This window comes from Amblyomma mixtum, chromosome 3, assembly GCF_055824585.1.
Source record: "Amblyomma mixtum isolate Tamu chromosome 3, ASM5582458v1, whole genome shotgun sequence".
Lineage (NCBI taxonomy): Eukaryota > Metazoa > Arthropoda > Arachnida > Ixodida > Ixodidae > Amblyomma > Amblyomma mixtum.
In genome coordinates this window covers 207,055,169-207,127,257 of record NC_143014.1, presented here as the reverse complement: position 1 = coordinate 207,127,257, position 72,089 = coordinate 207,055,169, and the positions used below count along the sequence as shown (strand labels likewise).

Sequence of the window (72,089 nt, the reverse complement as noted above, 5' to 3'; positions counted from 1 at the left end):
CGTCTTTTCTCTTTGCAAAAGCGAGCAGTGAGAGCAATAGGCAATTTAGATCTTTCGGAGGACACTGCACCTCATTTTAAAGGTAATAAAATAATGCCCATTCACAAACTCCATAAACACAAACTGGCCCTGGAAATTTCGCGTCTTCACCAAACAGATATAACATTTCAAACTAAATATCATGCGCAACCTGGTCCTTATTATCTACGACAAAACTTAATACCAAGGCCCCGTTCGCGTACAACATACGGTGATCAAAAACTAAGTTATTTGATTCCGGATTTCCTCAATGCGCACCCTGAATTAGCTGAGATACTGTTTACTGCCACCAAGGTGTGACGACTGAGAAGAGCACTTAGAGACTTTTTCTTAAATGAAAACTAAAGACCATGCTGTGCTGATAACTTCGTTCGCCTTCACTCCGGATCTTTACCTTCACTGTGATGATTGAAGACGTACGCACATAGATCACTGTTTTTCATAACACCACACTACTGATCCAACTTATTGTTTTTATGTACCTGTATTTTTGTGTTTTTCATGCCCTTTCATATCATGCAGTATTGATGTTTCTTTTGCTTTGTAATTATTGTGCTTATGTTATGTTGTTTCCGCCGCAGGCAAAGGGGGCGCGGCCTCGTCAGGCATGTCTATTGCCTTTTGTCGCGTCCCCCAAGGCATTTCTGTAACGGAATGTCTTGAATAAAGAAAGAAAGGAAGAAAGAAAGAAAGAGGGAAAGAAAGAAAGAAAGGAAGACAGAAAGGAAGAAAGAAAGAAAGAAAGAAAGAAAGAAAGAAAGAAAGAAAGAAGGAAAGAAACCAAGAAAGAAAGAAACAAATAAAGAAAGGAAGAAAGAAAGAAAGGAAGGAAGGAAGGAAGAAAGAAAGAAAGAGAGAAAGAAAGGAAGAGAGAAAGAAAGGAAGAAATAAATAAAGAAAGAAAGAAAGAAAGAAAGGAAGAAAGGAAGAAAGAAAGAAAGTAAGAAAGAAAGAAAGAAAGAAGCAAAGAAAGAAAGAAAGAAAGAAAGAAAGAAACAAAGAAAGAAAGAAAGAAAGAAAGAAAGAAAGAAAGAAAGAAAGAAAGAAAGAAAGAAAGAAAGAAAGAAAGAAAGAAAGAAAGAAAGAAAGAAAGAAAGAAAGAAAGAAAGATCCCGTGGGCAAGAAAAACAGCGCGCAATCTAGCTAGATTCCAGCTCCATCTAACTAGCTCGAGTCTAACTGAAGTTAGTTTTTTTTTATTTTCTGTTTATTTCGCATGTTAGGCTGCCGTAAGCTTCAGTAATCAAGCATACTTTAGGCTATCTGCAACCGCTTTGAGCGAAATCAAGCGAGATACGCTATGCATGCTGCCTAACAGTTGAAAAAGGAAGCGGCTGCGTGCGGCTGCACGTAATGCATCAAAAGCAGCCAAGGAAACTGAACATAGCTAGCAAATAAGACAGGATTAACTACCCCGGACATCTGACCGCAGAGAGCATGCCGGGCCATTTTATCTGTCAGTTGCCCAGATTCTTCTTACATAATACAGAAAGAAAATAGATCACTGAAGCCAAGCAAGAAAGGACTACATAGCCACTAGTTCTGCCAAATGCACCCTTCAAGCAACGCTGTTCCTCAAGGAAGGAGCCTGCCCTGTTTCTTAATGAACCAGCGAAATGAGCACTCGCTAACTACAAAGGTCGGTGCCACATGTGTATTGAATTACAGTTTGCGGTTATGGCTATGATAGTTCACCCCTCCATCAGCGCTGCACCGTACACCGCTGTGTTGTTTTGTCGCCGTGCTGTTTTTTGCTCTTCTTTCGTCGTTGCATTTTCTCGCTGTGGTATTTTGTCGTTCTGCTGTTTTGTCCGACATTCTATTTTAACATGTGCTGTTTTTTCCATGTGCTGTCTGTGCTGCTTTTTTGTGCGCTGTTTTGACGCGTGCTGTTTTGTCGCCATGCTGTTTTGTCGCTGTGCTCTTTTTTCCCTGCGCTGTTTTATCGCTGTGCTGTTTTCGTGCGCTGTTTTGACGTGTGCTGTTCATTCATGTCCCCCACAAAATGCGCCAGGAAACAGCCCAGTCGGCCATCCAGCCGGATTACCCTCGAAACAAAGGCGACGCACCATCTGTTGCAACAGTTCCCAGACCACCGCTCCCTTGTGACGTTAAGGTGACGCAGTGATAGGTCTGGCTGGCTGCTTTTAAGATTAAAGGTGCACTGAACAGGAACCTGAACTCGTATTTTTATCGCCGGAACTCGATCTACACGTTCCGAGCGTTCTTAGAAACGTCGAATTATTGCCCTGTGCGGCCGATTTCCCTAATTTAAATCCGATTAAACGTCCCGGCTCTCGCCTTTTTTTTTTTTTAATTCCCCGCAGACGCTGGGAGTATCGAACCTTTCAACCAGTCTCGTGGTGGCTTGCCGCTCTGCCATCGGCGGAGTGATACGTAGTGTTCGGCGAAAGCAAAGAGTCCACGCATATTTTATTTCCGTGGGCCTAATTTGGAGCTATGTAGTCTCCGACTTGATCTATTGATCCATGGAAACCTAAAAAACAAAATAAAGGTGAAAACAGCCGCAACGCGACTGCCTGAAAGGCACTCCATGCGTTGGTCGACTCCTCCCACCGTCTGCGGGGAATTCAAAAAGAAAGGCGGGAGCCGGACGGTAATTCGATTTAAATTGGAGAAATCGGCCGCACAGGGCAATAATTCGAAGTTTCTAAAAATGCCCGGAACGCGTAGATCGAGTTCCCGTGGCAAAAAACCGAGTTCATATTCATTTTCAGTGTTCCTTTAAAGATGGAGTTCAGAAATTCTCCCATCGCTGGAGCTTGCGCACATGAATTAAAGCCAACAGACACGTGTGCTCCTACTGCAGTGAAAAGCGCGGCCAAGAGGGTTCACGACAGATGGCACGCCGCAAAAAAAAAAAAGAAACTAAAACTGACTCGACGGTTGTGGTACTCGGTAATGCGCATTTCCAGCACAGCTGCTGAGGTATTTTCATTTCGCGATAGATTGAGCTAAAGAATTTGGGAGAGACGTGTGTATACGTAGAGTTATAGACCACTCTTTTTTTTATCCAGGCATGCTCGCTTTTCGAGTAGGACTTCTCTCCCAGTCCTTGATAGTCATGAACAAAGCCTTGTGATCTGAGAAGTGGCAGGTGTGCTCGAGGTGCTGAACGAAGGTCTGATTCTGGAAGACGAGATGTGTGCTTTTGTTTCGAGATGTCGTCACAGCACTGGGAGGAGTTACGAGTGAGAGAAACGGGACGTTTCTAGTGGTATATGAGTGGTATATGAACTTGTTGTTTGTCTTCATGCCAACATTAAAGTCCCCCACTGCTAACACTGGTGTGGATCGATGTGCGCGGTTACTGCGAGGTTCAAGAAGTCTACGACATATTTGATGAGTGCGGTAGGCGAGAGGTACACAGTAGAGCACTTCAAGAACTTCATTTTGGGGTCCAAGCCCGCAAAATTATCACGTTACTCAGCCTGTCCCGGCCAGGCTCAGGCACGCTCCCGGCAGCAGCGCAACAGATGAATTGCTCGGTTTGTGCTCGTAGGTACATACTAAACGAATAAAAACGTGGTGGTCAAAGGCGCTTAGATCGCAATAACGCTTGAAGAAATTTCCCTGGCAGACAGGAAAACGAGAGAAGATGAGGTCAGTACCCGTTCGCTTTCTTGAACAACGATCACAGATGTGCGTAGCTCCGAAGAACTCGTCCCGTCGTGGCGATGCTGAAACGGAAAAATTGCTTGCCCACGAAAGTACGGCGAGAACTTGAACCCTCTCCTTCGCAGGAGAGGTTGAAGCTCTTGCGAAGGCTTCTCCTTCTCCATCAGATGTTGTCATTGTTGAGTTAGATTTTATACTACAGAAGGGGTCAAGTCTACTGAAACACGGGATATAAACGTCTGCAACAAGGTTGCTGTTCGGCCCGAAGCACTTCCAGCATGTGAGCTTCGAATGCTTCGCGAGTTCGGGAAGTTTATTGGGCATCGAAGGCCGGTTCCCCGAAACCATTTCGCCAAACGTTGCTTTGCCTGTAGTTCGTCAGTTTTTGAGCAGGTCACAGCCACTGCACATGTCAAGGCTCTTTATTGGGCAACTTCAGGCATTTTAACTAGCGCAAAAAGACGAGGACAAGACTTGTTTGTGTCTCGTCTTTATTCTCTTGTTCTCGTCGTCTTGCGCACGTTGAGATGCCTGAAAACAGTGTATATGAAAGTTACTCAATTAGTGCAGGCTGGTTTAAATGTACCGATCGCTTTGTTCCTGTACCGGTGAGTGAAACGTTTAACAGGACAAAATAAGTGCGAGCTGGTACGAAAGATGCGTCACAGGTCAGCTAGGCTTTACCTAGGCGAGCCTCAGTTAGCTAAGCTGGGCTAGGATAGGAAATTCAAAAGTAGGGCAGAAAAAATGTAGACGAACCTACGAGCAGAAATTCGTGAACGCAAATGAGGCGGACAAAGACACAGAGGTAATGTGGTGGACGCTAACAAAAGAGAGTCCTGAGAGTGCCAGACGGCCTGCTTGATTTTGCGCTATAGAACCGGCGAGAGCGGTGTTTTGTGACTGCTGATCAACCGTTGAAAAACGCCATTTAACTTCCTCCTATACCAGGTGTTTGACCTAAGATGTTCTGCAATTTTTAAAAATAGGATTTTTTAGTTGAAAGAGCACTTTTTTCGTCACAGCACTATAAGCGGTGCTAACTAGTAGAGTGGTTAACTAATATTGAATATATAACTTTTTAACCATTACTGTTAGTCTCCTTACTTATGAGAGTAGTGTAGCCCACCATAAGTAATATCCATACCAGCTTTTAGAATGTCGAAAACACAGTTACCCTCGACGCGGTAGCCCAACAAATTCCGGCTACTTCGACGAGTTGCTTTGCCTGCAAGCTTGTCGAACGCGCATGTATTTTGGAGCGTTGCAGGCAGAATTTGTTGGGTCACAGCGTCGAGTGTAAGTGCATTTTTGAAGTTCTAAAAACTGGTACAGTTATTGCTTACGGTGGGCTGCACGCCTCTCAAGAAATATGGAGACTAACAGCAATAGTTAAAAAGTTCACTACTCAATATTTGCTAGGCAGCCTATAGTAGTTTTTTTTTATAGTAGTAAAGCTCTATTCTGGTGCGCTATACCGCTCACAGTGTTATGCCCAGAAGAGAGCTCTTCTAACTCAAAAAGCTAATTTAAAAAAAAAATAGCAGAACATCATAGGTGAAACACTCTGCGTATAAAGTAATGTAGCAAAGTGGAGGTAATGCCTGAGAAATCATTTTTTTCATATGTAGAAAGGTACACGAAGGATTGTGTAAATATGGTTTGGTTTGGTTTATGGGGTTTAACGTCCCAAAGCGACTAAGGCTATGAGAGACGCCGTAGTGGAGGGCTCCGGAAATTTCGACCACCTGGGGTTCTTTAACGTGCACTGACATCGCACAGTACACGGGACTCTTGAATTTCGCCTCCATCGAAATTCGACCGCCGTGGCCAGGATCGAACACGCGTCTTTCGGGTCAGCAGCCGAGCACCAACCACTAGGCCATCGCGGCGGACTGCAGAGGGGATCTGGTGAATCAAACATAACACCGGTACACCCAATGTTTCACCTAAGATGTTCTGCAATTGTAAAAAATAGGCTTGTAAGCTAAATCACCGTTTTTTTTTAAATAGCATTGTCAGCGATGTAGCGCATCAGAGTTCAGCTAAGACGTGCTAACTAGTTGGCTGGTTAACTAATATTGAGTAGCGAACTCTTTAACTATTACTGTTAGTCTATTTATTGATAGACGTGTCGCCCAGCGTCACTAATATCCACAAATATCTTTTATAATTTCGAAACGCTGTTGCCCTCGGTGCTGTGGTCCAATAAAATCTGCGTATGCATCGCACCAAAATACGAGCATATGCGCTTTCGAAAAGCTTGCAACCAAAGCAACCCCTGCAGTGCAAGTAACTCACCGAAATAGCTAAAATTTGTTGGGCCACAGCGCCGAGGGTAACTGCGTTTTCGAAATTAGTAAAACCGATATGGGTCATATCACTTACGGTGGTTTACACGCCTATCAATGAGCAAGGAGACTAACTGTAATGGTTAAAAAGTTAACTGTTCAAATTAGTCAACCAGCCTACTGTTAACACGTCTTAGCTGTATTCTCATGTACTACACCGCTTACTATGATGTGAAGGAAAAAGCGCTCTGACCCGAAAAGCCTGTCCTTAAAACTTACAGAACCTCTTCAGTGAAACACCAGGTATACAGGGTGTGCCAGGATAGGCTCTTGGTAATTTTTAAGCGCTTTCTTTGATATAGTTTGCCACCGAATGGTGACATCAGAAAACAGCTTGGACGTGGTAACTAGCAAATTTGGTTTACTGAAATCTGAAAGTTGATTAAAGGTGCTTTTTGCCAGCCACCCTGCCTGGCAAAAAGCACGCGCTTCAGCGTGTTCTGAATTTTAGTTTTATTTTTCCTGTGCGTCAGCGATTGCGTGCCATCGTGTTAAAGGAAAACTTTTTTTAGTTTTTCGAGCATGCGTGGATGCGCATGCTCGATTTTTCGCATACATATATAATAAACTCCAGTTGGTGTGTAGCGTGTGTCCCGTCGGTATCTTTTTGCTGTCCCCCTGTGTGTTTTTTTTTTTTTTAGCGCTAGTAACCATGTTTCAGTCAGTCAATCAAAAGCACCAACTAGCCCGTCTTTCTTCTTTAACGAGACCTACTTGGACCTTTTCCGACGTCCCGTTCCGGCAACCGTTGGATCGCTGTCGCAAGTGACTATGCGACCCGCTACGCTATCACGCGTGCGCTGCCAACAAGTTGTGCCACCGACGTCGCCGATTTCCTGTTGCAGAATGTAATCCTTCACCACGGCGCTCCACACCAACTGCTGACGAACCGCGGCCGCTAATTTTTGTCCAGGATAGTTGACGATATATTCCGGTCCTGTTCCGCGCAGCGTAAGCTCACTACAGCATACCATCCTCAATCTAACGGGCTTACCGAGCGGCTCAACAGGGCCTTGACTGACATGCTATCAATGTATGTCTCGCCTGACCACCGTGACTGCGACATTGCCTTGCCCCATGTAACCATTGCCTATAATTAGTCGCTGCATGACGCTATGGGCTATTCGGCTTTCTATTCTCTGTTTGGTCGACATGCTGCAATGGATACATTGCCACCGCATTCTACGGCCTCAGCCACTGAGTACGCACATGCATGACACCATCGCCCAAATACTCTGCCCTGCCAAATTATCCTCGACCGACTTTCCTCCTCGCAAACCTACCAGAAGTATGTTTACGACCGCTGGCATCGCCCAGTACTACCCACCGGAATCGCTAGCTCTCGTTTGGTCTCCTTCTCGATGTGTCGGGCTGTCCGGGAAATTTCATCAGTACCATGGCCTTTACCGCGTGTTCCGTCAAGTGACCGACGTAACGAATGAAATTATCTCCCACGATTCTCCAACATCGTCCACCCGCCCCGAGACGCCGCCAGGCTGCTCACTTTGCCAAGCGTGATGGTCTCCTGTACCACCGCAACTACGTCTGTACAGGCCGGAAGTGTTTGCTTGTCGTCCCTGCCCATTTACGGTCGACATTCTGCGCCCTGTTTCACAATGACCTGCAGTCTTCTCGTGCTGGTGCCCTCAAAACATACTTACGACTTCGTTTCCGCTATTATTGGCGCGGTATGTTAACCTACGTCTGCAAGTACGTCCGCTCGTGCCCTGACTGTCAACGTCGCAAGCACAGTCCTCACCACTCAGTCGGCCTGATGCAGCCTCTCCCTTGCCCTTCCCGGCCTTTTGACCACGTTAGGATTGACCCCTACTGCTCCCTTCCGTACGCTGCTGCTGGCAACCGCTGGTTTATTGTAGCCGTCGACCACCTGACGCGTTACGCCGAAGCCACGACCCTCCCTGCCGCTACGGCGTCACACTTTGCGTCTTTCATCTTGCATCACTTCATTCTTCGCCATGGAGCCCTCCGAGGACTGCTGAGTGACCGTGGGCGCGTCTTTCTGTCCGAGATCGTGGAATCTCTTCTACAACAATTCAAGATTCCTCACCATACCACAACGGCCTACCATCCGCAGACTATTGGTTTGACGAAGCGGTTTAACGCACCTTGGGCGATATTCTGTCCATGTACGTGTCTTCCGACCATTCCGACTTGGACAGGATTCTGCCATTCATCACTTACGCCTACAATGCCGCCACGCAGTCCACCACTGGCTTCTTTCCGTTTTTTCTTCTCTACGGGCGAGAACCTTTCTCCCAACTCGACACTGTACTTCCTTACCGGCCTGACGAGTCTGGGTGCACCACCATTTCAGCGGCTTCCAAGCACGCCGAGGAGTGCCGTCAGCTCACTCGGTCGTGAACATCCGGCGAGCAGGGACGTTGAATTTCCTCTTCGACGCCACCCACACTGCTGACAGTTTTCTACCCGACCGACTCTCTCGTCTGTCTTCGCGTGCGTTCTACCCTTCTCAGCCTCTCTCCAAAACTTCTCCTCAGATATCACGGACCTTACCAGGTCGTAGAGCTTATTTCCCCGGTCAACTACATTGTATACACCCAGTTACACCCGCGACAGATCTCCGCCGACGTAACCGCGAGACTGTTCATGTGTCCCGCCTGAAGCTCTACTATGGCCCGTGTGTATTGTTGTCTCTCTGACTCGCCAGGATGGCTTCGCCTTCAGCCGGGGATGACTGTAAAGAGGAAGCCAGGCAGCGGCTGCAGCCGCACCTCTAGCGCACGGCGCGAGATCGTTGCTGTGATGACCGGAGCTCGGACCGCCATTTTGGCTATTGCGCCTTAGGCTGATTTCTCTGTAAATCCCGTTACACAGCATACGTTCCTTCTGGATTCTAAGATAAAGGAGTGGATGATCAAGTTAATTAAATTCTCGGTGTGAAAAGTTTGTTATTAGCCACGAAAATTTAAAACAGAGCAATAAAACAGGGACGACTTCGAAACAAATGACAGCACTATGGCTGCAGCTGTTGCTGTTTGTATGTTTCTTCTTCGCCCTCGTTTTTTAAGGCGGAGGCCTTTAATGCCTCATCGTTGTAAGCAAGAGTTGTCGACAGAAATGTCACGCTTTTCAATTGGTTGAAATGGTCGTGACGTCACAGTGCGCGAATTTCAAACGGGCCAATTGTACTTTGGCTAGTAACCATGCAACCAATTAAAGGGATCGTATAGTGATGCTCCAAGTAAGTGGGACTGAGTGTAGTTAATTGCTTAATTACCCAATTAGCCTAATTAACCCTCCTAGTCAGGCCAGATACATAAATAAAACCAAGTAGAAAATTGGTCGGGTTTGGGAATCGAACCCCGGTCTCCGGAGTGCGAGACCAGCATGCTAACCCCTAACCCATGCCAGCTCGTTGGTTTGGAAGGAACAAAGGCGTGTCTAGTGAATACGGTGTCTTCGTTCATTCCCATCTTCCCATCTTCCTCCCTTCCCGTTACGGCGAGGTTTAGGTGTCCACCCAGGTATGCAAGACAGATGCATTTCCTTTCCTCAAAAACCAATTTACCGACGAGCAAGGCGAACAACCGAACGGGCGATGGCGTTCTATGGACTCCATGGCAGCGATGCAAGAAGCTGTCGCGTTTCACTCCTAGAGGCGAAGCCTAACACCTTAACAACGCATCAGTGACGCAAGCAGCAACACCGCGCTTAAGGCTTTCGCCTCACCGCACTTTAGGTGAACAAAGTTCCCCCTGAATTTTTAGCGCTCTTTTAAATTTGCACCACAATGTAGGTTCGCACTGAAAAACCGGCACCAAGACTGGGACAGTTTGCAGTGCACATTTACATCGCACTGATTTCTTCTAAATCCCCACTGGTGAGCAGTGATCTTGACTAACGTAAATTGTGAACCACCCTTGAGGGAAACATTTTTGGCAGAAACCACTTGGCCATACAGGCACTTTGCTCGAAATTAAAAACATTTGTTTCCGGCGCGATTCAATGTATGCGATGCTGCAGTGAATAGTCGCCAGATGCGCACTAGATTCGGAGTGTGTACTCAAATTTCGCTAGGCGTGGAGCTACACCTGCAGACGGCACCTGCGCCTTGAAGCATTTGTAGCACCGTTGAAGCAGCGCCGTACGGCTCCTCTTCAAAGCTGAGGCTACTTGGCTTGCCAAGCGATTTCTGCCGAAAATATTTCTGTCGGGGCTTGTTCACGATTTACGTCAGTAAAAATCGCTGTTTACCGCAATGCTCCGAAAGAAATCAGCGGGGCTCAAGAGCGCACTGTAGACCGTTATTGCTACTTTTAAGAGCATTAACTTTTGCCAAGGACGTCTGTCTGCAATGAAGGTCAAGTTCACCAAAACAGTCACCACGAGAGCACACTATATCACACAGCAACAGTGGGAGCGTAGCGCCTCAACTGATACCCATACTTTCGATCCGTTTTATAAGCGCCAGTATAGCGGCCATCGAAGTGGGACCCCCTCCCTGGGACCACCATTTGCATAAAATCTGGGGCAACCCGTTTGGCGCAGCATGTTCCAAGGGGTGTCAAATGGCTTGGCATGTTCCTGAGGATAAAATTACTAATTGAGATGAAGCCCAAAGTATGCGTGGCATTCCCAACGATGACCTTTCCGCCCCCAAAACCGCGCATTCCGAGGACCTTCAGACGGCCATTACGGCCGAACCGTTTGTCGCAGGGCCTTCCGGATGGTGTCAAATGATTTATCGTGTCGTGAAGCATACATTCATGAAATTTATTAACTGATATAACGAGGAAACATACCAGATATAGCGAAGGTGTCTGTAAATCGCAACATCAGTGCAAATCCATGAGGTAGATGGCGCTGCTTGTGTCATAGGAGTGATGTTCCCGGAAATGAAACCTCCACAGATGTTTGGATTTGGTCTTCTCCACGTTTGCTGAGCACACCGATGTAAACACTTAAAGCGCCCGTAGCTAGCTCTTAAGTCGAACACTGAGGCAGTGTTGGAGGAGAATGGTTTGTTCTCGCTTCCTTCTTGCGCTTAGACCACGATGTCTTGTTTTGCTTGTCTATAAGCAGCCAGATGCGATGATTTACAGGCGCGGCCATAAGTAAACGGAGCACGTTATTGTGTTTGAAGTGCTATCACGCTTTCTCCATTGGTAATGAAGAAGCGTTGTTTGCCTACAAGAAAGCCCACCAACCTCCCCTACCAGCATGCTCGTACCACTGCTGGAAATTTCAATTAGGTGACGCGTGAAAAATATTCGAAGACAGTTGCCTGCTCCGTTTACTTTTGTCCGCGCCTGTGCGTGCTGAAGTGAAGTGGAAAACGAGGTGAATGGCGGCGTAAGAGCGTGAACGCGCACTGCGATATCTTAGAATGCTAGTCCGCCATTACCATGATCGGATAAGAGTTGGAAATTTTCTCGGTATCCGGGCTTGCTCTCCGTTTAAAGCTCTACGCTTGCCTCTCTACAACCAGCACTCACACAACCAGTCCGTACACCTCCCAACCCTCCACTCTCGCCCTAGAAATACACGGGATCGCCGATGCCATCACAAGACTTGCAGGCAGCTCTGCGTACCTTCCACCGATGTACACCTTCCCACAAGAAAGAGGGATCGAGTAGACTACTCCCTCAGCACACGTGACCAAGGGATCTCTGTGCCGCGTGGTAAAACCAGTGTTAATTTTTGTCGTTGCATTGATTCTCCGGCACACTCTGGAAAGGCGATGGGGGGCCGTGAAAACTACATCAACACCTGCCTTTTTTCCTATTTTTTTTTAAGGTTATGCGATACTGTGTGGATATATGGAACAACGGCGACCTTTTCATTTCGCTGCCGCACGTCAGCTAAAGCGTCAGTATTCGTGCGCTGAATGCTTCGTAACATCTTTTTCGCCACAGAAGTGAGTACTTCTTGTGGATAACCTGAGTTCGTCAGCCTGAACACCTGAAGTGAAAAGCTTTCTTCTAGCTTATGCTTGCATATGTTTTTGTTAAAGGGAGACTGAAGCACTTTTTTTGAAAATCAGGCTGGCAGCGGCGTCCTATAGTTTTCCATGCTGTGTACTGGAATATCGCATCCAAATAAGGCAAAAAACTACGACTGTCTCGCAACAAGTAGCTCACCGCTCCATGATGCTTTGAGCGTCCATGGTGGCTGAAGTGCAGCGCCGCCAGCTTTCCCTCTAGGTAATAGTAAGAAACTCTATGCTGCATACCGCCATCTTCCCACGAACTACGTTGCCAGGTTTCAACTCCGTTCTTTGTCCAGATTTAGCAAGCGGCTGAACAGCTGGCAACACACCCAAACCGTTGGATCATGGCGGCGTTCATGCGTTGCCCACTGTAAAGCCTCTTGATAGTATTTAGCCCACTGGTACAAATGAGCTGGTATATTAGCTCTATGCAATGGGCAGCTTTCCCTCTAGAGTTGGTTATATTGTATGTGGCCAGGTTGCCAGGTTTGCGAGTGGTGTCGTCAGGAGAGCGACTAAGTGGCAGAATAGTTTCCTTTAGTGCCACCAGGTTCCGCCACTATTCTGTCTCCGCGGAGGAGATCACGATGTCTCCGGCAGACGATATTGTGTCGATCTATAAGCGATCCTCGTGCTTCAGGCCATTGGAAATAACAGATACCTTGAGGATAGCCCGTTATTTTCGACAAAATGTATGATGCCGCGTTTGTGAGAGTTGGTGATTCTCCTTTGTCTTTTAGACTGTGCGCCTACCTGGTGCTACATAGTGAGTCAGCTGGGAGGAGGTCTGGGTCAGAGGCCAACTTTTTTTGTACCGCTTTCCTGATCGCGAATATTTCGCAAAATTTTTGGACTGCGGCGTAGCGGTGGAGCTTGCTCCTGCTGCGCCGCGGGTTGTCCCGACATTGCAGTACAGTCGGGTACAGCCCATGCCCCTTCCCGGGGGCAATATTATAACCAAAAGTCAGATATACACCAACGCTGTACAGTGGCTGGCCTATGTAGCTACGAGGTAGGAGTTCGAAGACACTGATTTTGATTGCGCGCCGTAAGTTCTGTTATGAAGGTGGGAGTCAATTACGGCCAGTTGGCAACCAAATCCGGCGTCGTTGCTCAGGGAACGACCCATGGCTATCCATGGCGTTATCAGGAATGATAAAAATTGCGCCTCTCCCGTAACCGAGAGTAGAGTAAGCATGAAATGTTTACGGGCCTAACACAGGCTCCATTGCTCGGCTTAAGCAGCTGTGACGGTGGCGACACTGAAATCCAGGACGATGCAGAAGCGTACGCGGACACGACGAGACGCAGGTCTGACAAGAATGTATATGCAGCGCGTTCGATTACTCCTCGACCGTGTATACATCTGCCTGCCAGAGGGGGAAAGAGCATGAAGGTCCTGCGGCCGGTCTTTTACATGCGTGAGTGTAGGACCGCAGCGCCATCCTTGGGGAGCACGCGAAAGCAGTTTTTCAGTCGAAAGCCCTTCTCGCCCTGGAGCTCCCCTCTTTCTCTAAGCGGCCTTCTCTCAAAGCCCCTAACAGATCACGTATGACAACGAAGTGTATTGTGGCATGTATGTGCTTTTTGCACGCGTTATTAGAAATCGGAAAATATAATTCCGTGCATTATCAAATGCACAGCTCGACTGATATCTTGATAAACATTGAGAAGACACCGGCAGCAGTCATTTTTTCTGACTCGTTTGGAGAGCAACCGGCGCTTGTATGCCGGTCCCGTAGGAGGGCTTAGAGAGTCTCGTAGAGAGTCGACAGCACTATGGCTGGAGCTGTTGCTGTTTGTGTGTTTCTGCTTCGCCCTCGTTTTTTAAGGCGGAGGCCTTTAATGCCTCATCGTTGTAAGCAAGAGTTGTCGACAGAAATGTCACGCTTTTCAATTGGTCGAAACGGTCGTGACGTCACAGTGCGCGAATTTCAAACGGGGCCAATTGTACTTTGGCTGTGACCATGCAACCAATTAAAGGGATCATATAGTGATGCTCCAAGTAAGTGGGAATGAGTTTAGTTAATTGCTTAATCACTCAATTAGCCTAATTAACCTTTTCTAGTCAGGCCAGATAAATAAATAAAGCCGAGTAGGAAATTGGTCGAGTTCGGGAATCGAACCCCGGTCTACGGAGTGCGAGACGAGCATGCTAACCACTCCGTCATGCCAGCGCGATGGTTTGGAATGAACAAAGGCGCGTCTAGTGAATACGGTGTCTTCGTTCACTCCTATCTTCCTCCCTTCCCGTTACGACGAGGCTCAGGTGTCCACTGAGGTATGCGAGACAGATACATTTCCTTTTCTCAAAAACCAATTTACCGACGAACAAGGCGTAGAACCGAACGGGCGATGGCGTTCTGTGGACTCCCTGGCAGCGTTGCAAGACGCTGTCGCGTTTCACTGTTAGAGACGAAGCTTAACATCTTAACAACACATCAGTGACACAAGCAGCAACACCGCGCTTAAGGCTTTCGCCTCACCGCACTTTAGGTCAACAAAGTGCCCCCCTGAATTTTTGCAGGCATTGTCAACACCATGGTCAAATCAGGCGTATTTCCGAACTCTCTGAAAAGTGAAAAAATTATAGCTGTGTTTAATAAAGGCGATTGTACGTTATTAATAACTATCGACCCATTTGTATCCTCCTGCTTCTTAGAAAAGTTGTAGAAAAGCTCCTACATAAACGATTGTAACTACTTGATTAAATTTAACCTAATTTCTGAACATCAGTTTGGTTTCAGACCATGCTTTTCGACGGAACTAGCGCTTATTAAGTTCACTGAAAGAATTAAACAATTCTTCGGTCAGAAATCTTTGATCAGGAAACCGTATTTATTGATCATAAAAGTATTTAACGCCATTAATCATCGAATTCTTCTACATAAACTTGAATCGTTTGGCATAACAAGTTCCTTCATAGCTATCTTATTAACCGTTTTCAGTCCGTGCAAATAAATGACAGCTTTCCACCCGCAAAACGTACTCGCATGGGAGTCCCTAAGGGATCCAATTTAGGGCCATTATTATTCTTGTTATATATTAATGACGTCGCCAATGTTCTCCACTATTCTAACTGTATTTTGATGCGGATGACACTATGATTTTTACGTCTGACAAAGCCACTGCAGCATAAACTGCCACTGACTTGCGCAAAATCCACATTTAGTGTTCGATTAACCTACTGCGTATCAATCCAGAGGAAACAGCATTCCTTGTATTTCCATGTCATCAAATTGCAACCTCTACTTCTTTATCATTGTCACTTTATAGTCACGTCATACCTCTTTCCCATAACACCAAATTTCATGGTGTAATACTGGAGAAACATCTGAAATTCTATAATCATGCGCAATACCTCTTTCAAAAAATTTCGTTCGGTATTCATATCATTATCAAAGCATGATATTACTTTCAACCGCGTATCATCCTATCATTGTATCATACGTATATGCTCAGCTACTTATCTTACTGCCTGTTATCTTGGGGTAACACTTATGCTACGCACTTGGGCCACATTCAACGCCTTCAAAAACAAGCAATCCGACCAATGACCTTCAACCTTTTTCACGCTCATTCCGCTCCACTGTACATTAATCAAAATAGCCTTTCGGTTCGGCAGCTGTTCAGGCATATGTTCGTAGTCTTCATGCTCCGTCTCCTTCGTCGTGACATATTTATAGTTAGCTTCACCGTTTCTAATCTTTCCAGTACTAAAATACGAGTTTTTTTCTGAAATACCTCAACCTTCTGCTCCTACGATACGCATTAATCATGGAAAGTTCACAGTCTTTTTTGCAGGAATATCTTCATGGAATAAGATATTTTATGAAATCAATTCATCTGAAGCAGTTGGTTCATTTCAGCGCCTAATTCTAGAAAAAGCATTCCTTGGTAAATTACAGTGTTCATGTTAAATCATGCTTAGCACCTTGCTTTCTTTATTGTACCCTGCCCTGACAGATTACCATGTGTTAACACTTTTTTTTAATATTCTATTGTACCACTATACTGCGTCCTTTGTGTCCCAGGCCCTGTACTCATTCTCCAAATCCAAATCAAATACCATTGCTGCACAGGAAAACCGACAGAACTCTAATCTCTATATATTTTAAGGCTCTAAACTAACGCTTACAGGGATAGCAAAATTAAAATAGACCGCTGTGCTCAAATGCAAAGTAATTAATGCTTGGTGCATATACAACTGCACAAATAAAAAACGCTCTTATGACGGTCTGCTTCAGCTAGGTCCTAGGTCTGCTTCCGAATTTAGGAAGAATTATTATACCAGCAAGCTACCTTGTCCTTTGCCGGCGCTGCTGTGCGGTAATTTTCTAGCGCGCATCGCACACAGGCCTGCGACAACTGCGTTTTCGTGGTCCACGCACGACCGCCTCAGGGAAAGCGGACGGACGGACGGACGGACGGACGGACGGACGGACGGACGGACGGACGGATGGATGGATGGACGGATGGATGGATGGATGGATGGATGGATGGATGGATGGATGGATGGATGGATGGACGGACGGACGGACGGACGGACGGACGGACGGACGGACGGACGGACGGACGGACGGACGGACGGATGGTTGGATGGATGGATGGATGGATGGATGGATGGATGGATGGATGGATGGATGGATGGATGGATGGATGGATGGATGGATGGATGGATGGATGGATGGATGGATGGATGGATGGATGGATGGATGGATGGATGGATGGATGGATGGATGGATGGATGGATGGATGGATGGATGGATGGATGGATGGATGGATGGAAGCGCCCCCTTTGAAACGGGGTGGTGGCAATTGCCACCATGCTCAGCTTTTCTTTCTTTATTATTTTTTTGTTTACTGTGTTGGCAATTCTCATTAAGATTCGCCATCATCTTTACCTACTGTTTCCTACAATTCTAACCTTATGCCGCATCTCTGCTTTTCAGCCACCAATCCTCCAATCGCTTTTTGCTAACTTCCACTGCAGATTTATTTACATGACCATTGTTATCTTTAAACCCTAGGGCCTCAGAAAGAGTGACTATGCCTGCATCGACATCCGGATGGATACCATCACATTTGATTATGAGGTGTTCAATTGTTTCCACAGATCTACCACACACTGCACATGTGTCGTCTTCGTTAAATTTCTTTTTGTAGCTGCCCTTTCTAAGACACCCTGACCTAGCTTCAAAAAGTAGGGCACTGCCTCTTGAGGGGGTACCCAAAAGAAACCGGACTAAATTTTTTGGCCGGCAAAGCTTCTGTGGTACCGCGTTTTGCCACTAGGAGCGCATAGAACGAACATTCCAGAGTCAGTAAGCCGAGTGCCGTCGTTGAAGGAGGTAAGACTAGTCTAGGCAGAGTTTTAGAGTGACTACTGTTTTGTGTGAATGTCGTTTTTGCAATGGATGATTTTCGTGAACAGCGTGCGCCAGTGAAATTCTGATTTTTTCTCGGAAAAAGTTGAAGGGAAACTCTTGAAATATTAAGAAAGACGTACAAGGACGATGCTATGGGGACAACTCAAGTGTTCCTGAATCGAATCCTGAATCAAAGCAACAATTATGCCAATGGAAAACTTCAAATTCACCTCGCCTCAAGAAAGCTCGTCAGGTGAAACCAAACCTCAAAACAATGCTGATTTGTTTTTTCGACGTGAGAGGAGTCGTTCATTGAGAATTTGTTCCGCAGGGTCAGACAGTTAACCAGGCTTTCTACTTGGATGTTTTGAAAAGATTGGGCAACAGTGTGCGGTGGAAGCGGCCAGATTTGTGGCGGTCGGGTGACTGGTTTTTCCATCATGGCAATGCCCCTGCTCACACAGCCCTGTCTCTACGATAGTTTTTGACCAAAAATGGCACGACCCCTGTTCCTCAACCCTCATACTCTCCCGACCTTGCCCCGTGCTACTTTCTTTGTTTCCTAGAATGAAAAAATAGGTGAATGGAAAGCGTTTCGCTGACGTTGCTGAGGTGAAGAAAAAAACGACGGAGGCACTGTCAAGCATCACAAAAGATGAATTTAAACAATGTTTTGAAAAATGGAATGAAAGATTTGACAAGCGTATCATTGCAAGTAGGGAATACTTTGAAGGAGATTGAAGGTCTGTGCTTAAAATGTGAACAAATAAGTTCAAACAAAAATAAGTCCGGTTTCTTTTGGGTACCCCCTCGTATCATAGAAAAATTCTTTCCTGATCTGCCTTTTTCAGTATCGATATAGTTCTACACTATGTTTCTTTTCCATTGAATTAATCCAATTTTTAACTTCCGCGTTTTTAACCTGCCGTTTAATGCTCTTTCTTTCTCCGTCCTCATGACCGACATGCTTACTGGTTAGTTTTCTAGTTCTTTTCCGCCACCGTGAGTCAACGCTCTTTCTGTATAAATATTTAAATACCTTAGCTGCCCACCTGTTGGGCAGCATGGGTTAAGCGCGAGCATGGGTTAAGCGCGCCACCGTGTGGCGAGAAGAGCGGTCGCACCGCTCTCTCAAATTACGCTTTCTCCGTGCGAATGGGATGGCCGGTGACTGGAAGTGAGCGTCGCCGCTAGGGAGAGCACGTGTTCAGGGGCTATCCTCTCCGCCGATCCTGCGGGCGATCCTATCGAACAGCGGCACAGCGTAGAACATTTGTGACCTCAGCCACGGTTCAAGGACCTCAAACTTTATATATGCCGGTTTTCTTTATTTAACCTCGCAATTCTGAGCAGGTGGAATCATTCATACTGGTTGCTGTCAAAATTGTGAGGGTTTTAACTTGGTTAAGCCGATTGTAGCGCGAAAGCACTGGTTTTTTAGAACGAAAGGTGTACTGCTCCCATTCTTCAAGGTCATGTCGGTATGCAAAACGACAATGGGAGGCAGTGGAGAGAAAAACTGAAATATTAAAATAAAAATTTCCCGCGTTTCGAAGAAGGCGAAACGCAGAAGGCGCCCGCGTGCTGTGCGATGTCAGTGCACGTTAAAGATCCACAGGTGGTTGAAATTATTCCGGATACCTCCACTACGGCACCTCTTTTTCTCTCTCTTCTTTCACTCCCACCTTCCTCCCTGCCCTTAAGGCGTGGTTCAGGTATCCGCCGAGATATGTGAGACAGATACTGCGCCATTCACTTTCCTCAAAAACCAATTTACCAATTTACTTAAATGGCGCTGCGTTTGAAAAGATTTGTCCCGGTGCAAACGACGCGTGTTGCCATGTGTGTTGCGCAGCGATTGAAAAAGCGCTGATGCAGACAACGCGTGTCGCGCTGGTCTCGATGAGGCAGTGCGGCAAGCGAAGCATTCCACGCAGTGCTTGATAAAGCGCCTGTGCAGGTGGCGGGCCAACTCTGAAAGGTTTGGGATGCCTCGATGCGCGCCCCTCCGCTTAGGATGAAGTCACCCTTTGAACCGCTCGGCGTTGTTAGTGCATATTTATTAATAATAAGAAAATAAAAATGAAGGAACAGATGTTGCTATCCGCGGCATCTGCCATCGAAGGCTGAAGCACCTGAGCTGCGGTTAGCGGGAATAAAATGACAGGGAGAGGACAGGGAGAAGGAAAGAAAGGCGGGAGCGATAGAAGAAAGGATAGGGGTTGGGCGGCAATATACACTATGTACAAATACAGGGTATTGAAATAAAAAAAAAATGTGGGGTGCTGCCCGCGTAAGGTTGTTGAGAGTACGCGGTGCGCGGGCGTACACCTAAACCTGTTTTCGCGCGCTCCCTCCGCCATTGCGTTGCCCGCGTCCACTTCGCCGCTCTGCTGTCATGCAGGCGTCACCACTCCGTGCCTGCGTTCGCGCGACTTTCATCGCCGTGCAATGCCTGGATGTTGTGTTCCTCAGTGCTCCAACCATGCGAGAAACGGCAGGAGGATGTTCCATTTTCCAAGAGACCCGAAAAGGAGCCTTCTGTGGCTGCTCCGGATCAAGCGTGACAAGTGGCAACCAACGAACTCCTGATGTGTCTGTAGTGTAAGTGCTGCATGTTGGTCCAGTGCTGTTTTTGTTAAGACTTACCGCTTTTGCGTTTAGTCAGCTAAGTGTAGTACAACATTTGTATTGGTCAGATTTCATTTCCACACTATTCGTCTTGCTCGGCGTAAAAAAAAATGGCGGCGCTTCAGCGTCGAACCGGTCATTGCCTGCCACTTGCCTGTTTGCATCCGAAATTGCATGGCGCAATGTTTTCGTTCGTGAATGCGTACCAAACGTGCCTTCGCCGCTTCTGTTCATTAGAAAACAATTGCCGTTACGAGGCGCTTGTCAGCGAACCGCGGCCGGCACGAATCAAGGCACAGAGCACGAGAACAAGCGAGGACACATAAGCTGTGGCAATTACTGTGCATCGGGGTCGTCTAGGAACCAATACGGATTAATTTACTTAAGATTTTTTTTAGTTTTTCACTCGTATGCTGCGTTGGGTAGCTTGCGCTGCCTGTTAGCCCGATGCTTCGTCCAACAACGTCGCATTAGGTCAGTAAATGAGATTAACAGGAGATGTTGTTAGGTGCAGATTGAGGTGCTCATTCGAGTAATTCGACTGATATATTTGGAATAGTTTGTTTTCTTGCGTGCTGTGTTCATTGTTTTCATTCTCGAGCAGGAAATGTCGGGCTAATTCCAATGACAAATTCATCTGCAGGCTCATTTCGAAGACAAGAGCTTCGAACAAAACCGCGCGGACGGATGGAAGAAGCTCAAGCCCAGTGCTGTCCCAGCGGTGTTCCCATTCAAAGGTCAGATACCTCCTAACCTTGGTGTTTGTTGCCATGCTGCTTATCGCCTCGTCGTCTACATTTGAAAACGTTGTGTGATGAAGTGGTTGGTGCGCATACATATTAAATTTTCTGACGCGTCTTCTATCGACCCTTTTCAAAACTTTGGATGTCAGCTTCTTGGCATAGCAAAATTTCTTCACCTTGGCCGCCAAACCAGCTTTGGGGTCAGAAAAAGGTGCAGGTATATATAGTATGAATAATGCTGCGTTCCTTTCCTCCTTTCCTTTATACGACACGCTGTCGGGATAACGGGATTGGCACCAGCTTTGCCTAGCCTTTCCTTTTGTTGAAGGAGGGTGAAAAACAGCTGCACCTGACGTTTACGATGGGCCACCATGGTGAAGAGTCCTTTGCAATGCAGAAAAGCTTACTTTCGGAGTTTGCAAAATGACCACTATTTTGAATATGTAATGTGCTCGTTTTCCTCATTTATCTGCTTCCAGAATTTCCTAAAGAGCGAAGGCCACCAAGGGACCGAAGTGTGCACGTGCCTGCATTATGCAGTGATGACGCTGCCGCACAAGGTTCTTCACCAGAAGTGAGAAGCGTCCTTCTCTTCCAGCAGATTCATCGTCAGACGGGGTGATAAATGAGACATTGGTAGGTACAGAAAAAACAACAATGCTAGTGAGCAACTTACTTCGACCACCACGGATGTTCGGCCTCAAGAAACTGCAGTGGTTCGTGCGACCCAACCCTTTGATTCTGAGGCAGCAGAGCTTAGGAAGAAGATAGTATATCTCACAGCAGCCAACATTAAGCTGAAACAACACCATAAAGACTATAAGAACAGTGTCAAAAAACTACAGAAGCAGTATCGTAAGCTGCAGAAAGAGGCAGCTAATTTCTCACGAAATGCGAAGTTTTTATATGAAGACCAAATTCGTGCCGAGATTCCTGGTCAGCGCAAACAGTAAAACAAGGCCTAAAAATTAAATTTGCTTGTGGAACCACTGGGTATGAAACGCTCAAAAAGATTGGCTACCCTCTCCCATCAAGCAGAACGTTAGCAAGAATAATTCAGAGCCTGAAGTTTCTGCCAGCTATCCTGCATGAAGTGACCGACGCAATGAGGTCGAAAGCAGAGGGAATGGAGGACGCGGAAAAAGACTGCGTTCTCTTTCTGGATGAAATGGAGATAACGCCCGGATTTGAACTCGAGCGCGGAGAAGACGTGCTTTTGGGAGGAACGACCTTGCCCGCGAAGCCTGCAGAGGCAGCCAACCACGCATTGGTATTTATGCTAGGTGGGGTGAACCAAAGATGGATGCAAGTGATAGCCTATACGAATTTACTGGTAGGCACGTGGACGGCTGTGTACTCAGGACATATGTCCTGGAAATAGTTCAGATATTCAGCCAGCCAGATTTCTCTATGAGTACGGGTATTCGCCTGTGACATGGGTGCAGCAAACCGCGCTATGTGGAGAGAATTTGGCTTTTTGAGTCACCGCCATTCGACGACTTCGTGCTCAATACCCCACCCAACCTTAGGCGGGAAGGGACTTTTTTTCACCTCTGACCTAGCACATGTCCTTAAGAACCTGAAAAGACAGCTTCTAAGCTCTAAAGTCTTCACACTCTGTGATAATACAGTAAGCAAGAACGGATTGACTTCCTCGAAGGTGAAACTAGAGCATGTACTGGCCGTCTTGAATTATGTCTCTGGCAGTGAGCTTAAGGTAGCCCCAAAATTATCAGAAATCAACATTAGTGGTGTACACTTCACCAAGATGAAAGTTGGAGTCGCTGTCCAGCTCTTCCGCGAAGCCCCGCCAGCTATTCGGTTCCTAATAAAAGAAGGAGCGATTGAGCCAGAGGCCGAAACAACATCGTGGTTTATGGAACTCGTTTCTAGGTGGTACGCCCTTATGTCATCGCGTCATCCCAACATGGTGTTAAGCCGCAGAAACATGACTAAATATCATGCCGCCTTGGACACACTCGAATGGCAACAGACACGAACAGAGAACTTAAAATAGGCACTGGATCTCAGTGAAAACCATCGCAAGCAGAGGTCCTAATTGCAACAACGGCTGTCCTTCGCCTTCAAGAAGTGCTTCTTGGCAGTGAAGGTATGAATTCCTTCTGACGAGCAGGCTGTTGCAAGACTGCCTAGAAAACTTTTTTTCTGCGGTGCGGCTCATGAAGTCAGTGCCCACTACGTACGACTTGAAGTGTGCACTTCGACTAATCAGCGTCAGCCACTTTCTTCATACTCCCAGGTCGACAAGTTATACGAACTTGACGACCGTTAATACCTTGTCAATCTGCTTGCACACGCCAAGAAAGAAGGTACGGACAACGAAGTCGATGAAATCAATGATTCTAAAATCCTGTTCATTGAAGAGCTCACGTCAGCCGAGTGCCGTATCTTGTTTTACCTTGGCGCTTTTATTTTGAAAGGAATTCTAGAATTCATAACTTGTGCGCAGTGCAAAGCTGCTCTTCTTGGCAACCCTGACGATGAGTATGCTTCCCTCACTGCACTCAAGGAATACGTCAGGGATGGACGAAACCTCATATATCCCAGCAGGGATGTAATGAAAACAGTGAAAAACTATGAAGAGAATTTTACCGCCGTCAATTCATGGTGTACCGGCTCATTTTTCACCATAAAGTCGCCACTTCGTTCTTTGATCGCATATCTTGCAGAGGTAGACAAGCCCTCTGTGAAGACTTGCATGGCTCACAAAGAGCGAATAAGAAAAATGTTGACTGCTGCGTATGCCACAGTGAGGCTTCGAATTCATCTTCGCCAAATTCCAAGCCCTCATTCTAGCGGCCACGGAAGCAAAACTTGTGCTGGAGTCAGCCTTGCGTAACCAAGCCAGAATATGAAGTTCCGCGACAGTTTTGCTTTGAAGCCTGAATTCTGCATCTATGTATATATGCAATCCCAACTGTTTTGTCAATTACAGGCATCTATTTAACATAGATGTCACTTTGAAAAAGTGCAATAATGTTCACGTTCCCATAAACAGAAATATTGGTAACTTTATTGTATGTTTTCATAACCACTGAATAAATGATTTCATGTTTGCTTGGGTAACAGTTTGCCCTCATATAGGTATACCCAGACGAACAGGCGAGTGCTTATATTTTATTACCGTTGCTGATAATCTTTGTTTCTTCAAAACGTGCGAAACCAAGACGCTGGGTCATTGACCCCGTCTGCTCAGTTTACTTACCCATCTATTGCACTCACTTGTATTGGGACATTCATAGCTAAAAATAAAAAAAATAACGCCAAACAAGCTTGGACAGAAATCACCCGATGCGTTTCAGCAATTATAATAAACTTGGTAGTTCAAATTAATTACAAAAGAAGTGAACAGAATTAAAGGCTTTAATTGAGGGAGGTGTGGTCTAAAATAAATTTTCAAATTTATTTGAAAACACCTACACACCTACTAGCCCGGTATGTAGGAAAAACACTGGGCCAAGGACGAAAAAATAACATTAAACTTCTTCACATCCAAATCACTACACGTAGCACCTAGAACTTTACAGGCCAGAATGTCGGCACTGTGGAGAAAATGTGCATTTCTACCAGATGCTATGAGTCTGCCAGAAAAACAAGTCATATCCCCAATCCCTTCCCCAACCCCTAACCGGTGAGAGGCCGCCCTGCTCATGGACAAAAAAACTGAGGAGGGAGCGCGATGCCAAGCGGCCAGCCTTCGCAAGCCAAGTGCTCGTGAAGCCGCTCCCTCCCCTGTTTTTCGCTCTCCCAGTCAGCCTTTATGTTTTTGTTCTGGTATAATCTAGTCTGCGCGTCTGCGCGGCCCGTGGCGCGGGCATACAGCAAGGCGGTTGATCTGCAGTCAGTTTGCTGCGCTGGTTCGCGCATGCGCGCGCGCAACGAGCTAGATGATATCTCACGTTCTCACTTGAAATGATCACAGAGAGGACCCACTCTCTTTTTTTTACTATATTTTTGCTTTTTATGACTGGCTTCAAGGCTGTCGCCGGACGTTCTTCCCTCAGTTTTTTTTTCCTCCATGGCCCTGCTCAGCGCTGGTTCTGAGGGCCAGAAATGGCTCGTAAGCAGGTCAAATCAAAGAAGAAAAACCAGCCAAAAAAGACGAACACACAGGGAGAGAACACAGGACAAAGGCTGGTCTAACAACTGAATACTTTATTGAAAACAGACCGCCGGGTAATCTCTACGCATACTCTCAAGCATGGCCGCCGTAGTAGTTTAGACCAATGTAATCCTGAAATAGGGACTCCAGCCACGGGGTTCATACTCAGTTTGGTCAGTAAACATTTTCAGCAACATAAAAAAAAGAGAACCGTTTTTGTTTAAATTAAAAAGCTACATAACTATAAATAATGATTCAAAACTATGAGTAATAGATTTATATACATTATTTTTATTGTTGAGTTTACGTTTTTTTAACATTGTGTTAAAAACGAAACTAAAAATTTTGTCGGACACTAGCGCCGCTAGCACAAAGTGAGGGAGAGCTGTTGGTCACGATGTCAAGGCCTATTGGACGTACTCGAACATTGGCGCCGATCAGGGAAAATGGGGAACTTGTCGCGCATTTCGTGTTTGGGTTGAGTGGGGAATCGTAGCTTGTTAGGCATGCCGCACTAGAATTTGGTGCGGAAATTCTCGAAGCACGAGACCAACACGCGCAGGAACGTGAGATGCTGGTGGCACGGACCGCAGAGCGCGCGGCCAGGCCCAGACCGGGAGAGCGCCCTTCGAGAGCAGCACGCTGCTCTAAGTACGGATCTTATTGATGAGCGTCTGTGCACCGCTCTCATCGCAGGTAACCTGCAGTGCCTTAACAGTCGTTTGCGGCTGTGTGAACCATCGCTTTCTCATATTCTGAAGCTTTCTCATATTCTGAAGCTTTCTCTGCTTCTGCGTTAGTGACCACGGTGCGAAGCATATGGAGGCTTTGCGTCTTTAAATACGTTCTAGTTCAATGATGGATGCCGCTGCAGTTGTGATCAAACACTGGAACCGTGAAACAAAAGAAGAAACCGCTAACTGCAAGGCGTCGAGTCCTCATTTGTAGGTGAGACACGCAAATTGTCACACAAAATGCTGCGCAGGAATGGGCACAATTTTGCGACCGCGCAAATAAACGAGCACAAAGGCGAGAAGAAACCGATGGGACGAGGTGCTGTCCCGTTCGTTTTCCCTTATCATTGTGCACGCTTGACTGTAAATTTGAACGGCGCAAAAGAGACGGACACAGGAAATACAGGGTGGATAGAAAGAGCGCCTGCTACCAACTCAGGCGCTATCTATCTCCCCTCTATTTCCTTTGTCCGTCTCCTTTGCGCCGTTCAAATTTATAACATGAACCAACTAGCACTACAGCAAGTACTACTCTAACGCTTGTTTGCGCGGTAGCAAAATGAATTCTACATCGAGTCACGAACTTGCTGGCTTCTCTGGTTCAGAATGTCGGCTTTGCGACACGAATGCCGTGGTGTGCGTAGATGCCTTTGCACCTAATGCCAGGCACACGACGCAGGTTCGATCCCGGCCGCGGCGGCTGGAATTTCTTTGGAGGAGAAATTCTAGAGGCCCGTGTACTGTGCGATGTCAGTGCACGTTAAAGAACCCCAGGTGGTCGAAATTTCCGTAGCCCTTCTCTACGGCGTCTCTCATAGCCTTAGTCGCTTTGGAACGTTAAACCCCATAAACCAAACCAAACCACGAGTACTAAAATAACATAAACTTGACAATCGGATATCGCGCAGCAAACCTTAATGTGACTATATTTTTGCTATCTTTGAGGTAGATCTCTTCCTCTCCATTGTTCAATGTGATTGTGCGCTGCTCTCTGCACGCATCTTTTTCAACCGACTATCCGGCTGCAGCGGTTAACCGGTAGAGCGTGCGCCGTTCGGTCTGTTTATCCGCTATGCAAATGCGCGAGGGTTTGACAGCCTGTGTCATCGGCTCGCATCGGTATGTTCCAAGCATAAGAAGCCATATCAAGATACTATTCAACGCCTGTATTAGCGCAGTGGATTATGCAACACCAAACAGACCGAGCGATGCGCGTTACCGACGACCGTGGCGGGTGAGTAGTTGCGTGAAAGCAGAGTGAACAGTGAATGTTTAGTCTGTGCCATGGCTTCCTTTGCGGACTTCCCAGTTCCCCATATCGTCCCACACCTCCCTCCACCCACCCCTGGCTCTGGGCAGTGATCCCCGCAGAGGGAAGCAGAACACCCCAATGGAGCTACCACAGCGGCCCCCAAGGGTTCCAAAGGCACTGTAATCGACTCGCAGAGGTGTTGTGCAAGCTTAAAAAGTGGCTACACTTGGCTGCATGGGCACATATTCGCGTAGAGGGAGGGTTGACGACGCAGCTTCGTCGACTGGAGACTACCTGTGCAATCATCAGTGCCTTGGTAACGTTACCAGCAGCTGTAAAGAGCTTTTCATGGCAGTTGGGCATGAATAAAAAAAATAAGTGGTAGGGGTTTAACGTAGAGAAACAGAGTATACATGCAGAAGCAGGTGTTCGTTCTTCAGTTTGAGGGGGCATTTAAGCTCCGTGTTAAGGGTATGACGGGATAGCCTTAGTGGGCCATTCTCTACTTAACTTTCATAGATCATGACGAGTGCTCATACCACTACCAGCACAGTGGTGAATGGTTAATATAAAAAATAATTATAAATTTTTTATAAATTTACCTAAAAAGGATAAGCAGAAAATGAATTGCATTTAATAATAAAAACTATTGAAATTTTAAAATAAATTTAGCTAATTTTCTGCCAGCATTAAGCGAAGCTTCACTGCACTTGCGGGTAGCTGTTTATATAACAGCCACCGGTAGGGACTGTGTGACCCATGTTGCTCTTCCTGAACAACCTCTCGTGACCAATCATTAGCTGCCACCTGCCTCCCATTGGTTACAGCTGGCATGACGCTCCTCCGAACTTACCCGAGCTTCCTCCCAGTGGCTGCAGCTTGGGCGACGGTCCTCTGAACATGCCTGAACTTCGTCCCCCATTGGCTGCAGCTAGTGTGACGCTCCTCCGAACTTACTCAAGTGAGCTCAGGTAAGGTCGGGTTAATTTGGAGCGCAAGACAATACAAGATGACAAGATTCTTGCTCGGGGTTGATACATCTGGAGTAGTGCTTTCGCACAAAAAATATTGCTGGATTTTGATGAAGAATGAGTGTTTATAAAGTCTGGCTCTATCGAAGGGGTTTGGTTTATGGGGGTTTATTATCCCAAAGCGACTCAGGTTCAGCCTGTGAGCTCCACCTGTGCTCAGTTATTTGAGCACAGGTGGAGGGGGAAATAAAGAGGAAGGGAGAGAAAGTAGCTGGCAGCCTGTTTTATGCATCGTTTTATACAAAGGAGAGAAATCGTTTTTAAAGATTATATTTTTGCTCAATTTATGACGCAAACTTGAAACAAGCAATCCCCGAGCTCTGCCAGTGTGCTCGACATTAAACTGCTCACAGTGAAACGAAGCGTCGCCATTTCTAATATGTGTAGTATTGTTTGTGGAACCACTGTTTTATAGTACTCTTGACATTGAGGGCAAAGGTACATAGCGTTTCTGAACAGTCTCGACCGGCTGGTGTGACAGAGTTTTTGTAAAAGTAAGTAAATGTAAATAAAATGTTTGCAAAAAATTTTCTTTAATCCCACGTTATGCTAAAAGCGCAAGTTTCAGTTATACTTTAAAGAAAAGAAAAAGCTAACGAAACGGAAAAAAGTAAGCGGTGAAATTGCTCTGCAAGTGACCGAAGCAAAAGTTAATGAAAATATTGCAAGAACAACAAGCAGACCCCTTGAGACCCCCTGACTTTGAGCACTGTGAAGAACTAGCCTGAGAAAAGAAGTGGTTCGTAACCTTTTAATAGAGCCCTTTTAAATTAAATGGTTTTTAAAATCCCTAAGGCTTGTTTCACATGTTACGATTTTTGCCTCCGATCGCTAGGATTTCCGTTGGTCTGTGGCAGGAGAGAGCATCGGTCTGGCCATAGACAACTTGCGACGGGCTTGCGACCTGTTGGAATTCAGTTGCAGCTTCTGCGTGCTGGCTCGAGGGGGGCGTGACATCATGTGACGTGCGGTCACGTGTGAGGAGTTACCGTAGGCGAAGAAAAACTGTATTATCAAAACACACAAAATATCGGCTTGCATCTAAAAACTACACGAGTGTAGCAATATCAACGTGTTGCGTTACTGGTGCATTTAATCATGGGTTGCCTATGCAGACATCAGGAAACCGTGGGTGTCACTCTGACCAAATTCACAGGGTATGCATGTGAAAGCACTCGCCGAAAATTGCACTGCGACATCATTAACTCCACCAAATATTTTCATTGTAGTTGCAGCATGTGAAACAGCACTAAGGAGTGCAGAGCTTATATTTGAATACTAGTGTGAGCAAGTGGTGTTCTGAGTTTACACTTTTAACCCATATATGCTGAATCTTCAGGAATTTAAACAAATTAAATATCTTCTGATATAAAATGTTTTCACTTCAGAATTCAGAATCATCCTTTTATTGATGGCAATATTTTTCCCAATGCTGACGTTTAAGCTGTCCTGCAATTAGGATACTAGGAAAAAGCACTACCTATTATGCGCAGTAAAGCTTCAAACATTTGACATTGACTTTAAAATCACATTTCTCATTGGGATTTTTTTATGGCAATGTGCAAATCTCATTTTTTGTTTATTGCAGAGTCTCGATGTAGTCGACTTTGCTGCCTGCTTCTAGAGAAAGGCTGGCAGCTCTTAATCTTATTGCACACAACACAACAGTTGCGCAGGAAATGTTTAGCGCCTGTGAACCTACGCTAGCCGGCACAAGCTTTTACACAATAAACTTTTACAGTTACTGGGCAAAAAAGTGGTGGCCTATATGTAGGACACCATGCATATATGGGTTAAACATTGTCTTGTGTCTGTGTGAAATGCCAGCTGGCTCAAGAGTGTGGTATCATGAGAGGTTGAGATGCAAAAAGTGCAATTAGTACTGACGTGGTGCACTTGCTTAATTGTTTAGGTTGTGAAGTTGGGCAGCCTTGTCTTGCAGAGAAAATAGCCACTACAGATAATTACTATTAAATTGTGTGTAAGGCATGGTGTGTACTGCATCTTCCAGAGAAAGCTCAGCTGGAGATTATGATGTTATGCAGGTCAAGTGCCTGCTGTTCCACAGCCAAGAAGCCCGAAAAAAGCTGTCAGCAGAGAGAGTGTCTCCACAGTCCAGAATTGGGGCCATTCTCCTTTTTTCTGCCGAATGAACGTGCGTTGCAGAGTACATGTAGGTATTGTGGTTTATTTGTGTGTTTTTGTAGACTGTTCAGTATGTTCAGTCACTGCATACACTCCTTTGAACCAGGACATCAGTAGCATAAGTTGGCATGCCCCCATTTGAAATAATATGTGGGTCTGTTCTCAATAAATCATCATCAAATACTGCCACTTTGATGCTCAGTATTATTTCATCGGCTACAGGGCAGTGTTTTAAGGCAGTATTACAGCGGGATTACAACCCTGTTATCCTTCTACTGTAACATGGAGTGGTCACAGATGTCACAGAGGCTGCCATTTTGTAGTCTGTGGACTACTATGAAAAGTTGCAGATGTGTCTAAAGGGATTATCACAGCTCTCATCGGCCTGCACAGCTAACGCTACGCGCTAAACAACAAAATGGTGCTCGTGACGTCATGTGAATATACCAGTGCCATGTGCAAGTCCTCAAAGTCCTTTCCAGCGCAGGTGTCTTATTTCGCTTTAGGGGCAAAATGTGGAAGATGTTATGGTGCAGCCATGTTTTGCAGCTCAAAGATGAAACAGTAATTGAACTGTCAGCTGGACTCGCATTACTGACCACGTCTGAAATTAAACAGGCACAGATTTTATTTTGGCTTCTATGACCTATCACTGTAGTTGAAGCATTTTTGCTGCCTTTAGGTACAAGTGCTAAGTTAGCACTGCCAAAAAGTAATACTGTACAGCCTTTTTTTATACTTTTTTAATGTTTGAAAAATTTAAATTTGTGTGCTACAGTGATATAACCAAAACTGCAAGCACTGCATTCACTTTCTAATGAAATAATCACCCTTGAACTGCCTGAAAGTAAGCTAAGCTAAGCCAAAACAGTATCTCCCTTCTTAAAGGCAAGCCCATCTTTAGCCTATTTTCCTTGCTGAAAGTAAAATGAAGCGTGCAGGTGGTGTGGATTTTACATTAACTATAGTGAGATGGCCAAATATGTCTTTTCATATTCTGTTAGCCTATTTGTATTATTACAACAAGCGAAGTCTTTATGTGAAATATACCAGCTGCCAGGTTTTCTTTTGAGCCTGGCCATGTAGCTCATTTTTTGCATCACTAGGGTTGCAGGTTTCTAAGCATGAAAGGAACTGTCAAGCCCAGATGCACAAGCAGTTGGTGTAATTTTGATGGAAGGTGTGTGTGTTGCTTGCCATGACATGATTGATAGCTGCACCTTCTTTATTCATATTTTTGTTGTTTTTATGGCATTGAGGAAATATTATACAAGGTACATGGTTTTGAAAAAGAAATTAATTTTGGTTATGGCAAACTCCCCTTATGAGACTCCTTGCTTTGTGTGGTCAGAGCGCAAAACTGTTTGCGAGAGTGAGTTGTTTTAGGGTACACTTTTATGCTGTTGCAACGCAAAGTAACCTGAAGTTGCCTAGTTGCCTCCTTCCTTTGCCTCATAATGCACCGTATATTGTCCAGGACTCAAAGGTAATTGTGCTATCAAGCTGTCCTTTGGCATGGAAAAATAGTAAACACACTACGTGAAATCTGTCCAGCCTTGCTAGTAGGAAATCATGCTAGTAGAAACCCATGCATCATTGTGCCAAAGCTGCATTGCATGCTCTGTGATTTCCACAATGAACAGTGTGCCTTCTTTTTCATTTTTTTTGTTTAGCTCTTGCACGTTATATAGTGGATGTTTCACCTAGGCTACTCTACAATTTTTAAATATAGGCTTTTTGTGTTAGAAAAGTGCTTTTTTCGGCACAGCATTGCCAATGGTGTTGCGTGTCAGAATACAGGTAAGATGTGCTTACTAAGTAAGTAAGCTGGTTAACTAATATTGAGTAGTTAACTTTTTAGCTATTACTGTTAGTCTCAGATGCATGCGCTTTCGAGAAGCTTGCACACAAAGCAACACCCCCAGTGCATGTAACTCGTCGAAATGGCCAAAATTCGTTTGTCCATAGTGCCAAGGGTAGCACGTTTTTGAAATTCTATAGATACTACTTATGGTGGGCTACACGCCTCTCAAATAAGTAGACTAACAATAATACTTGGAAAATTAAATAAATAATGAATTAAATTGAATTAAATTAATTAATTAAATTTAATTAACCTGCCTACTAGTTGCACGTCTTAGTAGTACTATGATGCGCTACACCACTTACAATGCTATGCTGAAAAAAGTGCTATTCTTACTTAAAAAGCCTGTTTTTAAAAAGTTCAGAACAACTTAGGTGAAACACCCGGTATGTGCATTGTGCTGGCAAAACAGGGATTGGTGGCTAGCTGTCTTGGTGCATGTGTTTCACTCCTGTCTTTTTGTTGAGCTGTTCTTCCAACACAAAATCCATGAACAGACTTGTGTATGTGCTACCACTAACCTTATTCTACATTCCTTTCTGACACTCTAAGGTGTGGGTTTGTTAGTACAGTCAAGTCCACTTATAACAATACTGGTTATAACAATATATCGGATATAACAATGGTCAGTCATGGCACCATCAGCTTTGCCATGTGTTCTATGGTAAAATAAACTGCTTATAGCAATGCTGTCAAGGCACATTATAGGTTATAACAATTAAATCTGGTAATTGAGTGTCAACCATTATAGAAAAAAAAAGAAGGAAATGCTACAACCACACCAGCAAAACCATACAACACAAAAGCGCGCACGTGTGGGGCCGACCAATGCACTAAGCTGGCGCAGCAATGCCACGAAAGCAAAAGAGGCAGGCGTCATCGCGTCAGGAGAGCTGCTGCATTGCTGCATTGGTTACGCGTGCCATGCATACCCCCAATCAGTCGGTGCAGTGCGCGTGCGTGCAGCCAGCGCGGTCTTTCTCTCGTCAGCTGTCACCGCACCCTTAGTTCTGCATGCTTCTTGAATTTCCCATAAGAATCACTTCCGGAAAACGGCTTCATTCCTGTGACGTGTTGGTGCGTGAAGCTCCCGTTGGCACAGTGATGGCGGTGCTTTGGTCATCGGTGAACGGTGAACACTGTTCCGGTTCCCTGAAGTTCGAATTAACCTGCTTGTACAGGCATTAGAACAGTCAAACCCCTCCGGGTATTTACTGTCAATAAATGCTCTGAAGTTTGTCATCTTTTCTCTTTTTTTGGCACAACCCTGTTATAACAATTATTGGTTATAACAATGGTATTTACATGGCACTTGAATATTGTTATAAGTGGGCTTGACTGTATTTACAAAGTTGTACAGTGTTAAACAGAAAAGGTGATGCAGTGAACGGGGACACCATAAAATTGCTTGTGGCATCTCTATTCTTTGTGTTGTCTCTTGTGTTTTTGCTGTCAGAAGTCATGTTTTTGAAACACGGATTAAAGGTTCAAGATCAATTTTTCAAAGGAACTTCATTTCCGAATGGAAAACAAACATAGTTATTTCAAATATTTGGGCACACCTGTTCAGCACAGACTGTCTGGCACTAGCGTCAGAGGAGCACCTTGTGTCGTCTGGAAAGGCAATAGCATGTGTACCCAGCTATTGCTCTGGTGATAAGAAATCGTGCTGCTGATGTCGGGGGCTCATTCATGATGAGCGACTTGGCTGAGACATTTACTCAGTTAACCTATATGTACACAGCTATGTTGGAACAAGGCTAAACCAATTGGGCAATGGTAAAAATGGCCCTTGTTTCATTTCTGTATGTCTCTAAGGTATGATGTTGTACCCAGAAATTCTGGACAAGTGCATTTTTCAACGGGAAATTATTCTATGTATGCATTTTCTTTTTCATACATCATAAGGTTTCACTATATCAGTCACTATATTTGCAGCTCTCCCCTCTGCAGGCTTCAATTTTTGGTGCTATTAACATTTTTGCGATCCTCAAAAGCGTTCCCCATTGGTTTTCTATGGCAGTCTTAACTACCCTATGCGAATGATGGACAAACTTTACAAGATTTTGCTATGCATTGGAAGAATGGATTATTACCTTCAATTTTTGCATAGCAGTACCTTATAATATTATACAGTTCACAATTAAAATTGATGTCTATTGATCCTGGACCTGGTATAATTAATGGCAGCTTTTGCCTTTCTTTGCAAATTTTTATTTTACTGTTGTGTATTGCTGGTCCTGTTTGCAGGTGCAGTGCCAACCCGCACAAGGGCTGACTTGTGAGGAGCACCTCTGGGGCAGCTGACTACAGAATCACCACCAGCCTGTGGTGCTTGCAGTTACCGAGAGTGGAAAGGTCTGGGTGCCAAAATTTGCACAAATTGCCCTATCTTTCACTTTTGTGTGAAAAATGACACTAAGTTTTTTCAGCCTTTGTGGAACACTTGTCGAACTGCTTTCTTTACCTTTTTTTGAGCACTAATGTGGCAACTAAACACTCACAAATGAAGCTGAAGCAAAGGCCGCAATTTCAGGGTTGTAATTTATCATGCTACAGCACACAGTGCAGAATTGCAGTGCATGCAGTGCAGGGGTGAACGGCAGCGGCTATGCGTTTTGGCTTGTCGTGTGGGAGAAATGGCGTTAGGAGTGCGTGCAGCTAGAGCAGCACGCTGCCCCAGCTGCGGAGCTGGTTATGAGGGACAACGATGACGCCGTGAAACAAAGGAATGGGCACCAAGGAGCTGCGCTCTAAAACATAGAATTGGGCTAACATGTGGGCACACGACATGAGAAGCTAATATGCAGCAACAGTCACTCACCATGGTGGCTTCTCTTGAGTGCCTCGATGCAAGGAGGTGAAGCTAAAGGCTCAGATCAGTCAAGCATTGTTGATGTGCTGAGAATTATTGCTGCCAAAATCACTTCGCTCTTTTTCGTTAGAATTTTGCAACGATTATTATTTCATTGCAGGGCTGTGTATGGCAGAACTGATATGCAAGCACTTAGTGGGCTGTGTCTTGCCAAGAAAGCAGCATTTCAGCACATTCCTCTGCCAGCACTGCCGGCCAGGCGTTGCAGAGGAATGCGTAATGGATGGTGCCACTCGCATTGTTTCCCAAACTGCTGCTTTTCATTAGTTTTGCAAGCTGTCTCATTGCATTTCACCAACAACGCTTCACTGCGTGCCTCTTCAGAATCATTTAAGACAGACAAGAAATACTACCTGGGGGCTTTAGTTTCAAGGATATCATTCTTTCATGATGAAAAACTGTAGCGCTCGAGACAAGGACACAACGAAGACGACAACACATGCGCTAACTTTCAACTCAACTAACTTGTTGTCGTCTTCGTTGTGTCCTTGTCTCGAGTGCTACAGTTTTTCATCATGAGCAACCAATTCGCCCAAACATCCACCCTGATTCATTAATATTTAGTTTTTTTTTTTCATATATATCTCGTTGCCGTATTTATCCAAATGTAACGCGACCACAATTGTAATGCAAGGGTCAGCTTTAGGTGTTTGAAACGGGGGAAAAAAAACACTATTGTAACGCGAGGGTCAACTTTGTGGGAATAAACGAAACAATGCGAATGTAACGCGAGAAGCCGGAACTATAGAACACAAATGCTACTCAAGAAACCAAAACTGTGCTAAAAGCCGTGCAATTTTATTAAGTAGCGGCAAAATGGGTGGCAATTTTATGCCTCGTCTTCATCCTCTCCACAATTATCACCATTGCTGCTGTTATCTCAGCCAGGCTTCTCTTTGCCTCTGGTTGTCCCCCACGGCAGCTCGTCCTTACTTCCTTCGAGCGCCTTTGAAATCGAGCATTTCTTAAATGCTCGGTTGACCGACCATTTCATAAGACAGAATGTACCACTCAGCTGAAACCCACTGGGCAGCAGTAGATGCGCTCGGGCATTTCAATCTTCCTGCAGGTGTTGAGGTAGATCCCAATTCAGTCCAGTTCCAATACAACTGACACAAGTATATCTGTGTGAATAGCAAAATTTTGGGTGCAAAGCAAATTCGAATATTAAAACTGAAGTGCAAATCGAATCGAGTATTTTTCATATGCTGCCAAGGTAAATTTTGGATGAATTGTTCTGCAAAACACGGCCGGAAAAAAAGCAAAATTATTGCACAACCTTTTTCACTAGTGTACTTTCAAATAGTTCCCAGCAAAAAGAAAAGTCCAGTGCAGCTGTTCACTGAACGGATGTTACAAGTTGAGTTTCTTAATTTTGTCATGGAGGAAAGTGAGCTGCTCAACATGTCCAGGAAGTAGGCATGCTGTCCTGCTGGTAACAATAGCACCAGAAACTGAGAATAGTCAATCACTAGACACGCTTGTGGCTGGTATGGGCAGGTATCTGCTTGCAAGTTGAGCCAGCAGAGGGTAAGCATTTGCACCTTGCTCTCGCCTCCAGCGATAAGGGTCCTCCTTTCGGTCTAGAATCGCATCTTGCAAGTATCGTCTACTTCTGCTTGTGCTCATGGCTGTGAATGCTGTCGCTGCCTTAAAAGGGTGTCGAAATTCTTCCGCAGTGCTGAGGTGGGTTGGACTGTTTCCTGGGCCACCAACACATGGGATACCTGTGTGCTGTTTTGTGTATTAGGAATGTTTGTACATTTTCAACTACCAAGTTCTTGGGCCAGTTACTCTTTGCTCCATGCTCTTGGTATACCACTAGCTCGAAACGAGGGTCCAAGAACATTGCCAAGTTTACAGCATGGTCAAGTTTGTAGCTTGGAAACCTTGTCTTCAGGCACTCAGCCAGATTAGCAGAAAATACAGATGTTGCAACTGTTGAGTCGCAGCATTGCTTAGGTGCGTGAGCAAGGAGTAAAAGGATGGACGTGAGAGCTGAGAGTGTTGGGTAGCTATCAGCTCCAGCTGTAGTTCCTTCTTCAAGCAGTCTCAAAGCAGCAAAATAGTCATTCATTTCCCTGGGTAGCTATCAGCTCCAGCTGTAGTTCCTTCTTCAAGCAGTCTCAAAGCAGCAAAATAGTCATTCATTTCCCTCCGTTCTGTCACTGAAGAGCTTTCAATGTGTTCATCTTCAGATGCAAGATCTATGGTTATTGCCTCTATCAACTCCACAAGCCTGGAAAACATTGCAACTTCGCTATTCAACCTCGTTTCAACATCCTGTACAACTCGAAGAACCGGCTTGTTTAGTTTTTTTCTGGCAACAATTCAGTCTGTCATGTGCCTTTGGGCTGTGCTTGTAATGCCTAACAATGGCTATTGTTTTCTTACAAAGCACAGAAAGGCCTGAAGTCATTTCCGTGGCGTCGTTGACAGCCAGCTCCAAGGTGTGGGCAAAACAAGTTTTTTCAAACTGAGAAAGAGCATGTGTGGCTCCCCGAATATTGTGCGCATTGTCAGTCACCACATAAGTTGGAAAACTGTTATCGGGAGTGTCCCACTCGGCAACAAGACCTTCTAGAATTGCAGCAATTCTAGTTGCTGTGTGCTTTCCCGGAAATTGATGGGTGCTCAACTTGTACCGCGTCAGCTTGAACAGAGGGTCCAAGAAGTGGCATGCCAGGCTGATGTAGCTTTCATTTGCTCTTGATGTGCAAATGTCAGAGGTGAATGCAAGTGATTCCATGCCATCTTCAAATGCTTTGTGCAGCTCCAGAAGGACTTGCTTCCTAGTGTCATTGTACAACTTGTGCACCAGTGTACGAGACAGTGTTGTTCTTGATGGTGGCTGATAACCAGGAACAGCCTCATTCAACAAGTATTTGGGATCATGGTCTTTGACGATAGCATATGGCTGCAAATCGAGTGCTCTTCAGGCAATCTTTAGGTCCAAGGCCTGCCGTTTCGATTCTGGCAACGCTGTTTTTCTCAACACATCGGTGGTGCTTGGTTGACTGGTATCCACCGTTCCTTTTACAGTAGCTTGAAACTGCGCATAAAATTTTTGTGCCGCTGCAAATGATTAACAAAAGTAGGCTCCGTGACTTCCTGCAACTTTTTTTTCGATAGTGCATTTCGTTCTTGTCATTTACTGATTAAGCAAACCTATATTTGACGGAAGCCAACAGTCATCGAAACCAGGGAGCATAGGGAATGTCTTTTCTTCTTGTAGTTTTTTGTAGTTTTTGTAGTTTGTAGCTTTTGTAGTTTTTTTTTCAGCGGGAAATTGATAAAAGCAGAAGAAAAAACAACCACATGCTGTCAGTGGGATCCGAACCCACGACCTCCGAAATTCCCTGTGCTCCTTGGTTTCTATATGACTGTTGGCTTCCGTCATTTGTGTCATAACGAACACCCTTTTCCATTCCCTTGTCTGCTCTACGGCTTTATGGGGGCCTCAAATCTGGCAGTCTTGATGCCATAGGTAACCTAGCACAACTTCCGTCCTCACCGTTTGACCCCGTTATTATGTGGCGCTTGTGGTAATACAGGACCGTACTACGTCCGCCGCTATGAATGAGGATGGCGCTGGGGAACACTCTCAGGGTTCGCTTACTCGACGCATAAATACCCCCAAAAGCAGCAGATTGGACAGCCACTGCCATAGCTCAGTTGATAGAGCACCGGACGCGAAATTCGGAGGTCCTCCTGACATCGGGTGAAAGGGGTCTTGCGCGTAAAAAGTGAGGCAGGTGTGGCTGCCAGCATTTGACGGTGACTGAGGCTGTGAAGGCAGGTCCGTGTGTAGTCCGTCAGGACAAGTGAAGGGGTGTATTGCTCATATAATATCCTTTATGTCAGATGTCCATGTGCTTTTTACAAGTTCACATAATGTCCACAGAATGTCCATATGATTTTCATTTTGGTCATAATGGCCCATATCATGACCACACATGATATTGATTAGGGGTGGCAAGCCAAGAAATGGGACGACATGATGACAGATGAAATATGATTTCAATGGCGGGGGGCCTAGCGCAAGTGCTCCATCCTGCTTTGCTGCCTGCTTCTTCGTCTTCTTCGTAGTAACAATATTTTATGGGGGGGGGGGGGGGGGGGTCCGTGCTGTAGTGGCAAATAGAATAGAACATGGAGGGCCACGATGACATCTCATTTAGTGGCCAGTCGGTCCTATACTACTCTGACAATGTCTCCAGTTCGTTTTGAGCGGCCTGTGAATATAACAGGGTACAGTATGAAACAGTAAACTAAATAATGCACTGTGTGAAGGAAAATGTGTCAGTTAGAGTAGTGTGTGCTTGAAGAAATTAGCTCAGGAATTATGTTACAGGTGAAAACAATTGTACCTGCGAACCAAGACCTTCACTGACATGTGCTATTTGCACTCAGCTGTAGCACCGTCCAGAAAAACACAACTACATTCTACAACCCTTTCATGCACCATTTTTTCTTTCATTCAAAATAAATATTAATTAGTTTTCCAATGGAGAACTAATGACGGAGGAGTGGTTTTTTTTTCAGGCATGTAGAAACATCCTAGAGACTGCTGTAAGAATTGAAAACTAAGATTAAAAAAATCTAAGATTTATGACATTGGTACCATAGGCATAGTAAAATCGCTTCAGAGACACATTTTACACAAGGAATTGACATCAGTTCTGTTGTCAAAATCTCTAAGAAAATAGTGTGGGGCATGGTACTAAGATCACCATTTTGTGAAATATTATTTGCTGTGTTAGTTGGCTTAGAAAGCACCTTATCTGCAAAATTCAGGATGCTAAATTGATCTGAAATGAAAAAAAATCAATGCTATGTAGACCACAGTAAGAAAAAGCTCAAGTTTTTAATGTACCTAATTGTGTGCTAAGTGCCTTAAAGGGTTAAGAATCATTTTAAAAAACTACAGGCAGCAAGTCACGAGCACTAATAGTATGCGCGCACTATGTTAAAAAAAATCAGGGGGCACTTTGTTGACCTAAAGTGCGGTGAGGCGAAAGCCTTAAGCGTGGTGTTGCTGCTTGTGTCACTCATATGTGGTTAAGGTGTTGAGCTTCGCCTCTAAGAGCGGAACGCGACAGCGTCTTGCAACGCTGCCAGGGAGTCCATTGAACGCCATCGCCCGTTCGGCGCTATGCCTTGCTCGTCGGTAAATTGGTTTTTGAGGAAAGGAAATGTTTCTTTCTCTCATATCTCGGTGGACACTGAAACCTCGTCGTAACGGGAAGGGAGGAAGATGGGAGTGAACGAAGACACCGTATTCACTAGACGCGCCTTTGTTCATTCCAAACCATTGAGCTGGCATGGCAGAGTAGTAGCGTGCTCGTCTCGCACTTCGGAGACCGGGGTTCGATTCCCGAGCTCGGCCAATTTCCTACTCGGTTTTATTTATTTATCTGGTCTGACTAGAAAGGTTAATTAGACTAATTGGTTTAGTAAGCAATTAACTAAACTAAGTCCCACTTACTTGGAGCATCATTATATGATCCCTTTAATTGGTTGCATGGTTACTAGCCAAAGTACAATTGGCCCCGTTTGAAATTCGTGCACTGTGACGTCACGACCGTTTCGACCAATTGAAAAGCGTGACATTTCTGTCGACAACCCCTGCTTACAACGATGAGGCATTAAAGGCTTCCGCCTTAAAAAATTAAAAGCATCTTGCACCCTAACATGAAGTGGATAACACAATGTGTGGAATAAATTTTGTGAATGCCATGTCATATGGTGACCCTTTTGGCCATTACCGTTTACCAAAAATGTTCCCATGCTGTCAAAAAAAAAAAAAAAGGAATTGGCTTGTCTTGGCTTTCTTAGCAGTCCTTTGCTGCAGCTGCTTCAGCCTGCAAGGCGCATGCTGTAGCCATTTTCTTAACTCCCTCGTTGTCGCCCAGTGTTGCCGTAAATATCTTGTTTCAGCGAACAGCATCTATGCAGACTGAATTGACATATTCAGTATGATAAAACACAGAATGGATGATACTCTATTGGGGCTAGTTGTTGAGCTAGTTGGTGTATTTTAAACAGGTGGAGTACAGCGCGAGGAAACACAGGTGGGAAGGGATTGGCATGGAGAGGCGCTTTTCCTGCTGTTTTGTTTTTAAAGCCCACCCTTCATATAAATATTTCTAAATGCTATTAATAAAGTAGCACCCATCCATGTCAATTGTTTCTCATCTGTGCCCCCAGGCTGCACTTCCCATTTAATCTACTTAATAGTATATTACTGGCTAATGGTATATTACTGGCAATTGTGAATTGAATTACACTAAAGGAGGAACACACTTTGCTTGCTGCAAAATTTTTACCAACATTAAACATGTTGTACATAGAGTTGAGTTTGCATACGGGATGTGTACAATTCAATTTATTTGTACCCTTTCATTAAAACTCATATCCAAAACGACAACATTAAGTTATCAGTGGTAGGATATGCTCTTCCTGTCAAAGTTTAATTGCAGTTTTGTGCACCGCTGGCAGTACTTTGTTGAGTAACATACCCTTTATGACAGCTGTCACATTTAGTTCTCCAAATTTCTCTTTGCCTTTATTGCCCACCCAGCTGTAATTCTGGGCAACTGTGTCTTCCATTAAATAGATCAAAATTCGTTTGCTGGTTGCCGCCACATTGTTGCCACCAAGGCTCTTCAGTTCTTGAAGCTGAAAAAAGAAAAAATAGTAGGCAGCATAAATGTTTGTAATATAAAAATTTGACTCTTCATAAACTTTGAAGCCTTACTGCTGCATAAATTAGGCTGGGGTAAACATTAATTTCACGGCAAGCATGTTAGTGCTACAGATAATTAATACGCACAGAACAATTACATGCATATTGGGAACATGGAGAGAATCTTACTGCTAATAAAGGAATAATTACTCGTTGGCGTCCACTCAAGCGCAGCCATAAGGTTACAGTTGAAAGCTATACAGCTTTCACAGAAACTTCGTAGTTGCTGAAGATTCGTCCTGGTCTGGGGTTTGAACCTGAGACTACTTGCTGCCTTACCGCCCACTCCACCTTGGGGATTCCTCGAAACATTGGACCAACACTGTTCCCACTTCGAGTAGTTGATTAATTCACTCTCGCCCTACCATATGCGCTAGCCGTCCCGGTTAGTCCAGTAGGTAGAGTGACTTCTCCGATGAGGCGGTGGTCTTGAGTTCAAGCTCCAGACCAGGGCGAATTTTTCTTCAACTATGAAGTTTCTCTGAAAGCCATATAGCTCTCTGACGTAGGCATATGGCTTCGCTTGGGTGGATGCTAAAGAATAATTATTCTTTTATTACCAATCTACTCCCTTTTGGGGGATTCCTCCAAACATTGGAATCTTGCTGTTGCTGTGTGCCTCTATTCTTTATGGGGGCACACAGACCAAGTGTCAAATGCACATGCATACATGCTGGAGTTACACAGTCTAAATAGTATTCCACCCTGTACAGTGAGGGTGTGCCGAGATGAGCAGTAAATACTTGGTAGCTCATAGTTATAAGGAGGTTACTTGGAAGATGTTTTATGCGAAGCATATTAACGTAGGTTTCGGGCCTTCGTGCGACGCCCGGCGGTGGCCACCATTCACCTTGAAGTGAGATCACATGATGTGACGTCACGTGATGATGTCACTCCGGCTGCAGATGGGGCCTCATGTCGCGCCGTCGGACGAGGCCTCCACGCTTCGGTTCGCGCCGTCGCGCGCGACGCGGCGGTGGCGCCACCATCGCTGCATCACGTGATATGTGACGTCACGCCAGGGATGAGGCGGCGCGCGCCCGCTGTCGCGTCAGTCTCTGTGCCCGCAACCGCGCCAGCGTCTTTGCGCCGGGCGTGTATGCGGTCAAGATGCCTCCAAACGCTAAGGACGTTAATAATAAGAATGCAAAACGAAGGCTGCTTCGCATCCACTGGGCTTAACCTTGATAAGCCTCCAACTTTTTTGGCACCTTTCTAACTGCATGCATGCAGATACACAGATAAATTCTCCTACTGCTCAAAGATAGCACACCAACTGTTTATGACCACTTCTCATTTTCAGTACTACAGTAAAACCCCGTTAATTCGGATTTCGCGGGACCGGAAGAAATGTCCGAATTAACCGAATGTCGAATTATCGAGAGGACCAGAAAAAAACACAACAAAGTGCCCCTCATCAACATACCTTTATTTTTTGAAAAAAATCTGTTATCGTTGACTGCCTTGTGCGGGAAACTTTCATCGCTACGACGACTTTGCGCACTTCTGCCAAATGATGCAGTGCGCGCACGCTGTCTGCAGAACCTGCACATATGTCTTCTAGAACACTCAGGGCATCAACAGCCTCCGTCACAGTGTGATGCGGCAGTTCATCATGCGTGTCGTCGTTATCGTCGGAACTCGGCTGCTCACTTCCTAAGGCTTCTTCCACGATTTCACTGTCGGTGAGATGGCCGGCAACGGCAACATTGCTGTCGATAGCGACATAATCGCACAGCTCAACATTCGGCGGCAGAATGCTTTCGTAGTCGCTCTCTTCCTCGCGGCTGGCATCAGGTTCATCCACATCGATGGGACCGATGCTCTGAGTGAAGCCACTGTGTTTAAAGCAGTTTTCAATAACTGCAGGTGGTGTATTGCGCCACACGTGCACTAATATATGCACGGCGCTGAGAAGCGTGATATCGTACTTTCTACCTGCTTCTAAACACAACAACATGCGTTTGAGCACCTGCTTGCGGTACCGGGTCTTTACATATTGAATTATTCCCTGGTCCAAGGGTTGGAGGGAAGCTGTGGTGTTAGGCGGCAGAAAGAGCAGCTCTATGTTTTCCAGCCCTGACATGTTGTTGTGTGCACTACAGTTGTCGATTACAAGCAGTACCTTGCGTTTTTTTGCGCAAAAGCTGCGGTCTAGTTGGCGTAGCCAGGCTTGAAATATTTCAGATGTCATCCAAGCCTTTTTGTTGGATCGGTAGTCCACAGGAAGCTGTTTTATATTTTTGAAGCACCGCGGTTTCTGTGATTTTTCAATAACCAGCAGCGGCAGCCGCTCCGTGCCGGTCATATTCGCAGCAAGCAAAACTGTCACCCTGTCCTTACTTCGCTTGCCGCCGACGCAAGGGTCTCCCTTAAAAGCGAGTGTCTTATCTGGCAGGGCCTTGTAGAACAGTGCCGTCTCATCGGCATTGAATACGTTGCAAGGCTCATAAGCAGCGAGGCGCCTCGGAAGCTCACTCCTCCAATCGTTCTCCACGCTTGCATCCACAGCACCTTTCTCGCCGCAGACACTGCGGAATACCAAATTATGCCTCTTCTTGAAGCGGTCAAACCACCCTTCTGATGCACTGAAACCTCCAATGTCCATCATTAGGGCGTATTTTTCTGCTTGTGCACAGATGAGGGGTCCGCTCAACGGCAGCTGCGAGTTTCGCGCGTCCGCAATCCATCGAAGCAGTGCTTCTTCCAGCTTCGGATGTGCTGCCGTTCGGAGTCTCTTCCGCTTGTCGGAGAACTGCTGCCCATCGTAAGCTTGCAAAATTTGCGCTTCATTCTTGACGTACGAGCTCAGCGTGCTCCTCTTCACGTTAAATCTTGCCATGATGGCTTGTCGCGGAATTCCCTCCTTGACAGCCTTCAATATTTCAACTTTCTGTGCCAAGTCCTTCGCCACATACTTCGGCCGCTTCGCTGGGGCCTCGGTAGCCATCGCAGGAGCCGAGAAACGCAGCGTTATCGAGATTGTAGCGGAGAAAAACGCTGAGCACGCACACACCTCGCTCAACGGCGTTGCTCCACAAAGGGAAAAAAAAATGACGAGACGCAGCGGCGCGGCAGGGCAACGACAACAAAAAGAAAAAAAAAAACAAGAAAACCCATCCTTGGATTGGATTGGATTTGAGGCTTCTGCCTTGGCTGATGTCTACAGCGATGCGGATGGCGCCTCTACATTTCGGTTTCACACCAGCGCCGCTCTCGCTATCATCATCATCTCACCTCCGCTGCGCTCATGGCCTCCCTGTACACATGCAAGCTCCGCCGCCTGTCCGAATTAACCGAAGGACGGCCAAATTTCTCCAAATTAATGGGAGTTTTACGCCATAGAAAACCATATGTGGTTGACGGGACCGGATGAGCTGTCCGAATTATCCGATTTTCCGAATTAATGAGGGTCGAATTAACGAGGTTTTACTGTATTTGTGCTTAGTTTGACTGCAGGTTGGGCATAGCACTTGTAACTAAAACTGCTTATGCATATTCCATTCCATTCAAACAAGTCACATGATTTGTGTATATGACAAGCTGTGACCCTGCATAGCTATTCTTGTACATTGAAATGTTCTGCCCATTTTTTAGGACACAGTGAAGGAGAGGCCGCAGGCAATTTAAAGAATAACATACTATTAGGTATTCAGAGTTTCTAACAAAGCAAAATTTCATGGTACACATCAAGAATTCTTACCAGTTGCTCCATAATTTCATTGACGCTTCTGTCAAACTGCAGGAACTACGCACCTCCACAAATGATTTAGAAACCAGGATGGATGCCCCACTGCTTGTCCGGGGGTCCTCAGTGCTGGTAAATTCTGGAGGAGATCTAGAGCTTGCTCGATCGTTGGTCTTGTCAGCCTTTCTCTCATCACCTGCCTTTGAAACTCTAGCAGTGGATACACGAGAACATAGGCTGTAGGTCTTTGATGGAAACAGTTATGTATAAATACATGTAACCTACAAATTAACAGTATGTAAAAACTTCACAGCACAGAGACATGGAAAAAAACTTACCTGCTTCAGGAATGGCGTCTCTAGAGGTCACGGTGGCTGTGGGCGAGTACGCTGCAGAGTTCAAACAACAGATTAGCTAAAAGATATTTTTTCTGAGGACATTAAACTAACTTCACCCACTCGAGGTGCGAATGCTGGACCCAATTAGCGTACTAGCATCCGAAAATGTAACCAAGCATGAGTGTTTTCAGAATTTGTTCACATTTCCAAATACCACATAAGTAAATACCTGATGCAATGGCTGCTGTGACATGGGCACTGTTATGCAGTGCACTGTTGTGCAGTGCTTCATCTGAAACAAATAAAGAGTAGTCACCGTTGATAAGAAGTCAGGCCTGTTCTGTGCCCATGACTTATCCACTTCTTATACCCAAGCATCACCCAAACAGGTCATGCACACCTGATGTGGATGGTGCTGGAAATGCCAGTGGCACTGCTGGATATGCAGCTGCTGATCTAGGCACCTTTTTGGCTGACTTCCGTTTCTTTGGAGGGCTATTGTCATCAGAATCTGACTAACAAAAACCTTTTTGGTCTTAAGACCACCTACCTTTGTTCATCATCTGTTGATGCCATTTCCGAAGTGAATTCTGCTCTCCCTAATCTCTTCCTCGTGCTCTCATATGGTGCTAGAAATAGAAGAACATGAACCTTCAGCACATTAGAGAGAGAGATAAAGAGGGAATGTAAAAAGGTCAAATGTCTTCTGTGGTCTACTAAAGACATCAGCTAGCATTTCAACCAATATATACTATACCCTGATATGCATGTGCACTTTAAATGATAAACACAGGGTCACAGTGCAGCAGCCTGTGTAGTATTACAGATCCCCAATAGCTATCAAAATGATTTCAAAACCCCCAACCATGGCTTCTGAAAGCTTAGATGTGCCTTTGGTACATTAAAAATCAGAAGTACCTATCAACCGCTTTAACTTTTGAAATGGGTCGAACAACCATGCTGCTTACGCAGCGGTGATATGACAGTATCAAAACTTACAGAAAAGCATTTGACAAGGGCTGTATATTGCTGCCATTCATTCTGTGGCTGTGTGGAGGCCTTCACCAGCCTTTTGACTCAGTCGGCTTTCCTGCCAGGCCATACACAAGTGTCACCATCAGTGCATGCTGCCGGCACGACCTCCACCTCTTGAGGGTATACAAACTTAGCAGTTTCGAATGACATCTAAAAGAGGCAACAAAGCAGCCAGTACGAATCGTAATGTACATGAAAAATGACAGAAGTCGAGTGCTCAGCTTTATTAAAATGCCAGCAAGACACGTCCGCTTACTAACTAATGCTTTTTTCAACCAATATTCCACTGAAAAGAACACCTTGCCCTGCCAGCTGTCTTTATGGGCTTCGAACACATGGTTTCTTTGCAAAGGTTAGGAACCTAGTGCCTGATGTTTCCCAACACCGGTGTGATCAAGATAAAGGCCATGATAACCAATCATGAGTCTGTTGATCGCCTCATATGAACAAAGAATCAACGCCGGCGACAAGCAGGAACCTGTACAGCTAAAGTGAAATCCACACGCAAGTTTTATTCAATAAGGCTTGGGATGCTGTGGAATTGGAATCATAAGCACTATGTAACGCGCTGTGGCCAAGGCTACATTTGCCTTCACATGGCAGCTGATGTGAATTCCACGCACAATTTTGAACACTGTGGAATGGGAATCACAAGCACCGTGCAAGGTGCCGTGGCCAGGGCTGCATTTGCCTTCACGTGGCATCAGCGAATTGGGAAAGAAAAGCTGCCAACCTTTCGGTAGACTGTCACAGCCGATTCACTCAAAAGCATTTGTGTAAAATTAATTCGTTGTAGGCAGAACTCAGCAGCAAAAACATGCAACGTTGGTACTGGCACTGCCAAATGGTGGTGTGGTTGCCTTCATCCTGAAATTCTTTAGAAAACTCGCGACATGGTAGTGTGGCCAAACAGTGTATGCACAGCCCTGTGAGTTACTGTTGCCAGCTCACTGTGATGACCACTAGTCTTGACAAAAGGCAAGAAGCCCTTTTATGCAGAAACTATGCCGAAGGCCAAGCACAAGTACACAGTAGAGCAAAAGCTTGGTATCAAGCAAGATGTGTCGCTACTGCATTATGACAAGTAGGCTCTTCAAACTGGATACAGTTCCTCTTAATGTCCATTTGCTGGATCAAGCAAACCGATGCTTCAAGTGTGCCTAGCGAGGTGCCAACCCTTCCTGGGTAGCTGAATGTGCCATGACACATACAAGTGCACTGTCGGGCGATTGGGAATCTACCCTTGTTCCTGATTCTACAGAGGCCACTGACAACAGTGTTGTAGGATTGGTTAATGATACGCACGGAACTGGAGTGGGCAGTTCTTATAACAGCATTGTGAAAGAACTTCAGGTCAGGTTAAGCCAACGGCTCATTTTGATGGAAGGACTGTGCAAAAAAAAAGGACGGGGCACTTGAAGGCACACACGAAATGAACCAGTACCAACGTGCCCAACTTTTTGCACTGCTTACGCAAATTGCGGTTACCTCATTGCTAAAGATACCGAAGAACCACCACTGTTTCAAAGATTTGCCAAGTGATGCCCGTGTCTTTCTGAAAACTCCTAGACAGCCTGGAGGTAACATTGTTAACATGGAGCCCAGGCAGTACTGCCAGTTCTGTTAATTAAGAGGCCTTGAAACTCTGAAAACAATGGACAATGAGTCATCAGCTCGGTCTCTGTCTTTCAACATTGATGGCCTCCCAGTGGCTGAAAGCTTCCGCACACAAATTTGGCCTACATTATGTTGGATGACCAACTGCAAAGGGCTGGCCCCATTTCTTGTTGGCATTTTTGCCAGACATCAAAAACATCTGATGCATATGAATACCTGTTGATGAGCTACTTGTTGAAGAATGGCTCAACTGTCCTGAATTCTCACTGTTCTGTGAAAGTACACAGCTTTGTTTATGATGCTCCTGCAAGATCATTTGTGCTGATGACGAAATCACACATGGGGTACTTGAATTGTCCAGGTTGTGATGCAGAAGGGAACTGCATAAATGGCAAGGTTGCTTTTCCTCCAACATCAAGCACTCCGAAGACAGATTGTTCGCTTAGGGAACAAACGGATAAGGAGCACCATCGTGGCACATCAGTTCTGCTGAAACTACCCATTGATTGTGTCAAAAACGTGCCATCTGATTGCATGCATTTGGTTTGTTAGGGTGTTACGAAGAAGGCTAACACATCTACGGCTTTCGGGACCACCGACAGCTTGCATTGGGCCTGCTGGCCAGAAACAGATTTCTCAAGAAATTTTAGATGCTACCAGTAATGTCCCAGCAGAATTTGTACGCAGAGGGCGGCCCGTTGCTGACTTTCACCAGTGCTGACTTTGACCACTGAGCTCCGGCTTTTTCTATTGTACGCAGGGCCTCACGTCCTTGGAGATGTTTTGCCACCACACTGTATGCGAACTTCCTTGTGCTCCACTCTGCTATATCAGTGCTGGTGAGCAAAACCCTCTCTGCATTCAACAGTGTTTCTATGCATGCCTCCTGTTGGATCTTTTGTTTCTGAATTTGCTAGATTATATGGCAAAGAGTATGTTTCATTTACTGTGCGTTGCCTCTTGCATCTTGGAGATGATGAGAGCGTTTTCGGTTCCTTGGACAATGACTGTGCATTCTGTTTTGAGGATTGCCTCCAGCAAATTATAAAGGAACTTTGCAAGCCAGGGGCATTGCTTCAGCAACTGCACAACCAAATCATTGAGAAGGATTACATCCAAGTGGAGTTGCGAGAAAGCACACTGAGCTCATTGTCAGTGCAACTCATAACAGAAGGTTGCTTCCTTAAGAGTGCAAGCCGCCCGAGTATTCTATTGCCAATACCGACAACTTCAAGCTAACCAGCAGCAGGCCAGGCAATTGTTGCATTGTTGATGGTCACATTGTCAAGGTTAAGAACTTAGCATTTTTAGAGGGTACGTCTTCCTGTTGTGTGATAGGTCATGAGAACAAATCCAAAGAGAATCTTTGCACGAAGCCATTCAAATCGACCAAAATTAATATTGTCGTCATCTCTGAGATGTCAGAGTTAAAATTCTGGCCATATTAGAGTGTTAGGTAGGTGGTCTTGCCACCTTTTGAAGTAAATCAATGGTTTTTTCCTTACTGCACACATAAGATGCATAAAACAAATCAACGGTTGAGGCATATTGGAATGTTACTATTTTGGCTTTTTTCATTTTGGGAAGAGAAGTTACTGAATAAGCATGTGTAGTCTGTTTTATGGGGTTTAGTGTCCCAAAGCAGCTCAGGCAAAGAAGGATGCCGCAGTGGAGGGCTCCAGATAATTTAGATCACCTGAGATTACTTAACATGCACAACGCACGGGCCTCTAGCATTTCGCAAAATGTGACTGCTGCAGCCGGGACTGGACCTGCGTCTTTTGAAAGCATTTATAGTTACGAAGCAATTTAGCACAGCTCAAAAAGTCAACGTGCAGTCAGTGGGAACCTGAGCCATGACCTTCACATGCGGTGCTTTAACCACCAACTCTGAGCTGTACTTGTCATGGGAGATTGTAACAAAATTGCCATTAACAAGTCACACTCGTCCGACCCCATGTTGAGTTGCTCGTACTGCCAAAGATGAGTTACAGTTGGCGATTGCGTTGGTTGCAGTTTTCTACACCATAGTGTCGTAGTTGTCAATGAAAAGCGTTTTGCGTCTTTGGCGCGTGTTTAAAGCCTGACATCGGTTACTTTCATCAAAAATTACCATAAAATTTGGCGATTTTGGTATGTTTTCTGGGGAATAATTTGGTGGTTGAAGAGTTAACAGCTCAGATACAGCAGCAACAGACACCCTTCTGCTTATGAAAGTATCTGTCCAGTTATGTATTGCCTTACTTGAGACTCCCCACTGCCAATCTGTGGTTGAGTGTGGTGCTGGTGAGCATTCTCCAGCTAAGTCTGTAGGCAACTAAAGATTGTTTCCTTCGAAAGGAAAAGAACAGACAGCCTCAGCCCTAGGTTAGGGCTGCACGCAACATGACAAACTCATGGCTTCGACTCCCTCTGGCAGTGTAATTCTTTTACCTTGCTGAATTGTCTGCTGTCTAAATGGTTACTCAACTGCGTAGTCTAAAAAAAGCAGATGTTTTCGGAGCTTCTATGGTTGCAAATACTGTTGGCCTGTTTCATGTTAATGATTCAATATCTTTCATTCCTGTCTGCTGTGCAGAGGCAATGACCGGCACTCGACTGCTGTGTCAAAAAGACAGTATTGTTTGACGTAGGCAGACATATTCTAAACACTGTGTATGAGCTTACTGGCTTGGGTCATTTGTTGTAGCATATTTAGTGAAAAACAGTAAAGAAGACTGTGCAAACAAAGAGAACACAGACGTGCAGAACTCATCTTTTAACTGAGAAGGGTTGTTTTGTAGGACAGTTGGTCATATACAACTTACATAAGCATTCACCACTTATTTGTCCAGATCTGTGCTTTTCCACCTCTTTTACTGCATCAAAGCTCAGGTTTTGAAAACCTACAGCATCTGTCAGCAATGTGATGATTCTAGAAAGGCCATTTTGCAAGAAGGGTGCAGGTTGTGCCCGTAGCCTTTGCTTTCTGTTTTGTTTTTGAAGAAAAATTTTATACTTCAAGACATTACATGTTCAAGAGGTGGAAAAGTGCTGCAGTTTTCAGAAATGATCTAAATACAGCAAAAAATGTGATGACTGATGTAGAAGAGAACCTATGATTTCTGTTTTTTTTTAATATGCTCATGTAATGAGGTGTTTTGTCCATGTGCGTCTTTTCGTGTGTTTTGTTGAGGCACGTAGCTTGCAGTATGTTCTGTTAGGTTATGTACTTCCTTTGCACAGCTATTGTGGTGAGTTTGCTGTACAATTGCTTGTTTCTGACATATTGTTTTATTTTATATGCTGCGATTCTGCAAATAGCTTTCAACTGTATTTCTGTTTTAGTTAGTCTTGTCTCATTATTCACTTTAAATGTTTAATCATCAGTGCATGTTCGCTGTTTTTTTGTTTGTTACGGGACACAGGGCAGGCAATCTTAAACGGATGAGCAGTGCAGTGACATATGCGGTTCGGATGAGCAATGTAGGGTGGTTGGTTTAGAGAGCTATGGAAAAGCTTGTGTAGCAAACAGAGGCTGGCAGTGCTTCACAGAAATAGCAATAAAATCAAGAAGAATGGTCTTGCAATAGGTACAGCCAGCCAATGCTTTACTGCTCTGCAGTCTGTGCACATGCAAAAGTTGTCAAAATGTGGATTTTCTCATCCTGAAGTGTACGCATGCAAAATATTTTGTCCTAACTAAAACTACAACTTATGTTTTGTGCCCTCCTTATGGGCTTCTCTTAATCATTTCTGCAATTCTTACCAATTTTTGTCTGCCGCAGCAGTATTTGCACATTTAGTTTTTTTCATCGTGACATGAAACAATAAAATCTCTGGGCTTGGTAATGAACGAAATTACCAGAAATAATGGGATCTCTTTCATTGTTGGAAGACTGTCGCACTCGGTATGAGCTGCAGTGCCAAAATTATGGTAAGAACTCAGTTCCTGAAGCAGTGCGAACTCGGCCGGGCTGTAAATTTATGCATTTAGCTGTTAGCGGCAGTGCGGAGAATAAAGTACACTGAATTTTTGCGGAGGTTGAATGCTTTGTGTGGTGCGTATTGATTTACTATAAAGCGGAAAGCGTTGTCGGTTCAGTCCAGACACACTGCAAGTCATATTGAGTTTGTAGTATATGCAGCGCTGAGCTAAATTTAATGACAGAATTCGCTTTGCGCTGAGATCATTATAATGGTCTATTTCACACTGAATATGTGTTTTTTTTTTCAATTGTTCTTCAGGCATTACGGCTATATGTACAAGGCTGGAGTCAAGAAGATACCATCAAAGCAATGAAAGATAGTATTCGACGTCCTTGAAAAAATGTATCTATGACACAAGGGGCCTCTCCAGCATGATTCGACTGCTACCTTCGTCTACCAATAAAGCTAAGAATGCTGTTGGGCAGATGTGAACGTTCTTGGTGTTGATGTTCGGCAAGAACACGGATTACATGAGTATGTTCGTGTTTCTGTATATCCGAGCATACAGCACCACTATTAGACACATTAAGTAACAAATCTCTTCCTGGATGCCTCAGGGTTATACCAGCAATATCAAGAAACACTAGACGAAGCATACCAGACCTGCTACTGTAGAACTGCGCTATTACGTTTCCAAGTGTTGCGCTTTCCTGGCTGCTACGTTTTCATGAGCCGGACCTGTCCAAGCTCCCATAACAAGACTTACGTCACAACTATGTCAGCTCTCCCGCAGGCTACTTCGCTCGCGAATGTTACTCCACGATAGTAGTTCACCCCGTGCCGGCATTTTAGCAGCCTACGCCATTGGATCTTTCTGTTACTTGCGTTCTCCCCGTCGCCTGAAGCTTAGAAATACAATTTCTAGGTTCATAGTTCGAAACAAGGCAGGCTGAATTTTGTCTCCCAAAACGTTGCAACCAGTCCAGGCACAGACCCACCCTAGCAGAGCTCATACGAGTTGCAAAACCCAAATACTATATAACGGGCGCATAAATGAAATCTGGCAATCCAAGTGCGCCAAATCTCGGGAGCTAAAGTAGTAGACTGTTGCGATGCCTGTGGGCATTGAAATATGCTGATGCCTAGCAATACATCACTAAAATGGAATCAGTACAAAAAATGCATGATACAACAGTCCGAGAGATAATAGCTAAGACAGACCATACATAGCACTTATGAAGTTAGCGTTGGCAATTTCTTTGCCATTCTTACCTGGTGTATAGACCAGCTAACCATCTGTAAAGTTGCCAAAAGGAGCTGCCTGGTTTGAAAGCGTGGTTTTGCTGCTTTCGCAACTGGTATCAAATTAAAGAGCTGGGGTCCAGGCCCAGCCGCCTAGACGTCCGTAAGCAAGCAATACATTTCAGCACTTCCCGAGTTAATGACAAGCAGTGCTAGAACGGGAGCTAGTCGGTTTTGCACCTTGGTTGTAGAGCACTACTCCACAACACAAATGACAGATGAAGAAACACATGCAACAAACGAAGCGGGCTTCGTTTGTTCCATGTGTTTGTTTGTCTGTCATTTGTACTGTGGAGCATCGTACTATAAGCAAGAAGTTAATGACATCTACAGCTTTCATTTGCCGCTCTTTCATGGCGCCACCCGGCGCCTCAACCACCTGGACCTTCGCATAGAGATGGGTCAGGCCAAACAGCCATGTAACTCAGCAAAGGTGGCAGAGAAAATTTTCTGCCTTTTTATTGTGATTTCATAATAATTTCACAGTTTCTATCTTTATTTTGATGTACTATTTTTAAATTTTGTATTTGAATGTCTAACCTATTGCGAAGTTCCCGCCAAAAATGTGTCAGAGAAACGGGAAATTTGCGACTTATGCCACACCACCACCACTGTTGATTGTTGCTTGACTTCTGTGTGCTGACTTGCAGCTGTGCTTCATCGTCAAAGAAGTGTCACGGCATCAGTCGCGGCATCGATCGGGTTAGTGTTTGCCGTTATTTTCTCGCTTAAATTCTTGATGTGCATCCACTTGCAAGCGGTGTGTCGTAGTGCTCCAAATTGAGGATCAGCGAGTAGGCGGTCAGTGTTTTTAGTATTACAGGGCGGATTATCGGGTGGACAGGTGTTCACACACATTGTAAAAGTGGAGTGTTGGCCCAGGAAACCACCTTTCAGAAGTCTTTGTGACGCAGTGGCAGAAGGCGTGCTAGTTAGAGTGGTGTTGTGCTGCCTGAAATGTTTGTACATGTAGTTGTGAGCCGACTAGTGGCTGGAGTACAGTGGAAGCGATATGTATTAAATGCACAGGTGGGAACACCACCACTAATGATTGCAGGAGGCCAGAGTTCGAAAGGTAATTGGTTGGTGGCATATCCGAAAGCTCCCATTAGAATGAATTTGCCTAGTGGTAACATGGATTCCCGTTCTGAAGACGACGCGGTTCCATCTTAGCTGCCGCCTTTTAAAGAGGATGATCCTGGCATGCGCGTTATTTCAATCCACGTATACTTTTGTTGGGGTGCTGGTTGTGGCGATACCGACAACACACAAGCTGGTGCATTTCATGACAGCTGTCTGCAGGTAGGAGTGGGATGTACAGTACTGTTTCCAGTTCTGGAAGTGAACCTGGGTCTCGCTTCAATGATCTAAAAAGTAAATCTTAGAGCTAACCGATACTTTCTCTATGGATTCTAAGGTTGAGGCTTCACTCGGAACTTCTGTGTGCAGCATCAGAGAGGCCATTATGAGTAGGGATTCAGTGTATCGCATGGAACACCTCCTGGCAGAGTGGGCTGGTGAGCACGAGATCACTCATGGTGCTCTTTCCTCAGTTATCAAAGAATTCAGGTAATACCCCGGTTTCTTTGGCATACCACATGACCCAAGAACTCGCTAGGTTCCTATTCCCACTCTGGAAGTGTAGAGAGTTTGCAAAGCCTATTTGTACACGTTAATGACCTTTCTTTCATACCAGCTCGAATTGGCATAATGTTTTACGTTAATGGACTACCCCTAGTACACATAGTCCGTTTTGACCAGTTCTTGGCAAAATGGAGGACATAGCTCGTATAGTGGAGTATTCATGGTTGGCTGTTACCATGGCCACTCGAAGCTAAATTTCATTGAGGAGTACCTTTCAGGTTTCTTTGTATTCCATTTTTCTGAGATCTTTTCAGCTTATATAAGAGGATTGTTTGTGATGCTCCGGCAGGGAACAAAGTCGGACTCTGACTGAAGAAAGTGTACACAGCAGGTTGCGTTCGTGGGTGGATAAGTAGTTCTTGAAATTGATGCACAACTGCGAACAGTCAAATCTTTTGTACCAAAAAATTCGCCTGAGCTGAGCTGCAATGCTGTCTGAATTAACAAGAACTAAATGTGCCATTGTTTTTGGAAGGATACAAGAGAAATGAGAGAGAACTGTCAAAGCTTACACAAAGCTAGAGAAATGTTGTACACATATAGTCATTTTTAGTAGCTTTAAAATGGCTAAATTATCAGAGGAACAAAGGCACTTATCTCTTGCCCCTTGACATATGGGTTAGAATGTGCAAAAACCAATTTGATTATTTATAGCAAGTTATCGCGTCAAAGAACGCAGCGAGGACAGTGCATTTGGTCGGAAGCGCGCAAGCAAAGTGTAGCCATATTGTCAACGCTACCACACGACTGCTAGGTGGAGTTTACACGATATCAGTGTATCCTGGTAAGGTGGCTTCACCGCGTTGCAGAGGTGTTTTGAGGAGAATGGGTACGCCAGACCGATTACTGCCGCAACTGCCCACAATTTCGCGCCCCATGTATCGATATCTCTGCAGCTACAAAATTTGTGGGGTCTACGTTTTCGCATTCACAGTTGGCCACCCAAGTGCACCTTCTAAAAAGTTATTTCCTTAGCTAGAATACCTTAATTACTTATACCTTGGAGGAAGGAAAATTTCCTTCCTCCATGACTTATACCTACATATAATTTTACTACTCAAGAAAGCAGGGGTGAATGCCCCTCAGAAGAGGACCTTCAGCCAATGCTGTCAACCGGCTCTCGTCACGTCGCGGTTAATTTCCCGCACGTTCTTGACTTGTACCTTACTCTAGCTGGCCCATTTGAGGCCAACAGCAATCTATTACTGCACTGATGCACTTTTATACTAGCCGCCTTCGCTTATGCGTGCAGGAAGCCATCAAGAGGTGGCGCCACAGCAGTCGTCGAAGAGAGAACAGCAAAGCGCGCCAAGTCTGAATATCGAAGAGGGAGAAATTAAAAATGAGTTCTAGACCTCATGCATCCTGAATGAATGCGAAACGCCGCAGCTGTCAACATGATCTTCATGTGATTGGGAGAAATTCAAGGCCGCAGGTGTCGCGTGCGCGTTACGCCAAGACATATAGGATACAAAACCGCTGGCCAGCTGCCCATTACTGTTACTCCGAATGTTTCATAGCAATAATTTTCCTTGTACGTTTGATTTTTTGGAAACGGCTATTGTATCAGTTCAACCAATATTGGTGACGACCAGGACCCGACTGCTGGCACCAGGAACTCTGGGAAGGGAAAGTATTTTTGGAAGATGTGAATGAACAAACACGTGACACATCGGTAACGTACGGTCTACGTCATCTCTACGTGTATCGCCGGGTGTTTTTTTTATTGTTTATTTTTTTTTCGTGGACTGCGCACTCAAAGGTCTCTATCAAGCCATTAAGCTGGACCATTCGTTTGTTAAACTGAGCTCACGGGAAATATAAACGGCGGGGCTGGTGGGCTGCTAGTCTGGTGCGTTGGGGCGTGTTGCAGGGGGAGCGCGTGGTCCACCCGTACCGCGGAAGAGGTTTTCAACGTATGACTGCTTCAAGCTGCCCTCAACGCTCGCTTGTGGGGAGTCTAGCCTGCAAGTAAAGCTAAGTTCAGCAATGCAAGATTTCTTTTATTTCTCGCCTCCCATTCAAAATGGCATGTTGCTTGGGTGTAGAGACATTTCTAAAGCGAAGCGCCGTCAGCAAAAGCACTCGCTCGAGGAGGCTGGAACGCACCCAAAGCGCTATCTTTGTTTTCAGTCCTAAAAAGCTTTTTATTTTCTTATTTCCTGTGGGTATTGTTTACTAATGTATAAAGTGTCCCACTTGTTATTAATCGGACTGTACCACTGCCCCTTCCTGTGAGCGCCTTTAGAGGCCTAACAGAATAAAGAATAGAAGAAATATAAATGTTTACAAGATGCGTACATAGTAAAGCTGGATCGAAGATTTTCCACTGGCACTGTTGTTTCGCATAGCCGGCGCAAGGCACAAAAGCAACTGAAAGCAGCTTTTTTCTAACGCGTTGCGAATAGCGGAGGGGATGTCGGACCACAAAAAGAAAAAAAAAATCTATCAAGTGCTGTGAATCCCCTTAAAGTGTTTGCCCTAATGTCGGGTTTCTTACTGATGATACTAGGGCGGCATGAATATAAAAGGGAACTGGCCGAACTTACATGGCCGCTTCTATTACATGCTCTCTCTCCCCCCCCCCCCCCCCCCCCCCCCCCCCCCCCCCCCCCCCCATCGCCTCAAGTGCGCGCATTCAGCGCTGAGTGAGCATTCAGAATAGCCTGGAGATTATTCACCGATGCTGCTTGTGACCTAAGCGACGAGTAGCACGTGGCAGGGTTCAAGACTGTGAGACATTTAGCATGTGAGAATGCTCACTGAATCACGGGGAGTGGGAGGACATCCACGACATTCACACACCGCGCGCATTATTTTCGCACATAGAGACAGAGAGTGCTTGTGGAGGTCACAGCAGGCTTTAGCGGACAATTGTTGAATGGCCTCGGTCTCACAACTCATATTGTGACATGGCGACAACATCAAGTAGCATCTTGAGGTGCCGTCATCCGTCACTGGCATTTTTCACGCGAAGAAAAAAAAAAGCACTCCGGGAGTCGTCACTGGCTGCCAGTGAACATAGATGCATGGCCCACCGTAAATGCGTTGCAGTTGTGGCCTCTCGTTATTTTTAAGCTAGAGATATTTAGCAGTCAAAAGCGAGGAAATTTGCTTTAACAGCAAGTGCACAGGAAAGGCATCAACGGCTGTTTTCGGCGACCAAACCCTGCACATTGAACCCGAGGTGCTAGATAGCGCGGTTTTGGGATTTGTTTTAAAACTGCGATCGTCGGTTAATTGTGCGACCCAAAGGTGGCAGGTTACAGAATCACCCATAGCGGGCAAACATGATGTGGTCTTCCTTCAAACTCTATACAGGGTGTTTCACCGAAGGCTTTACACAACTTTGAAAACTAGGCTTTTTGAGTTAGATGAGCGCTTTTTTCTTCATATGATTGTCAGAGGTGTAGTACATCTGAATACAGCTAAGACGGGCTAACTAGCAGGCTGTGGTAGAGAGAGGGCGTGGTAGATGGTCCTTGGCGATCACAAAATGAACAAGGGAGGGGAAAACCTCGGGTTGCTTGAGCCAACGTTTCGACAAGGGGACTTGTCTTCGTCTGGGCAAAGCGTTCATCATTGGCAGGGATTAAATAGCAGGCTGGTTATTTAACATTGAATAGTTAACCTTGTAGCTATTATTGTCAAGCACCTTAATTATTTAGAAGCGTGTAGCCCACTGTAAGTAATATATCAGTTTTTAGAATTTTTAAAACGCGATTACCCTCGGCGCTGCGGCCCAACAACTTTTGGCTGTTTCGACGAGTTACATCCACTGGAGAGGTTGCTTTGCCTGCAAGCTTCTCGAATGCGCGTGTGCGCGATGTAGCCAGAATTTGCTGGGCCACAGCGCCGAGGGTAACCGCGTTTTCGAAGTTCTAAAAATGGATACGGATATTACTTATAGTGGGCTGCACGCCTCTCAGTAATTAAGGAGCCTAACAGTAATAGTTAAAAAGTTAACTGTTGAATATTAGTTAACCAGTCTGCTAGTTACCACGTCTTAACTGTATTCACCGCTGACAATGCTATGAAGAGAAAAGCGCTCTTCCAACTCAGAAAGCCTAGTTTTAAAAATTGTGTAAATTCATTGGTGGAACACCCTGTATAGCGCAGGGATGCAACCATCTCCAGTCTGTGACTACCAACATAACCGACAACACCGTCCCATGTGTAACGACAGTGCTGGAAACGGTCGTGAATCATATATAGTTAATATTACTCGCTTCCTCCCTCTTCCTGCCGAGGGCACGCATGTCGCTGTCCTTTTCCTCTCCCGCACCTGGTGCTGACAAAATCTGTAGATAATGCGCTTTCGGTTCTGTCCTGTCAGCGGTTGCCTGGCACCTAGAGCATCTGTGCGCAGTGTACAGTTGAGCCATTAAAATGGTGCAGTCGCCCTTTTTCTTGCATCATGTGAGATTTTAAAGCAACGGACACATTGCGTTTTGCGACATATTCGCTGAGCAAGATATAAATAGGGTCCTTCGTTTTCGGGTTTATTTTCCTAAATTTGGGCGATAAAAATCGGACGCAAATTTTTTATCTCAGATTCGGGTACAAATCTGATTATTTAGAAAAGAAAAGGTTCCATAATTCGGGGGTTCTTCGGGTCATATTTTCCACCGAAAGAGAATTTATTATAAGCGCTTGTTTCTGTGCGGGACACAAGAAGCTGTACTTTTTCGATAATTTTTCATGTGCAATACGAAAAAGGCAGGTTCAAGTAAAAACTTTTCTCTCATTTATAACAGTTATTTCGTTGCCTGCATTTCCATCTCCTGCGCACCGCTTCCACGTCCATGCAAGCCCTGCCTACCTTTGTGCGCTGCGAAAACATTCATTCGACATCTCAGCGGCCATTTTAAACGCACAAGAGCGTATAGGAGCAGGACGTCATTAGGGTGGCTAGCGCTTGATACGATAATGCCTCTAAGACGTCTGGTTAGTATAAGTGTTTTGGCATCTCGCTTCTGTATTGCACTTTTCGAACTTATATACCTCAAGCTGAACTTTGTCATGAAAACAAGCGTTAAAAACGATTTTTAATCAGTTTTTAATCACCAGTTCACTGAAAACGCCCCTCTGGAAGGTGTCTTCAGCTTTGTGTAATGGAAAACTACGTTCTTTAGAAGGCGCATTTTCGGGTAGAAATCGAGTTTAACCAAATTGTCAAGAAATCTTTTTCGGGGTACAATAATCGGTTACAAAGAGATATAAATTTGCGAATGCTCTAATCTATCTCAAGAAGAGCTCTTGCCCTAATGGGAACTTTTCAAGCCTTCTGTTTCGTACGCACTGTGGTGTACGGCGGTAGTGGCATGTGCAGCAAGTGCCTGAGCCTGGCCAGTTCACACGTGTTTGCTTATGCAGGACATTTTTTTTCGTCCTTTTTTTATTTCCAGGCCGTACTATAGGAAAGCAAAGTCAACAGTAGCAGCACGTATGGCATGGATGGGCAACCAGACCACTGGGAACGTTCAAAGAACCACATGGAGCGGCAGAGGCACGGGTGAACGATGCCCTTGCTCCATGCAACGCTGGCTTCTTTGTGCATAAAAAAAGATATGATCTTCCAAAAGCACCGGGGCTTAGGAAACTGCTGCGAACTACGTCTAGGGTCTTCGTGCTGAACGGTTATATTGGGTGCGTATGCATGCCTGGGGTGAACAGCACTACATAACCGGGGCCGCCACCATGCGAACTTCCATAACAGCTTGAGCGTTTCAGCACCAGCACGAAGCTCTTCAAAGACGATTATTACGCTGTGCCACTCAGTCACCGGAGCCTCGTACAGTCACCAAGGTGGTGTACAACACCGAACTCAGGAGACATCGACTCTGCTATGGTGCGGAGTTCCTGGTATGGAACTCTCCGCGTTGGAACGGGAGGCACATCTTGCGTGCCAGCCGGCCGTGAAATGCCATTGCGTGAGCTGGCTGCAATACACCACAAGAAGCAGAGCACATGGCACGACAGGCAGTGGAATGAATCCGAATTTGAGTAAATCAATCGCGACATGCGTAGTTTGCGCCAGGAGGCGCAGGAATTGCGCCCGCGGTACACGAAGCCAAGAAGTGGCATCAGAGCACGTCTGGGGCAGGTAGCGAGACCGAGATCTAGCGGCGGAGGATTGTGACTATGCCAACCGATTAATCTGGGGTTGCCGCGGCGCAGGCGATCTTGATGCCAGCGGCCATGCGCGAGGAAAGTGATCTGGCATAGGGCACGTCGAGCCTCAGACTGGTGAGCGGCGTGGTGGGCGCCCCTGACAGTGCCCCATAATTGGGACAACCTTTCAGGTGACGGTAGCTCGTGTCGCGGGATCTGCTTAACTGCCCCTTGGCCCTCTCTCACCTGGAGCCAACGTCCTTGGACCAGCTGGAGGAAGCGCAATTGTCCCGTGTGTCTCCCTTGTGATCGCTTTCTGTTGCGCTAAACTTGTTGCCCGAAAAAACGCGGACGCACGAGGCGACGGCTAAACAGAGGAGACGTGTCCCAGGCCTGCTTCGACAGCAGTGTTGTTCTTGGCTAGCAGCGTCGAAGATGCACGTTTGAATGCGTTCTGCCAGCCTACCCAGAACGGCGGCCCTGATAAAATCAACCTTATTGCTACGAAGATGGCTTCAAAAAGAAAAAAAGGAACACAGAGCAGTTGTGAACTGTACGAAATTGGAGTGTGTTGACTCTCTGCCTGCTGCACTGTCCTTAGCGCTGCTTGAAAAAGCCATTCTCTATAACCAACGTACTATTCCGTCTTCAGATAGGCTGGGCGATATCGGCACAGTAACTGCTGTTTACAAATTACTGCAGTTTATTTTTTCGTCAACTCATGATGCGCAAAGTTCATTCAGGGCCGAATGCCTACGAAGATCAGGGCTCATGTGCGTGCTCAGAGGGCCCCTGTGATCACCTCGTTCGCGCTGAGTTAAGTTTGTCACCATTTTGTTCAAACTGCGTAGCTATAATTGGAGCCTTATGCTCAGCCTTTTAGCTTCTGCGGGATGGTGTTTCGCAGAGAGCATGAACGAAGAAGGTTTAGGCGCTACATTCTTGGTATACGAGCGAAATGAACGCGAAACGGCATGCCGCCTCAATGAGCCAAAATACGAGGAACAGCTAGCTGAGAAGCTGACGAGCCGCCGCGGTGGCTCAGTGGTTATGGCGCTCGGCTGCTGACCCGAAAGACGCGGGTTCGATCCCGGCCGTGGCGGTTGAATTTCGATGGAGGCCCGTGTACTGTGCGATGTCAGTGCACGTTAAAGAACCCGAGGTGGTCGAAATTTCCCTAGCCCTTCACTAGGGTGTCCCTCATAGCCTGAGTCGCTTTGGGAAGTTAAACTCCCCTAAACCATAAACCATGAGAAGTTGACGCCTCTTTTCAAGCGGTGCAAAGGAGGCGGTTGTTGATAAGGGGCTGCAAGAACATTTGTTTGCCTGCGATGTGCGTCCTAGTCTCGAAAATTTCAGCCCAAGCATCAGCTGTGATTGAGCGAACCACGTGTAACTAATGTGGCAGCATTACGCACTTTATCAGACAAGTTCTGTTTGTGCAGCTTGAAGTTTTCAGCGTTTGTCTCTTTTTTTTTCTCATGTAAATATGACCTTTTTCTATACTTTCTCTTTCTTAATCAAGTTTATCTTTCACTGCTCAGACTTTTTGCGACCCTCAAGCCGGTCATGTATCCTTAAGCAAGCTAATGTCGTGCAAGCCAGCAATAAAGTGCACAGACAGACAGAAAGTGCATCGATGAAGGTCACATGCGGACCCATAAGTGAAAAATAAAAGGCCTTTGTGTTTCAGACAGGCTTACGAAGTGAACGAAAAGCGCCGAGTTTTCAGCGGCCCCAACATCAACATATTAATCTTATTCAAAGTATTATCTGCGTATACAGCTCATTTCGATATGACAAAATTAGTAAAAAGAAAACGAAGGTTTCACGAATATGAGCTGTTACTCGATAATTTATGGCTTTATTGGCTCCCAGAACTGAAAGTGATAGGGCAGAGAGCGCAAGTATCGAGATGGTTTGCACATGCGGAGTGGGTAGAGTAGCTGGAATTGTTTTCCTTTCCGGTGCATTGCGTAACCGTAACGCACGAGCAACTTATACGCGCGTTCCGGAAGAAGCTTGTTTAGGGCGCCAGGCACAACAGGGGTTGGTACGCTTGACTTCATTCCTGACGACACAGCGTTCCATTAAATTTGAATTTTCACCACTTTTCAAGGTCGCTGCATAGCTCGATCGACACGTTACTTTTTCCCGGTGTCATGTTTTTCGCAAGTGAATATAAATGTGTGCGCATTTCCCCGTAAATTCAAATAGCTACAGTGCATTGCTGTGACGTGTGTTCCTAAAAATGAACTTACCGTGCTCGTCTAATCACGTGCGTTGTCATAATATCGCGCAGGGCTCAAGCTGGGGCCACAGTCAATGCGATGACCGCCCACATAAAGACGCTGCGAGCTAATCCAAAACAATGTAGTCGCCTTAAGTAGGGAATAAGGTATGGTATGGTACGGTACGGCATGTTATGGTATGATTAGGTGTGGTATGGTATGTCATGGTGGTGCATATGGTATGGTACGGTACGGTATGCTACGGTGTGGTAAGTAATATATAACCTGGTATAGTGTAGTGTGGTGTGATGTGATGTGTTATGTGTTGTGGGGGTTGAGCGCCCCGAAGCTACATGTCAGCTATGCGACGCTGTATTGAAGGGCCCCGGGTTAGCTTCGACCACCTGGGGTCCTTCGGCGTTAAAAGCTATTACACGACACTCGGGTGTTTTTGAATTACGCTTCTATCGAAAGGGATCCTTCGCGGTTGGGATCTGTTCCTAGAATATCCGGTTGAGCAGCCGAATGCCATAGCCACCGAGTGGGTAGAAGTGGGGAAGACAAGAATGCTTTATTGGGAGGACTTCGCGGTGGGCCTCAGATGAGTGTGATGCAAGAGCGTAGAACGCAGCGTTTGATCTTCACATTTCGCAATTTTGCTTGTGTCCTCTGCGCAATCGACCTCAGAGGGAGCAGAAACCGCCTGCATGGCGGCAAACAATCGCTCCGATGACGTGCACGGTGCGTGTGGAGGAAAGATAAAGTCACTGCACATGCACAGAGTGTTCTTGCCACATCTTTTTATTGCTCATATAGCACTGAATGCCAAGCGTTGCCGTGTTAGCGGTCAAAGATGTCCAGAAGGTGCTTCTATATTACCCAGAAATAGAAATGCCCGTCACTGACGCGCCCTTTACGGTGGTTCGCGACCCTCGCTGCTGGCGAAAGATGAGAAATGTCTCTTGCCATCTTTTTCATGCAGGATGGCCCCTGGATACGCAGTCGTGAAGAAATACCGCACAGGAGCGTCGACACTCGAGCACCGGGCAAAGCGCCTGCTTTCCATCCTAAAAACCACGCTGACGTCACGCGCGCCATCTCAGTTTTGCCCTTTCTCTCTGCCTCAGCTTGTGCCCTTATTAGCGCTTTCTTGCCACTCACCCTCATACCATAGCTTCGTGTTTACAGGCCGCAGGTGTCGCCTGTTATAACTAGGGGTTGGACTTTTAATTTCTCTTTTTCGACAATGCGGCGGTCTTTTTTTTTCAGTGTTTATTCCAGAGCGCAATTTTCTTGTTTTCCGGCGAAAATGATTTCCCGCGGAAGGATTACTATTTTTCCTTTATATACCTGACGCGACTGGGCGCTTAAATGTCACGCATAGTTTTCCTGACATATTTGTTAGCACGAGCAGCTTATATACAAGTAATAAACTCAAGCTGTCGTGCTTGGAGTAGTGATTTGGCAGCACAATATACTGTCGCCGTGAAAAGAAAGTAACAGGGTGGAAGTTGAGTGATCGAGCCGTAAGACAAAAGCGTAAATGGAAGTTTATTTCTGAAAATGGGTTGCGCAGAAATGAACAGGGGAATAACACACATAAATACTTTCCTCTCTTATGAAAAATCGAACTACTGTATTTACTTGCATATAGGTGGACCTTTTTTTCAGAAATGTTGCCCATAATTAGTTATCGACCTATATTCGTGACCAAAGAACTTCGACCTATATATTCGTGACGCAGGTCTTCATCATCATCATGCGGGTGCACAAAGTGCACGGGAGGTTTTGGAGGTGTACCACAGAAGAAAAAGAGGAAAAAGTTGTGTCAGCGATACATCTGTGAACCTTTTTAAAGCTGAGATTTCATATCTTGAACGGTTCTATTGATTACACATCAGGTTTATTTCTGCGCATGCCTAGGTTTCTGTATATTTGCTCGCTTTTCAGGTATTAAAGTCAGATGAAGTGTGTGCTTGTCCTACCTCGTATGTGCATGTTTTTCAAAAGGTATGGGTCGACTTATATTTGAATAATTTTTTTATTTCTCGGCGAGCCCAATCTATAGGGTTCGACCTATATTCGTGGTCGACCTATATGTGAATAAATACGGTAAGCATCGTGTCTAGTCGCCTGTGTCTGGTTGTGGTAAATGCAAATGTATTAGTTTCTTGCGACGCACTGGTCACTTCTTCAGTCAACGGGAAGAACTGCGGTAGCAGCGAAAGCTTGTCAAGAAAAAAGTTTCCGATTGGAGAGAAAGAAATGCAGTGACCGCGGTTAAATCGAGCAAGACGGCCTCCGATCACGTTGTCCGCATGATGACGGCAGCGGTGGAAGTGTCGCTGGGAACAATCGGAGGGCAGAACATGACACTTTTTCGCGACGGCTGCGCATGGTTTAGAGTTGACGGTGGCTTGTTACGGTTAATAACGTTGTCAGTGTCTTTATTTTCTGGGCGAATGCTTTTTAACCAAGTAACGGCTGTAATAACGTTACGACATTCTGCGAGTGGAAGGCGCCACGTTAGTATACGAAGCTTAACGAGGAAGTGGAGACTCTTGGCATGCACTTTGAGTTTGTCTAATGGAGAGGAACAATGCCTCAGAGCATAGAACTGCACTGCTTAATCCAACGGTCCCGTTGTCTCGACGCTGTCATAGCTTCCGCGATTTATTAATTTTCGAACATGACAGATTGTAACTCGTGCTTGATAGCCAGCAAGCTGTGGCCTACATCTGGAAGATATTGACCTTTTTCGATTAAATACGAATTTAAAAATAATGTATTCGCCGTATGTTTATTAATACGAAGGCATTTCCGGGCTACGTCGGCGGGGTCGTGTCACCAAAACGTGTCCGCAGCAGTTGTGACGTTCTCATAAGAGGTGTAGCATCAAATGAATGGTTGTGATCGATGGAGGACGGTGTGAGGATGATGCGCACAAAAATTGTCACCAAGATGATTAGGGAATCAATTACCGCCAATAATTAGAGTCTAAATGTCGAAATAGCGCGGACGGCAACCAATAGCAGGGAATTGTACAAAAGGAGTGAAAAAATAAAAGTTAGAAATGGATTGAAGCGTGTTTGGTGAATGAAATCTAAAGTAATCGGCTAAAACACTTCAATGATTTGGAGTAATAAGTTAAGAAATTAGCAATGGACCGTTGAATGGTTTGGATGGGTAAATTAGTAAGTGGACGGAAAAGCAATCAAGGCGTCGAATTTGAACAACGCAATGGGTAGTCAATCATCGACCGATAAGGTTAAAAATCGATAATTAATCAATTGACTGGCAAATAATTAATAATTGCGTTGATGATTAACGAATTAACCTTTAAATAATCAATTGGTCGATAATTAATCAGTTGATCGCTAATTAATCAATTGATCAATAATCAACGACCGTACGGACCGCACGGTGCCCATGCGAGGTGTTCGTGTATAGTTACAAGTTCGCCATGACGCTGTCTTGAGAGAGGTAGTTGATGCCGTTCGTGCCCTGAGTGACTGATGACACCAAGTTGCATCTACAGCTGTAGACATTTGGTATGTGACACTATGCACAGAGAAATGTGCGGCGCAGTGCACACAAAGCTCCCGCTGAGTGGACATGGAAAGCGCGCATGCTAAAACCGTTAGACTGAACACAGGAAGAAAACATAAAAGCGTTTGTTGGCAAAGTCCACGGCTATAACGATCTCAGGATGTATTACCCTGACTCACAACAGATTCCGACTCTAAAAAGACGTCAGTAGTGCTTCTCGAAATGCCGTCATCCTTCATACGCATATTCAATGCTTCAAAAGACAGGCGTCCACGCCGAAAAATTCTTCGAAGCGATAGGGAAAAGGTCTAATATTGTGGAAGTCTAATAAGTGCGATCGCAGCGCATTCCCATACTTTGCGCCGGTTGTAAGATCATTCTCACAAAGCGTCATAATGCCACAAAATGCATTGCCACTGCTTCTGATGCGAAATACACAGCGGAAGACTGGCGCCGAAAGATAAGAGGCAACTGTGATTGATGGCGGAGGTCTCCGCAAAGTTGTTTATTCCGGCTGGCATTATACTTGCCCTCAAAGAAAAAGAAACAGTCTGGGCATTACGAGGCGCCTGGATCTGTATTCCAAACAGTTAAATTATATTTCAAAGTTCGAGTTCCGAGAAAAATGGATGAATTCTCAAGAAAATAGCGGCAGCAGCAGTTCCTGTCTGTGACGGCAAGCGTCCCCAACAGGGAGTGTTACAATGATTCTGGTGGAAATGGCTGGGCATATCTTAGCACAAATGATATTCTTCGCCCAGTTTTCATATTTACGTTAATGCATGGTATGTATAGCAAGATACATAATACCGATATTGCCACAACTTCTGCGAAAGAAAAAAAAATATCGGCGCACTATTCGTTTTTTACGCGTTGCAGTGTCAGTGGTAAGCTGCATGAAGGGATTTACTCTAAATCTAACGATCTATGACCAAAATCGATTTTTTTTGTTGCGAAAGCAACACTACATGAGCCGTCGAGCCATTTCGCGGAGCTGGCGAAAGGCCATACTGCGCATGCGCGAGGAGCAGTGACGTCACACGGGGCACAGCTGGCGCGCCGCCGCCATTGCTGCGCGGGCGACTCAGAGGTGCCGCCGCCGCTGCCGCGCGCTCTCCATCGCCTCTGTCTCTCTCCTCTGCGATGTGCAGTAGCGGCGCAAGCTAGCGTGCCGGGGCCACCGGCACGCCAGCTGTGCGTAGTGACATCACTTGCTCCTCGCGCATGCGCAGTATGGTCGTGCAAGAGCACGCGAAACGAAGAAACTGTGGGCAGTGTAGCTCACGCAACAATATATGGCTACGCGCAGATGTTGCTTTCGCAATCTTCCAGGTTTAATCAGAGCTAAACCACAGCCAACTTTTTTTCTTCTCAACTTGAGCAGCAATCATTTTTGGCGAGCTTCGTTCCACTATAGATCAGAGCCCTGAGAGCACAAACAATTTAGCGGTGTAGGCACTGCTCGTATGCGTTAAAATGTATTTGTCAACACGTTTTGCACGAGCCCAGCAATAAGCTTAGATGTCATCCGCTGGACTTTTTAGCCGATCTTGAGCTTTCCGCCCGGGTATAGACACTGCTATGAAAATATGACAGAAAATGGATGCTTGTCTGCTGTCTCTGTGCCCATAAATATCAGCCCTAACATCTGCTGTTGAATCGAGGAAGGACATCTGAATGCAGCTTCTGACGAATCAAACAACGCTCTAGCAGTACGACAACGTCGCACACAATGGTGCGTCCAGGCGCTTATTGTGCTGCTGGTATTCTCTGGCAGCGACGCGCTAGAATATGAACTAGATCCTCTTTTTAGCTCAAACTTACAAAATGTCAAAAGCTGAGCAGGGATGTTGAACTATCGTCGTTTTCAGTCTAATACGGTACAAGCTAACATTCCAGAGCTCAAAGAGCAGTGACGCGTGAGCGTCAGTGCTTTAAGGTCTTGAAATATTAATTGGTTTTGCCATTTCGCTTGTTGTTCCAACTTGGCTTTGAAAAAAAAATACTTGCCACTGATATTTGAACAGCGATTTTCATCCACATGTGGACTGAAAATGCCCGTTCAAATATCAGTGATCTGTGGCAGATCGAAAGGCGAAACGCGGGTGCTAACAAACAACAGTGAAAGGACGCGGGGAATGACAAAATCTTTAATTAATAATAATTTGGAAATCAATGAAAAGGGACCAGATGCCCTTAAGTGTAATCAACCCAGCAAGATATCTAATAGGTTCATCTGACTTAACGCGGACATTCTGACCTAATATGCAAAAATACAAATACGTGCCAGAAGTAACAAATTACTATATATATATATATATATATATATATATATATATATATATATATATGAAAGAGCACCTGTACGAAAGTCGCGGTATGTAGGTAGCACTGCCAGAAATGTTCCGAAACGATGACTCCATGCAGCTTACGTCGAAGGCAGAATATATACCTGTACTAGGAGGACTTTATTCAGTGGTAGTTAATTCAGAGAGCAGTCCTCTGTACTGTTGAATAAATCTGTAAGATAAAATGTGATGTTAAAGTTCCTCGAGCTTTGGTAATTTCTCTGCATTGTAAAAGATTAAGCAGGCCTGTGTTCATTTTATAATTGCTTGGTGAAACTTAATGTGCTGAAAAAGAAGTTTAATTCTGTCGGCTGCTTACTAAATTTCAGCGCCATCATGACCTCGAGGGAGGATATAACTTTTTCTGACATTCATACCCTTCAGCTTGATAACCTTTAAGGGGATCAACAATATCTTAGCTTTTGTGGCTTTTGTTGAAGACCTTAAAGACTAGTAATCGGTCGAGAGAACAAAAGGACATCTGAAAAAGTGTAGCTTTTATCGATTCCCTTACAGGTTTGCACAAATGGCGGAAAATCACAATATTCCAGCAGGCTAAAACGTCAGGCTTATAGTGTAGAAGTTTAGTGAGAAATACATAGAAAACTTCTTGATAAATGACCCTGAACAAAATTTTTTCCTCAAACTCCACTGTTGGTAAGCGTTACGCTATTTAAGGAAGTCTTTCGTAAGTCCTTTTTATAGCGCTGATGTGACACAGAATAGAACAGGTTGCATCAAACTGACGGGTTGCGTTAAATGGTCTGGCAGATGGACGATGAGGAATATATTCTCTATCTCGTGCATTCCTTTCGCGACTTTCAGTCGTGAGAGCTTTCCCCCCAGAAATTCCTCTTTTTTTTTCTTGACAGCCTATAGGTCAAACATTTTGAAAAAGACTTGGGACAAGACAGGGACGACACAAACAAACAAGAAACTGGAAGAAGCCTTGGCTCCGCTTGGTGTCACAAAGTGCTTCCGTTATGTCGACGGCTTTTTAGTCTGCGCTGACAACACTGTGGCCACACCCAACCTGGTAGGAAAAACTTTGAAACAATTCAAGTTAGCCCACCCAGGGTTGTCGTTCACTCATGAAGTTCCCACAAACGGCAACCTGCAGTTCCTTGATTTGGCTATATCGCTGGAAACCCACTTGTGTTGGGAGTACGCAACACGCAGCGAAATAGGCCTACTGCCATATGACCCGGCCCACTCAATGCTGATCAAGTGAAACATGGCAATGTCTTGTTTCGAGCAGGCCATAAAAAAGTGCTGCAGCCACAACATGCGAAGTAATCTGAACAATCAGGCAGCAAGACTGGAAAAAGCCGGTTACCCGAAACCTCTGCTTGTATCAATAGCAGAAAAAATGCTTAAGAAAATTGTGAAAGGAACGGACCAAGGCAAACAGCAAGAAAACAAAAGGCCCGTGGTCCTAATCTATGTTCATGCACTCTCCCACAACTTGAAAAAAAGTTGCTTAAAGGCATGAGGTGCGAGTAGTCTTTTTCGCGCTATGAAAACTAAAAGGAATGTGCGCGAAGGTAAAAGAAGAAACCAGTCCTAGAGAAGAGCAGTCTTGTGGCGTCAGGCACACAAAGAAGTTCGTCGAGTGCTGTGAAGCAGTGGTTTACAAGATACCGCTATCTTGCGGCCGAGCATATGTAGACCAGGCGGGAAGATGTCTAAATGAAAGACTAAGAGAGCATAACCGCAACTGTCTCCAGATTAACTCACCTGGAAATCTGGTGGCGCATTGCGCCAGGTGCGATAGCTGCAAACCCCACTTCCAACACGCCACAGTTCTGCTGAAATCCAGAGGTAGGGCAGTCAGGGAGCTGTGGGAAGGTTACTGCATGGAATCAGGAAAAGGGACTTGTGTAAGTGACCCTTCAATTTTGCTTTCCAAACAGGAAATGCAATTCTTGGAATAGTATTAACAAATGTAAAGTGATCAGCTGGCACAAAATCTTTTTTTTTATGCTTGTTGATATGATTGCAAAATTACTGCTTTAACTGCGTTTTTTTTTCTTGGGGGGGGGGGGGTGATTTTTGTTATGACATGTGAAGCTTATATATGTGCACACATCGCAATAAAAACTTCAGTTGACAGTTTGCGCACCAGTGTTTGTATAGTCCCTGTGTTGTCCCGAGTCTTTTTTCGAAAGCGCAATTATGTGTGACCATGTTAACTACCAACTAGCCCTATTCGAGGAGGAGGAGGATGTAGAAGTGGAAAGGCAGGGAGCAAGGCAGAAATTTGGGCGAGTTGGTAAGTATTCATGGTTTTGTTTAAAGTGCAACAAGAATGTGAAAGGCGAAAGAGTTGTTTGTTTGTGTTACTCTTTCGTCTTTCCCGTTCTTGTTGCTCTGTGAACAAAACAATGAAATGCAGGGAGGTTAACCGAAAGAATAATCGGTTTGCTGCCCTACACGGGGGGAAAAGGAGTGAGGGGATAAAAAAAAGAAAGAGAAAGGAGAGTAACAGAAAATTGAAGTCACTCTAAAACGTCACTGTTCGTTGAAGTCACCGCCTATCGTGCAGGCCAGAAGTTCTCAAGAAGCGGAGCAGTGCCTTGCAGGCCTTCTCCGCCGACGACCGCCGCGGCCAGTGGCCGAGAATCTTCATTTCCGTGAGTGGGCGTGGATCTAGGCGCTCCAGCGCACGGCTGAGAGACTGCCTTTCGGTGGGTTTCGAAACCCTCTTGAAGCCTATAGGGCTGCCAAAAAGCTCGGCCACGACCAATCGATTAAACTCTTGAGTGCTCCAGGATGGACAGTGGAAACATGTACTCCAAG

The 72,089-nt window shown here is 45.3% G+C and overlaps 2 long non-coding RNA genes and 2 pseudogenes across 3 annotated transcripts; 3 read left to right on the top strand and 1 right to left on the bottom strand.

Moving 5' to 3' along the window:
• Positions 1-12,813: 12,813 nt before the first annotated feature.
• Positions 12,814-12,936, top strand: LOC149353434 (U2 spliceosomal RNA; annotated as a pseudogene).
• A 6,884-nt stretch (positions 12,937-19,820) lies between these two features.
• LOC149353433 (uncharacterized) lies at positions 19,821-22,177 on the top strand (annotated as a pseudogene).
• Positions 22,178-29,516: 7,339 nt separating this feature from the next.
• Positions 29,517-52,588, top strand: LOC149353431 (uncharacterized). The gene is made up of 4 exons (XR_016290980.1): positions 29,517-30,056; positions 34,143-34,250; positions 48,954-49,032; positions 52,421-52,588. It is a non-coding gene; the product is annotated as an uncharacterized LOC149353431 (long non-coding RNA).
• Positions 39,127-46,732, bottom strand: LOC149353432 (uncharacterized). Of its 2 annotated transcripts, XR_016290979.1 has the most exons (6): positions 46,541-46,732; positions 46,092-46,170; positions 45,771-45,833; positions 45,542-45,592; positions 41,289-41,448; positions 39,127-40,717 (listed from the first exon to the last, which is right to left on the bottom strand). It is a non-coding gene; the product is annotated as an uncharacterized LOC149353432 (long non-coding RNA). The 2 variants fall into 2 exon arrangements; XR_016290978.1 differs by lacking the exons at positions 39,127-40,717; positions 41,289-41,448 and adding an exon at positions 44,966-45,413.
• Positions 52,589-72,089: the final 19,501 nt, after the last annotated feature.